Source organism: Hordeum vulgare, chromosome 2H, assembly GCF_904849725.1.
Source record: "Hordeum vulgare subsp. vulgare chromosome 2H, MorexV3_pseudomolecules_assembly, whole genome shotgun sequence".
Lineage (NCBI taxonomy): Eukaryota > Viridiplantae > Streptophyta > Magnoliopsida > Poales > Poaceae > Hordeum > Hordeum vulgare.
In genome coordinates, this window is record NC_058519.1 from 20207813 (window position 1) to 20279253 (window position 71441).

The 71441-nt window shown below is 44.9% G+C and overlaps 4 protein-coding genes across 4 annotated transcripts; 2 read left to right on the forward strand and 2 right to left on the reverse strand.

Moving 5' to 3' along the window:
- The first annotated feature begins 26805 nt into the window (after positions 1-26805).
- On the forward strand, positions 26806-30153 carry LOC123424538 (pentatricopeptide repeat-containing protein At1g10270-like). Its single transcript, XM_045108168.1, has 2 exons — positions 26806-29704; positions 29827-30153. Exon 1 carries the CDS (start codon positions 26827-26829, stop codon positions 29650-29652), a length of 2826 nt encoding a protein of 941 aa, XP_044964103.1. The 5' UTR covers positions 26806-26826; the 3' UTR covers positions 29653-29704; positions 29827-30153.
- Positions 30154-32433: 2280 nt separating this feature from the next.
- Positions 32434-35271, reverse strand: LOC123429279 (protein FEZ-like). Its single transcript, XM_045113334.1, has 3 exons — positions 33864-35271; positions 33226-33533; positions 32434-33134 (listed from the first exon to the last, which is right to left on the reverse strand). The coding sequence occupies exons 1-3, from the start codon at positions 34039-34041 to the stop codon at positions 32532-32534; spliced, it is 1089 nt and encodes a 362-aa protein (XP_044969269.1). The 5' UTR covers positions 34042-35271; the 3' UTR covers positions 32434-32531.
- Positions 35272-36683: 1412 nt separating this feature from the next.
- Positions 36684-38749, reverse strand: LOC123429278 (putative NAC domain-containing protein 94). Its single transcript, XM_045113333.1, has 3 exons — positions 38193-38749; positions 37566-37873; positions 36684-37469 (listed from the first exon to the last, which is right to left on the reverse strand). Exons 1-3 carry the CDS (start codon positions 38368-38370, stop codon positions 36792-36794), a joined length of 1164 nt encoding a protein of 387 aa, XP_044969268.1. The 5' UTR covers positions 38371-38749; the 3' UTR covers positions 36684-36791.
- A 10287-nt stretch (positions 38750-49036) lies between these two features.
- LOC123425066 lies at positions 49037-55981 on the forward strand. The gene is made up of 4 exons (XM_045108735.1): positions 49037-49259; positions 49389-49907; positions 55141-55380; positions 55485-55981. The coding sequence occupies exons 1-4, from the start codon at positions 49112-49114 to the stop codon at positions 55979-55981; spliced, it is 1404 nt and encodes a 467-aa protein (XP_044964670.1). The 5' UTR covers positions 49037-49111.
- The last annotated feature ends 15460 nt before the right edge of the window (positions 55982-71441 follow it).

Here is a 71441-nt window from a genome sequence, read left to right on the forward strand (position 1 = left end):
AGTCTGGACTCTCCAAAGAAAAGTTGTCAAAATATGCAAATTTGGATTTTAAGGAACTCTGCTCTGGTTTCGCAAGTCGCCTGGAGGCAAGCTATGAGTTGGAGAAGAACCTGCTGCAGATGCTGAACAAAAAACATGAGGTAAGTTTGTAAGCTTTGCTATACTCCATTACTCCCATTAACCCCCAAGGGCCGGGTCATCAGTAAAAAACGATGAGCCGGGTCTTAAATTTTTTTTTTGAAAAACATCTTACGACCAGTAACCCCCAAGGGCCGGGTCATCAGTAAAAAGATGAGCCGGGTCTTGATTTTTTGTATAATTTATTCTGAAAAAATTATACATTAGCCCCCAAGTGTGAGGGATATTGCCTTTGCAGTAATTCTGAGACTTGCCCTTATCTTAAATTTTCAAATAGGAAAATCTTGCTCAGACCGAATCAGCGCTGGGCGACTTACAGAAGAACTTAGCTGGACAACAAGACGCCCGAACTCAGTCGGAAGAGAAGTGTAAATTGGCTCTGGCCGAACTGGTAAAACTCAAGGCGGAGTTAGAAAAAGCTCAAGCTGATCAAAACGCCGCTTTGAAGAGAGCAGAGAAAGCTGAAGCTAAGCTGGTGACTGTTCAACAGGAGTTATCCGGCTTAAAACGTCATATCTCTAACATGATGCAAGCCATCTTTGGTAAGCCTTACCTAAATCTTCAACCTCATTTCCCTTTTTTTCACTCAAATTTCTGATGTTAAGTCACTAATCATCATATTTCAGGTCCAAGAGTCGCCAACCTACAAGAAGACTGTGTGTTGATGCTGAAGGCGATTTATACGCTGACAGAGCAGCTGTACACAGGCAGTGTGTTGACCGTCAAAGCTGTGATGGGTGCCAAAGAGCCTATTACTTCCATCAAGAAGGTACTTGGATGCTTGTCCACACTTCCCCCCCAGATTGGCGAGTTAACTCGGTCAGCCGTCCGGAAAGGTGTTCTGACTGCCCTGAGTCGCTGCTTAGCGTATGCCCCAGAGATCAATTTAGAAGAAGTAGCCGCTGGCTTCCCTCAGCTTAAGGACGATGGATCGGAATTTGTTGAAGAGGATTACCAAAAAGTCATCAAGGATTCTTGGCTGGCTGCAACTCGACTCGCCGCAAGCCTTGATTTAACGAAGTACCAGGCGGCTTATGACAGTAGGAATAAGAAAGTCAGCCCGCCAACCTTCGTGATGACCAACCTAATTCCTCGGCGACCCAAGAATCCTTTCGACTGGGAAGCATACTTGGCATCAATTTTGACCGACGAAGACGACTTTGCTGCTTTGGCCAGGTGCAATTGGGTATTGGGCGATTTACAAATCGAAGTTGGTCAGAGCTCACGCCAGGATTTAGCGAAGTAGACTTTCCTGAATTTGGCCTGCGAGCCATGTAATAGTCAGTACTGTTTTTTGATGATATCTTCTGCGAGAAAACCCTTATATCGCTTTTTAAGGCGATTTGAAATATTTGGCCCGCCTTTATAAGAGTCTTCTATAATGCTTAATCCGCCAAGGATGAAACAAATCTTAGCACCACCCTGTCTTAAACTTTGAAAACATCATCTGCGAAAACAAACAAACTATGGATAGTTTCAACAAGTATGTAGAAAGGAAAAAGGTTTAAAACCTTCAAGATTAAACCATAATAAAAGTAATTTCGTCGGCTCATACGGTCGCGACAGGGGGAGGCGAGTCAGAAAGCTCGTGCACCCACCCTAAATGCAGGTTTCGTCGGCTCATACGGTCGCGACAGGGGGAGGCGAGTCAGAAAGCTCGTGCACCCACCCTAAATGCAGGTTTCGTCGGCTCATACGGTCGCGACAGGGGGAGGCGAGTCAGAAAGCTCGTGCACTCACCCTAAATGCAGGTTTCGTCGGCTCATACGATCGCGGCAGGGGGAGGCGAGTCAGAAAGCTCGTGCACCCACCCTAAATGCAGGTTTCGTCGGCTCATACGGTCGCGACAGGGGGAGGCGAGTGTTGGAATTATGCCCTAGAAGCAATAATAAATATAGTTATTATTATAATTCCTGAATCAAGATAATCGTTTATTATCCATGCTATAATTTATTGAATGAAGACTCATTTACATGTGTGGATACATAGACAAAACACCGTCCCTAGCAAGTCTCTAGTTGGCTAGCCAGTTGATCAAAGATAGTGAGTGTCTTCTGATTATGAACAAGGTGTTGTTGCTTGATAACTGGATCACGTCATTAGGAGAATCACGTGATGGACTAGACCCAAACTAATAGACGTAGCATGTTGTTCGTGTCATTTTGTTGCTATTGTTTTCTGCGTGTCAAGTATTTATTCCTATGACCATGAGATCATATAACTCACTGACACCGGAGGAATGCTTTGTGTGTATCAAACGTCGCAACGTAACTGGGTGACTATAAAGATGCTCTACAGGTATCTCCGAAGGTGTTAGTTGAGTTAGTATGGATCGAGACTGGGTTTTGTCACTCAGTGTGACGGAGAGGTATCTCGGGGCCCACTCGGTAATGCAACATCACACACAAGCCTTGCAAGCAATGTAACTTAATGTAAGTTGCAGGATCTTGTATTACGGAACGAGTAAAGAGACTTGCCGGTAAACGAGATTGAAATAGGTATACGGATACTGACGATCGAATCTCGGGCAAGTAACATACCGAAGGACAAAGGGAATGACATACGGGATTATATGAATCCTTGGCACTGAGGTTCAAACGATAAGATCTTCGTAGAATATGTAGGATCCAATATGGGCATCCAGGTCCCACTATTGGATATTGACCGAGGAGTCTATCGGGTCATGTCTGCATAGTTCTCGAACCCGCAGGGTCTGCACACTTAAGGTTCGACGTTGTTTTATGCGTATTAGAGTTATATGGTTGGTTACCGAATGTTGTTCGGAGTCCCGGATGAGATCACGGACGTCACGAGGGTTTTCGGAATGGTCCGGAAACGAAGATTGATATATAGGATGACCTCATTCGATTACCGGAAGGTTTTCGGAGTTACCGGGAATGTACCGGGAACGACGAATGGGTTCCGGGAGTTCACCGGGGGGCAACCCACCCCGGGGAAGCCCATAGGCCTTGAGGGTGGCACACCAGCCCTTAGTGGGCTGGTGGGACAGCCCAAAAGGGGCCAATGCGCCAAGAAGAGAAAATCAAGAGAAAAGAAAAAAAAAAGGAGGAGGTGGGAAGGAAGGGAAGGACTCCCTCCCACCAAACCAAGTCCAACTCGGTTTGGGGGGGAGTATTCCCCCCTTGGCTCGGCCGACCCCCTTGGGGCTCCTTGAGCCCCAAGGCAAGGTCCCCTCCCTCCCACCTATACATACGGAGGTTTTAGGGCTGATTTGAGACGACTTTTCCACGGCAGCCCGACCACATACCTTCACGGTTTTTCCTCTAGATCGCGTTTCTGCGGAGCTCGGGCGGAGCCCTGCTGAGACAAGGTCATCACCAACCTCCGGAGCGCCGTCACGCTGCCGGAGAACTCTTCTACCTCTCCGTCTCTCTTGCTGGATCAAGAAGGCCGAGATCATCGTCGAGTTGTACGTGTGCTGAACGCGGAGGTGCCGTCCGTTCGGTACTAGATCGTGGGACTGATCGCGGGATTGTTCGCGGGGCGGATCGAGGGACATGAGGACGTTCCACTACATCAACCGCGTTCACTAACGCTTCTGCTGTACGATCTACAAGGGTACGTAGATCACTCATCCCCCCTCATAGATGGACATCACCATGATAGGTCTTCGTGCGTGTAAGAAAATTTTTGTTTCCCATGCGACGTTCCCCAACAGTGGCATCATGAGCTAGGTTCATGCGTAGATGTCTTCTCGAGTAGAACACAAAAGTTTTTTGTGGGCGGTGATGTGCGTTTTGCTGCCCTAATTAGTCTTTTCTTGATTCCGCGGTATTGTTGGATTGAAGCGGCTTGGACCGACATTACTCGTACGCTTACGAGAGACTGGTTTCATCGTTACGAGTAACTCCGTTGCTCAAAGATGACTGGCAAGTGTCGGTTTCTCCAACTTTAGTTGAATCGGATTTGACCGAGGAGGTCCTTGGATGAGGTTAAATAGCAACTCATATATCTCTGTTGTGGTGTTTGCGTAAGTAAGATGCGATCCTACTAGATACCCATGGTCACCACGTAAAACATGCAACAACAAAATTAGAGGACGTCTAACTTGTTTTTGCAGGGTATGCTTGTGATGTGATATGGCCAACGATGTGATGTGATATATTGGATGTATGAGATGATCATGTTGTAATAGAAATATCGACTTGCACGTCGATGGTACGGCAACCGACAGGAGCCATAGGGTTGTCTTTATACTAACGTTTGTGCTTGCAGATGCGTTTACTATTTTTGCTAGGTTGTAGCTTTAGTAGTAATAGCATGAGTAGCACGACAACCCCGATGGCAACACGTTGATGGAGATCATGGTGTGGCGCCGGTGACAAGAAGATCGTGCCGGTGCTTTGGCGATGGAGATCAAGAAGCACGTGATGATGGCCATATCATGTCACTTATGAATTGCATGTGATGTTAATCCTTTTATGCACCTTATTTTGCTTAGAACGACAGTAGCATTATGAGGTGATCTCTCACTAAAATTTCAAGACGAAATTGTGTTCTCCCCGACTGTGCACCGTTGCTACAGTTCGTCGTTTCGAGACACCACGTGATGATCGGGTGTGATAGACTCAATGTTCACATACAACGGGTGCAAAACAGTTGCGCACGCGGAACACTCGGGTTAAGCTTGACGAGCCTAGCATGTGCAGACATGGCCTCGGAACACATGAGACCGAAAGGTCGATCATGAATCATATAGATGATATGATTAGCATAGAGATGCTTACCACTGAAACTATACTCAACTCACGTGATGATCGGACTTGAGCTAGTGTAAGTGGATCATGAACCACTCAAATGACTGGAGAGATGTACTTTTTGAGTGGGAGTTTAGCGTATAATTTGATTAAGTTAAACTCCAATTATCTTGAACATAGTCTAAGTCCACTTTGAATATATTTGTGTTGTAGATCATGGCTCACGCGACAGTCATCCTGAATTTTAATACGTTCCTAGAGAAAGCTAAGTTGAAAGATGCTGGAAGCAACTTTGTAGACTGGGCTCGTAATCTTAAGCTAATCTTACAAGCTGGGAAGAAGGATTATGTCCTTAATGCTGCGTTAGGAGATGAACCACCCGCTACGGCTGATCAGGATGTTAAGAACGCTTGGTTAGCACGTAAGGAGGACTACTCAATAGTTCAATGTGCAGTCTTGTATGGCTTAGAACCGGGACTTCAACGTCGCTTTGAGCGTCATGGAGCATTTGAGATGTTCCAAGAGTTGAAGTTTATCTTTCAGAAGAACGCCCGGATCGAGAGGTATGAGACCTCCGATAAATTCTATGCTTGCAAGATGGAGGAAAACTCATCTGTCAGTGAACATGTGCTCAAAATGTCTGGGTACTCAAACCGTCTAGCTGAGCTGGGGATTGAACTCCCGCAAGAAGCTATCACTAACAGAATCCTTCAATCACTGCCGCCAAGCTATAAAGGCTTTGTGTTGAACTACAACATGCAAGGGATGAACAAGTCTCCCGGCGAGTTGTTTGCGATGCTGAAAGTCGCAGAGTCTGAACTCCGTAAAGAGCATCAAGTGTTGATGGTGAATAAGACCACTAGTTTCAAGAGAAACGGCAAAGGCAAGACGGGCAATTCGAAGAAGAGCGGCAAGCCTGTTGCCAATCCGACGAAGAAACCCAAAGCTGGACCTAAGCCTGAAACGGAGTGTTACTATTGCAAGGGTATGGGTCACTGGAAGCGCAATTGCCCCAAGTATTTGGCAGATAAGAAGGCGGCCAAAGAAAAATCAGGTATATTTGATATACATGTTATTGATGTATACTTAACTGGCTCTCGTAGTAGTGCCTGGGTATTCGATACCGGTTCTGTTGCTCATATTTGCAACTCGAAACAGGAACTACGGAATAGATGAAGGCTGGCGAAAGATGAAGTGACGATGCGCGTAGGAAATGGTTCCAAGGTTGATGCAATCGCCGTCGGCACAGTGTCACTTCAGTTACCGTCGGGATTAGTGATGAACTTAAATCATTGTTATTTAGTGCCTGCGTTGAGCATGAACATTATATCTGGATCTTGTTTATTGCGAGACGGTTACTCTTTTAAGTCAGAGAATAATGGTTGTTCTATTTCTATGAGTAACATCTTTTATGGTCATGCACCGAATGTGAGAGGATTGTTCATATTGAATCTTGATAGCGATACGCATATACATAACATCGAGACCAAAAGAGTTAGAGTTAACAATGATAGCGCCATATTTTTGTGGCACTGCCGCTTAGGTCATATTGGTGTAAAGCGCATGAAGAAACTCCATGCTGATGGACTTTTGGAGTCACTTGACTTTGATTCACTTGACACGTGCGAACCATGCCTCATGGGCAAGATGACTAAAACTCCGTTCTCCGGAACAATGGAGCGTGCAAGTGACTTGTTGGAAATCATACATACCGATGTGTGTGGTCCGATGAGCGTGGAGGCACGCGGCGGATATCGTTATTTTCTCACCTTCACAGACGATTTAAGTAGATATGGTTATGTCTACTTGATGAAGCACAAGTCTGAAACATTTGAAAAGTTCAAGCAATTTCAGAGTGAAGTGGAAAATCATCGTAACAAGAAGATCAAGTTCATACGGTCTGATCGTGGGGGTGAATATCTGAGTTTCGAGTTTGGTACTCACTTAAGACAATGTGGAATTGTTTCACAGTTAACACCGCCTGGAACACCACAGCGTAATGGTGTGTCCGAACATCGTAATCGTACTTTATTAGAGATGGTGCGATCTATGATGTCTCTTACCGATTTGCCGTCGTCGTTTTGGGGTTATGCATTAGAAACAGCTGCATTCACTTTAAATAGGGCACCATCAAAATCCGTTGAGACGACACCATACGAACTGTGGTATGGCAAAAGGCCAAAGTTGTCGTTTCTTAAAGTTTGGGGATGTGATGCTTATGTCTAAAAGCTTCAGCCTGAAAAGCTGGAACCCAAAGCGGAAAAGTGCGTCTTCGTAGGTTACCAAAAAGAGACAGTTGGGTACACCTTCTATCTCAAATCCGAGGGCAAAGTGTTTGTTGCTAAAAACGGAGCTTTTCTCGAGAAGGAGTTTCTCTCGAGAGAATTGAGTGGGAGGAAGATAGAACTTGACGAGGTTGTCGAACCTCTCATCCCTCTGGATGGTGGCGCAGGGCAAGGGAAACCTCTGTCGTTGCGACGCCGGTTGAGGAGGAAGTTAATGATGATGATCATGAAACTCCGGTTCAAGTTTCTGTCGAACCACGCAGGTCGACGAGACCACGTGCTGCTCCAGAGTGGTACGGTAATCCCGTCTTATCAATCATGTTGTTAGACAACAATGAGCCTGCAAATTATGAAGAAGCAATGGTGGGCCCAGATTCCAACAGATGGCTAGAGGCCATGAAATCCGAGATAGGATCCATGTATGAGAACAAAGTGTGGACTTTGGAGGTACTACCTGAGGGCCGCAAGCCATTCAGAACAAATGGATCTTTAAGAGGAAGACGTACGCTGACGGTAATGTGACCGTTTATAAAGCTCGAATTGTGGCAAAGGGTTTTTCACAAGTTCAAGGAGTTGACTACGATGAGACATTCTCACCCGTAGCGATGCTTAAATCGGTCAGAATCATGTTAGCAATAGCTGCATTTTTCGATTATGAAATCTGGCAGATGGATGTCAAAACGGCGTTCCTTAACGGTTTCCTTAAGGAAGAGTTGTATATGATACAACCCTAAGGTTTTGTCGATCCTAAGAATGCTAACAAGGTGTGCAAGCTCCAGCGATCCATTTATGGACTGGTGCAAGCATCTCGGAGTTGGAACAAACGTTTTGATGAGGTGATCAAAGCATTTGGGTTTATACAAGTGGTTGGAGAATCTTGTATTTACAAGAAAGTGAGTGGGAGCTCTGTGGCGTTTCTAATATTATATGTGGATGACATATTACTGATTGGAAACAACGTAGAGTTCTTGGAGAGCATAAAAGGTTACTTGAATAAAAGTTTCTCTATGAAGGACCTAGGAGAAGCTGCTTACATTCTAGGCATTAAGATCTATAGGGATAGATCAAAACGCCTGATAGGACTTTCACAAAGCACATACCTTGATAAAGTTTTGAAGAGGTTCAAAATGGAATAGTCCAAGAAAGGGTTCTTGCCAGTTTTACAAGGTACGAGATTGAGTAAGACTCAGTGCCCAGCAACTGATGAAGATAGAGAGCATATGCGCTCCGTCCCCTATGCTTCAGCCATAGGTTCTATCATGTATGCAATGCTGTGCACTAGACCGGATGTTAGCCTGGCCATAAGTATGGCAGGTAGGTTTCAGAGTAATACAGGAGTGGATCACTGGACAGCGGTCAAGAATATCCTGAAGTACCTGAAAAGGACTAAGGAGATGTTTCTCGTGTATGGAGGTGACGAAGAGCTCGCCGTAAAAGGTTACGTCGATGCAAGCTTTGACACAGATCTGGACGACTCTAAGTCGCAAACCGGATACGTATTTATTCTTAATGGGGGTGCAGTAAGCTGGTGCAGTTCCAAGCAAAGCGTCGTAGCAGATTCTACATGTGAAGCGGAGTACATGGCTGCCTCGGAGGCGGCTAAGGAGGGTGTCTGGATGAAGCAGTTCATGACGGATCTTGGAGTGGTGCCAAGCGCACTGAATCCAATAACCTTGTTCTGTGATAACACGGGTGCCATTGCCTTAGCAAAGGAACCACGGTTTCACAAGAAGACCAGACACATCAAACGACGCTTCAACCTCATCCGCGACTACGTCGAGGGAGAGGACGTAAATATATGCAAAGTGCACACGAATCTGAATGTAGCAGACCCGCTGACTAAACCTCTTCCACGGCCAAAGCATGATCAACACCAGAACTGTATGGGTGTTAGATTTATTACAATGTAATTCACATGGTGATGTGAGGGCTAGATTATTGACTCTAGTGCAAGTGGGAGACTGTTGGAATTATGCCCTAGAGGCAATAATAAATATAGTTATTATTATAATTCCTGTATCAAGATAATCGTTTATTATCCATGTTATAATTGTATTGAATGAAGACTCATTTACATGTGTGGATACATAGACAAAATACCGTCCCTAGCAAGCCTCTAGTTGGCTAGCCAGTTGATCAAAGATAGTCAGTGTCTTCTGATTATGAACAAGGTGTTGTTGCTTGATAAATGGATCACGTCATTAGGAGAATCACGTGATGGACTAGACCCAAACTAATAGACGTAGCATGTTGATCGTGTCATTTTGTTGCTACTGTTTTTTGCGTGTCAAGTATTTATTCCTATGACCATGAGATCATATAACTCACTGACACCGGAGGAATGCTTTGTGTGTATCAAACGTCGCAACGTAACTGGGTGACTATAAAGATGCTCTACAGGTATCTCCGAAGGTGTTAGTTGAGTTAGTATGGATCGAGACTAGGTCTTGTCACTCCGTGTGACGGAGAGGTATCTCGGGGCCCACTCGGTAATGCAACATCACACACAAGCCTTGCAAGCAATGTAACTTAATGTAAGTTGCGGGATCTTGTATTACGGAACGAGTAAAGAGACTTGCCGGTAAACGAGATTGAAATAGGTATACGGATACTGACGATCGAATCTCGGGCAAGTAACATACCGAAGGACAAAGGGAATGACATACGGGATTATATGAATCCTTGGCACTGAGGTTCAAACGATAAGATCTTCATAGAATATGTAGGATCCAATATGGGCATCCAGGTCCCGCTATTGGATATTGACCGAGGAGTCTATCGGGTCATGTCTGCCTAGTTCTCGAACCCGCAGGGTCTGCACACTTAAGGTTCGACGTTGTTTTATGCGTATTAGAGTTATATGGTTGGTTACCGAATGTTGTTCGGAGTCCCGGATGAGATCACGGACGGTATGAGGGTTTTCGGAATGGTCCGAAAACGAAGATTGATATATAGGATGACCTCATTTGATTACCGGAAGGTTTTCGGAGTTACCGGGAATGTACCGGGAATGACGAATGGGTTCCGGGAGTTCACCGGGGGGGCAACCCACCCCGGGGAAGCCCATAGGCCTTGAGGGTGGCACACCAGCCCTTAGTGGGCTGGTGGGACAGCCCAAAAGGGGCCAATGCGCCAAGAAGAGAAAATCAAGAGAAAAGAAAAAAAGGAGGAGGTGGGAAGGAAGGGAAGGACTCCCTCCCACCAAACCAAGTCCAACTCGGTTTGGGGGGGAGTCTTCCCCCCTTGGCTCGGCCGACCCCCTTGGGGCTCCTTGATCCCCAAGGCAAGGTCCCCTCCCTCCCACCTATATATACGGAGGTTTTAGGGCTGATTTGAGACGACTTTTCCATGGCAGCCCGACCACATACCTCCACGGTTTTTCCTCTAGATCGTGTTTCTGCGGAGCTCGGGCGGAGCCCTGCTGAGACAAGGTCATCACCAACCTCCGGAGCGCCGTCACGCTGCCGGAGAACTCTTCTACCTCTCCGTCTCTCTTGCTGGATCAAGAAGGCCGAGATCATCGTCGAGCTGTACGTGTGCTGAACGCGGAGGTGCCGTCCGTTCGGTACTAGATCGTGGGACTGATCGCGGGATTGTTCGCGGGGCGGATCGAGGGACGTGAGGACGTTCCACTACATCAACCGCGTTCACTAACGCTTCTGCTGTACGATCTACAAGGGTACGTAGATCACTCATCCCCCCTCGTAGATGGACATCACCATGATAGGTCTTCGTGCGCGTAAGAAAAATTTTGTTTCCCATGCGACGTTCCCCAACAGCGAGTCAGAAAGCTCGTGCACCCACCCTAAATGCAGGTTTCGTCGGCTCATACGGTCGCGACAGGGGGAGGCGACTCAGAAAGCTCGTGCACCCACCCTAAATGCAGGTTTCGTCAGCTCATACGGTCACGACAGGGGGAGGCGAGTCAGAAAGCTCGTGCACCCACCCTAAATGCAGGTTTCGTCGGCTCATACGGTCGCGACAGGGGGAGGCGAGTCAGAAAGCTCGTGCACCCACCCTAAATGCAGGTTTCGTCGGCTCATACGGTCACGACAGGGGGAGGCGAGTGAGAAAGCTCGTGCACCCACCCTAAATGCAGGTTTCGTCGGCTCATACGGTCGCGACAGGGGGAGGCGAGTCAGAAAGCTCGTGCACCCACCCTAAATGCAGGTTTCGTCGGCTCATACGGTCGCGACAGGGGGAGGCGAGTCAGAAAGCTCGTGCACCCACCCTAAATGTATGTTCTGTCGGCTCATAAGGTCGCAACAGGATGACACAATTTGCACTTTTTAATGAAGAAGCCCCCAAGTCGGAGAGTGTTTTATTACTTCATAATGAAACTGAAAAACTTAGAAAACGTGGAGCTTTAAGAGCTCAAGTGTAGTAAGGCCGCAAATGAGCAATATTCCAGGGGCCAGTTGACTCAGCCTCTGTAGTCGGTCGATTAGGCCGAAGATCCATCAAATAATAAGAGCCATTGCGGAGGTTCTTGCTGACGGCGAACGGCCCTTCCCAAGGGGGTGATAGCTTGTGCATGCCTGCCCGATCTTGTATTAGACAAAGTACTAAGTCGCCCTCCTGAAAAGTCCGACTCTTAACCCTGCGACTATGATAATGCCGCAGATCTTGCTGATAGATAGCCGAACGGGCCGCAGCCAGGTCACGCGCCTCTTCCAAGGCATCCAAGGAATCCTGACGCGCCAGCTAATTATCTTGCTCCACATATGCAGCGACTCTAAGAGAGTCATGTCTTATGTCAGTAGGGAGAACAGCCTCTGCTCCATAGACCAAAAATAAGGGAGTGAACCCCGTGGATCGATTCGGGGTGGTCCGAATACTCCACAGTACCGAAGGTAACTCTTCAACCCAACACCCTGGAGTCCTTTCCAGGGGAACCATGAGTCGAGGTTTAATCCCTCGCAAGACTTCCTGATTCGCCCGCTCTGCTTGCCCGTTGGACTGTGGGTGAGCAACCGCAGAAACATCAAGCCGGATATGTTCTCGACGACAAAAATCCAGCATCGCTCCTTGGGACAAGTTAGTACCATTGTCCGTGATAATACTGTGTGGATATCCAAAACGGAAAATCAGCTTTTTCAGAAACTTGACCGTTGTCTCTGCATCGCAAGCTCCAACAGGTTCCGCCTCAACCCACTTGGTGAACTTATCAACTGCCACCAATAGGTGATTTTTCTTGTTAGAGGACATTTTAAAGGGACCGACCATGTCCAGCCCCCAGACCGCGAAGGGCCAAGTAATGGGAATCATCCTCAATTCTTGAACCGGCACATGAGCCTGTCTCCCATAACGTTGGCACCCCTCGCACCGCCGTACTATGTCTTCCTCATTTGCATGAGCCGTCAGCCAAAAGAAACCATGTCGAAAATCCTTTCATATCAAAGAACGTGACCCGGCGTGATGCCCGCAGTCTCCAGAATGAATGTCATTTAGGATCACGCATCCTTCCTCGGAGGAAACACACCGCTGAAAGACCCCAGAAGCACTCCGTTTATATAACTCGCCATTAATGATGACCATGGATTTGCTGCGTCGAACGATCTGGCGAGCCAAAACTTCGTCGGTGGGTAATTCGCCGTGAGTGAGATAAGCCAGATAAGGAAGAACCCAGTCCCGAGTGACATGGAGAGCCGCCACGAGCTGAGACTCGGGATCTGGTATCGCCAACTCCTCCGTGGGTAAAGCCACAGACGGTTTATGCAAGATATCCAAAAAAAACATTAGGGGGGACCAGTTTTCTTTGTGAGCCGAGTTGCGAGAGGGCATCAGCTGCTTCGTTGAGTCGCCGATCAATATGGTCCACCTGATATCCATGAAAATAGCCCGCCACATCAGACACAGCTCGTCTGTAAGCCGCCATCATAGGATCCCGAGAGTCCCAGGTACCTGAAACCTGTTGTGCCACCAAATCTGAATCACCAAAACATCTGACTCGGGTTAGGTTCATCTCTTTTGCAAGTCGCAAACCGTGAAGCAGAGCTTCATATTCCGCCGCATTATTTGTGCAGGGAAACATGAGTCGGAGAACATAACATAACTTATCTCCTTGAGGGGATATCAGCACCACACCAGCCCCCGAGCCCTCCAACTGCCTGGATCCATCAAAGTAAATAGTCCAATAGGTAAGGTCAGGCCGATCTTCCGGAGCCTGAAGTTCCGTCCAATCGTTAACGAAATCAACTAGTGCATGTGATTTGATAGCTGTGCGGGGGGTATATTGTATGTGATGAGACCCAACCTCTATCGCCCATTTGGCGATTCGCCCTGTTGCCTCCCGATTTTGGATGACGTCACCGAGGGGGGCGGAACTGACCACAGTAATCGGGTGCTCCTAGAAATAATGTTTAAGCTTTTGACTCGCCATAAACACCCCATAGACCAATTTTTGCCAATGCGGGTATCGCTGTTTGGAAAGAGTTAACACCTCACTGATAAAATATACCGGACGTTGCACCGGGTATTCCTTTCCTTCCTCCTTTCTTTCGACGACCACAGCCACGCTGACTGCCTTGGAATTTGCCGCGACATACAGGAGCATAGGCTCCTTTTCAGTTGGGGCTGCCAGGACTGGCGGGTTAACCAATTGATGTCTCAAGGCCTGGAGCGCCTCGTCTGCCTCATCTGTCCATACGAATCGGTCGGATTTCCTCAACAATTGATAAAGAGGAATGGCCTTTTCCCCAAGGCGGCTCACGAAACGACTTAGAGCCGCAATGCGGCCCGCCAGTCGCTGAACTTGATTAACATTCGCCTGTTTCCCGAGAGAGGTAACCGCTTCAATTTTGTCCGGGTTAGCCTCGATGCCGCGCTCTGATACCAAGAAACCCAGTAATTTTCCTGCAGGTACACCAAAAACGCACTTGGTAGGATTTAGCTTCATCTGATATACTCGTAAATTATCAAAGGTTTCCTTAAGGTCTTCCAAAAGTGTCTCCCCCTGGCGGGTCTTGATCACAATGTCGTCGACGTAAGCATGGACGTTGCAGCCAATTTGGTTACGAAGACAATTCTGGATGCAGCGTTGATAAGTCGCCCCTGCGCTCTTGAGTCCGAACGGCATGGACACATAGCAAAAGGCCCCGAAGGGGGTTATGAAGGCCGCCTTCTCCTGATATTCGACGGCCATCTTGATCTGATGATAACCTGAATAGGCGTCCAAAAAACACAATCGTTCGCATCCCGCCACCGAGTCAATGATTTGATCGATGCGGGGAAGAGCGAAAGGATCTTTGGGGCAAGCTCTGTTGAGATCCGTATAGTCAATACACATACGGAAAGTGCCATTCTTCTTGAGTACCAACACCGGGTTAGCCAGCCATTTGGGGTGAAAAACTTCCACGATGAACCCGGCGGCTAAAAGACGGGCGACTTCTTCTCCAATCGCCTTGCGTCGCTCCTCGTTAAATCTGCGAAGGTACTGTTGGACAGGTTTGCATTTTGGGTCAACATTAAGATGGTGCTCAGCGAATTCTCTCGGTACACCCGGCATGTCAGAAGGCTTCCATGCAAAGATGTCCCGATTCTCACGGATGAATTCGATGAGCGCGCTTTCCTATTTGGGATCCAAACCCGTCCCAATGGTGAACTGCTTAGACGAATCGCCAGACACGAAATCAATTGTCTTAGTGTCATCTGTCGACTTGAATTTAAGGGGCGACTCAGAATCTGTGGTTGGCTTCTTGAGTGGCGACATATCCGCTGGGTCAACGTTAGCCCGATGGTGCTTGAGTTCTTCTGCTGCGCAGGCGACTTGAGCATACGTCGCGTCCCCTTCTTCGCACTCCTTTGCGATCCTTCTGTCTCCCTCAACCGTGATTGGCCCTTTAGGACCAGGCATTTTGAGCTTGAGGTAGACGTAACACGGGCGGGCCATGAAGCGAGCGTAAGCGGGTCGCCCGAACAGCGCATGGTAGGGGCTTTTCAATTTGACCACCTGAAATGTCAGAGACTCTGACCTATAGTTCTGTGCAGTTCCAAATGCCACTGTGAGCCTGACTCGGCCTATGGGATAAGCCGACTTACCCGGGACAATTCCATGGAAGACCATGGCTGAAGGCATCAAGTCTTTCTCCAATAGATTCATCCTCTGGAAGGTGTCGAAGTACAGGATATTGATGCTGCTGCCACCATCCATTAACACTTTTGACAAGGTGTAGCCTCCGACTTGGGGGGCCACGACCAACGCCAGGTCGCCCGGATTATCTACTCTTGGCGGGTGATCCTCCCTGCTCCATGTTATGCTCTGCTCAGACCAATGGAGATATCTGGGGATCGCCGGATCAGAGACGTTGTAGCCCGGTGATTTATCTTCTTATCCCGTCTGCAAGCATTAGTAGTAAAAATGTGGTACTGCCCATTACTTAGCTGTTTGGGGTTGTTGCGGAAACCCTCATTATCATCCTGGTCATGTGGAGCCCCCTGTGGAGGTGGTTGGTGGAAAGCTCCTGGCGGGTTGTACCGCCGCTGGTGATGCACTGGGTATTGACCGCCTCCCGGCTGTGGTCCGCCCTGCGCACCCGGCTCGGGAAAACCACCAAAGGGGTTCTGTCTTTGGTTGGGTGCGGCGAGTTGGTCTTGGCGCCGGTCTGGACCTTCGTTTTGACTCTTCTTGATCGCCTCAGCCCGAAACTCTCGAATTACGAAGCAGTTCTCCCAAGAGTGGCCCGCCGGACCGTCGGCCGTGGCGTGGTGCGGGCAAGGGCCTTTGAGTAGCTCTTCATAGTTACGCGGCCTTTTCCCACTGAAACCTCGATTCTTCTTTTTGCCGTCATTGACATTGGTGTTAGCAACCAAGTTCGAGGGCTCCTCCTGTGGTCTACGCTTGCCGTTGGTCCCCTGATTGTGACGGTTGCGGCCTTGGAAACGGGTGTGATTTTTTGTTGAATCCCCCTTTTTAGGCGAGTTACCCTTACCATCCTCGCCGGGATCCTTGGTATCATCGGCCTCGGCATACCTAGTGAGGGTGTCCATTAGTTCGCCCATGTCCTGAACTTTCCGTTTGAGTCGCCCCAATTTCTGGACCAAGGGTTCGTAGTGGCAATTGTGTTCGAGGATAAGCACAGCTTGTGCTGCCGTGATACCATCTGACGAATGAATAATTTCTGCGACCCGCCGTGACCAATGGTGTGCGGACTCATCCGGGCGTTGTATGCAGTGTTGTAAGTCGACGATCGTCATCGGTCGTTTACAAGTTCCCCGGAAGTTTTTGATGAAACGCTCTTTCAGCTCGGCCCAGGACTGGATAGAATTGGAGGTAAGTTTTTCAGCCAAGTGCGCGCCGACCCCTCGAGCATCATGGTGAAATATCTGGCGCAAACCGCCTCATTTACGTCGAGCATGTCCATGGCAATCTCATAACCCTCGATCCATGATGTTGGTTCGAGATCTGGTGTATAATTAGGCACCTTTCTTGGTCCTTTAAAATCCTTGGGCATTCTCTCGTTCCGAAGGGCTAGGGACAAGCACGGTACCCCAACTCGCCCTCCGCTCCCTACGAGGGGGGCCTGGGCGTCTTGAATGTTGGGGAGATCTCTGCCCGGCGGGTTCCGCTCGGGCGGGTTGTCCTGCGGGAAGTGTCGCGGGTCACTGTTTACGGCTGGCTGATCCTCCGGCCTACTCCTGGTATAGCTCGCCTGAGGGGTGGAGTGCAATCTCTCGAGGCTGTGTGAGAACTGAGCGTTTTGAACCACCGTTGTCTTCAACATCTCGATGGCATTCCTTGCTTCTATCTCAGCTGGGGTGTTGCCGTGAATCGGGAGAGACTCCAGGTGGCGAGTTGCGGCAAGCACATTATCCACCGGATTGGAGAAGTGGCCTTGGGGCATCCGGAAACGGGGAATTTGGCCCTCGGTCGGATGATCCGGCGGATTGGGTGGGCGACCCTGTCCTCCTGCTGGGGCGGCTCCTAACCCGGGGGTTCGTGGAGTGTCGAACAGACGGGTCGGATTGAGGTCGTGAGGGAGGCACCCCTGGTGTCTCCTCTGATGGACGGCATCAGACGCCCGCTGCTGTCTTTCGAGTCGCCAATTGTCGGTGTTTAAACGCATCCTTTCGGCCGTAATTTGGGCTTGCCGAGTCTCGATTCTGGCGGACTCCACCTCAGCATCCCGGTGGGTTTTAGCCACCGCCTCTCTGAGCTTTGCTAACTCTGCGTTTATCTCTTCTTGGTTCTCCGGCGTGAGGGGAGTCGCCGTTAGTCTCGTGATCTCTGCTGCTAAATCTGCCAGGACTGCGGCTGGGCTTCTGGACGCTTCGCCAGTCCCAGCACCTCCAGTGGGGTTTTATGTCGGTTCAGTCGCTCCGGCCATGTAGATGGCGATCTGGCGGCGGGTTCGGTCAAGTACCTCCGGATCCATGGCCAGCGATAAACCTCCGAGGCCGTCCCCGTGGAGGGACCGGATAGAATCTGAGTCGCCCATGGATGATTCGTCGTCCGAGTTGATCGGGGTAATCTCCTGACTCGCCGGGTGCTCTGGCTCCTCCGATCCCTGCGTGAACCCCACAAAGACCGGGCGAGTTAAGTTTCGTGTTATAACTGGGCGGACGTACCTGGCCGGCTCGACGATGTCGGTGGAGATGTCCGGCTCAGGGACGGGTGATCCGATCATGCCGATGAAGACGTTGATCCCGCCGAAGGGGGCCCTGTAGCCAGATTCGATCGAATTCGCTTCAGGTCCCCATAGCTGGTTGTCGATGTAGATTATCCCGCGGCAGCTCCGGGACATGAGCGCCGTCGCGTAACTCCCAAACCCTAGTAGGGCTCCCTTTGAGAACTCAACTCCACCGTGCGTAGGCCCCACGGTGGGCGCCAACTGTCGTGGTTTTGTCACGGCAGATGTCCTCGTGAAAGGACTTAGTACTGGAGCCATCGCACCTTGGTGGCGACTCAAAGGGGTTAAACGGGAGGAACACGGCGATTTACCCAGGTTCGGCCCTCGAGAGGAGGTAATAGCCTACGTCCTGCTTTATGTGTATTGATGTGGATTCGATTACAAGGGAGGCGTAACTCGCCTAACCTAGCACTCGATGATTTCTAACCTGCCTCTCCTCCTTAGGACTCGCCTTTATATATAGGTCGAGGCCTTAGGGTTTACAAGAGTTCCCTCCTTCCTACAACTCGTGACCATTGTGGTCTCTAAGTCCCCGTCCTTCAAAACCCGGAGACCTTCCAGAAATCATAACCGTCACGCGACCTTGAACCGGCCAGGCCGAAGCCCAAATAACCTAGAGGATGAATCGCCTCACTGGTAACCCGGCCCATCTTGGGCGGGTCATTTAATAGGTAATATCCCCAACACTCCCCTTGCGTGTTCACGGTTTGCCGTCGCGGCGCGTCGCAGAATTCGCTGGGGAACAAGCAGGTGATGGAGGCGCATGTAACCGAAGACGTGAGACATCATCTAGGTCCTTGTTAAGGCAAGTCACAAACTAATGCTTCATATTTAATCTTGTATTGGTGTTTGATCTGTAGCTAATTATTTATATGATGGATTATGTGCAAGACAAAGATTATTCTTGTTGAGGAGGAGGAGGAGGAAGCGAGGTGTCGAGTTGCTTGTGGTCGGGCGGCGAGCGGAGAGCCGCGATTGTGGAGTTTGAGAATGCTAGAGTTCTTATAACTGATCAGAAGATCACAAGCATAAAGGAAATCATTCCACTTCTGGAGCAGACTACACAGTTGAGATGTCCGCTGTTCATTGTAGCCGAGGACATTACTGGTGAAGCTTTGGCGACTCTTGTTGTTAACAAGCTCAGAGGTATTATTCACGTTGGTGCTGACATCATTCAGAAGGTAACTTGTTTAGACATCAATATGTAAACGGGTTGAACTATGTCGATCTCTTTCATGGCAACCAGATTGTAGGAACTGCATTTACCAGAAAACTGACCTGATAATAGTATGTTGAACACATGCTTGTGTATACTAATAGAGAATGCAGCAAAGGACGATCATTTAGGATAGTTAGACTTGTTAAAAGTTGATGTTCTGACTGAATAAGGTTTCAGGCTAAGGATGTGAGCTGCAAAACTTAGTACTTGTCGGGATTGTATATCTCTAGAAATGTGGAATAACACCTGTGTACTGTACTTACAAAAGTTTGTCGATTCTGCAGGCATTGCAAGCACCGGCATCGCTGATTGCCAACAACGCTGGAGTGGAAGGGGAAGTTGTGATCGAGAAGATCAAGGATAGCGAGTGGGAGATGGGTTACAACGTGATGACAGACAAGTACGAGAACCTGATCGAGTCGGGTGTCACCGACCCCGCCAAGGTGACGAGATGCGCGCTCCAGAACGCCGCCTCGGTGTCCGGAATGGTCCTCACCACGCAAGCGATCGTCGTTGAGAAGCCCAAGCCGAAGGCTAAGGTCGCGGAGCCAGCGAAGGGGCAGCTCTCCGTCTGATCGAGCCTGTAAAGCTCTTCAGGCCTCGTCCGTGTTTTTTAGATGCTTCAGTTCAGGCCAAGCAGTAGAATTTTGATTGAGATCAACTGAAAGTGAAAAAGGTCTAGAATAGGATTGCCATTTTTGCGAATCGAAAGGTAACCTTCCTCGCCCGATCTGAAACTCTTGTGGATCAGAGAAATCTTCAGCGTCATTTTTGAAATAAAAATACCGATAAGACCACAGTGATTTCCATTGGAAAGTTTGTCAAGTTATTAAATTGTTGCACATCACAAATTTCACTGCCTGAAAAGGGTTCTTATTGGCTTGGTAGAGGGTTGACAGTCTAATTTCTACTTTTTGGCTTGGGATACTTATTGTAGCTTTATTGTGGTTCAGGTTTAGTCCAACCCTTTCCTGATGGTAGAGGGCCTGGAAGCTGAGCCCATGGGCGATGGTGAAGCAAATGCGTTGCAAAGCCATGTCGCAGAGCAGGGGAAAGATGGAGATGAAGAACTTTGTAGCTGTCTTGCCTTTCTATAATTTTTCGCGGTACCTATGTTTGGTGTTTAGTAAAGTAATTTCTCTCCTATGTTTTCTTGTATGTTCTACGCATTATTATTTTTCAGATCACGGGAAGAAAATGGACATATGATCTTTCAGTTCGTGTATGGACAATAGCAATATGAGATGAAAAGCACTCTGTCAAGGTATGTAATCCATTTTTATTGCTTCAGTTCTAGATTGACTGTTATAACTTGGTTCATTTGCATTGACAGATGTCGTATTTGTTCACAAGAAATATGGCAAGCTATGATGTCTAAGCGTAAATGAACTTTTATATTCATATTATAATTTAATACTCTGTGCAGTATGTATGCAAAGCTGCAAACTAATTCTTTGAAATATGCGTATTTATTCATGAATTAAGAACAACTTCTGCAGAGTTATATAATCTTGATTTGCCGTGAATTGGGGGTACTTTGCTAGAAATATTTGTATTGCACTATTTGATATTATAAAACAGAACTGTCATTTTTTTCCAAAGTAGATAGGACTGCCACTGTCTTTTGAGTTGACTTAATAAAAGTTCTTTGATACTGGTCCATCACTTTCTAAATCTCTATACTCAAGATGAGCATTTTTCAGTGTTCAATACCACAAAACCTGACAAGTACGTTTAAGGCTCCAAGGGAAATCCATATTTCGCAACAATTTACAATTGTTCAGGTAATGACTCCAGAATGTTTTGAATAAAATAGTTCTAGGAGTTAGTTCTCTTGTTATTTTATCTTGTTTGATGGGATAGTCAAGGCATCACTTATTATTTGCCTTAACATGGTGTAGAAATAGGAAAGAACAAACATTGCTTATTATGGCTATGACCCAAAATAGTTTTAGTAAAATAGGATGATGTTGTGTGGACACTCTTTTATTTGGTTTTACTTTTATGTTTTTATAGGTTCTTTTTGTAAGTCCGTTGTTCATTGTTGCATTTCCTTAGTTTCCTGGGAACATATTAAATACCTTAAATTCGTCCTTCCTTTCATACAGAACTGTTGGTGCATTAGCACAACTCTGGTGACTGATTTATTGTTGTGCTTTCACACCTAGAAATGTAATCGCTTCCATCTGTTGTTCCGTATTGACATCTCTAGTTTTATCTTTTGTTCTTTTCTAAAAATTGCGTTGGATATCTATGCAAGCATTGGCCTGCTGCTAAAAACGTTAAGTTACTGCGTCTCTCAACTGAAGCATAAATAAGGGTGGCACTTGTTTACCAGTATGGAAGCGATGTGCCTAATTACATTACTTTATTTGACAAAAGTGTGAGGATATGTGAAATCTTATTTTGCTTATCGTGTAGATTTAGTTCTTTCCCAAACTCTTGATGCCACTATTTTAAAAGAATTTATATTATTTCTAGAAAGTATGTTTATGTTTACACTGAATTGTAATTGTGTTCTTTTGACGGGCCAAAGAGACGAGGTGAAAACTTACATTTTGGAGGCCAACTTCGTGTCAGCATGTAATGCAAGTGACTTCTGCTCAGCTGATTGCTTATCAACATGGTTGAGCCAGGAAGCAGTTACTACTTTTGAAGTTGCTTGGACTCAAGGCTGATTGGTGGACTTATATGTTATGATTCATTCTTACAATCAGTGTGGTATTCTTATGCTTGTGCTTAATGAAATATGACAGCAAACATCTTCCTTCTCATGTCTTTGTACTTTGTGCCAACAACGAAGGTTTGTGTATTGTCAGAGCTGAACTTGGTCCCCCATGGGGTGAAGTAGCGTCAAGTGTACCATGAAGAGACGTGAGATTTAGCTAAGTGACCGTGAGTGTGGGTTGTACAAATGTGCTAGCGGTTAAAATTTGTAAATCGGAGTCATTGTCGAACATGAGGTGTGAGGGGGTTAAAGGATGGGAGCATGTAAGTACCCAGATCATATCTTACACATTTTACTGATCAGGTCTTTGTGTTAGTTTGATTTCCTCGTCTATATGATGTATTTGTTTTTTCTTAATGGCTTTTGTGTTCACAAAAAGATTATCTTTGTTGTGGTCGAAGAATAAAGAGGGACAAAAATTAACATTGCACCACATGCATCTTTTGTTGTTTGCAAATAAGAAATCCAATGCACCATCATCCCTTGTGGTAGGTCAGATCGTTTCATTTGTCAGCCAGACATATATAAATACGCTAAAATCTATTATGGTATGTGAGGACCATTTTATACATGTTTTTAAGTTTAAAAAGGGTTCCAAGCCATGGTAGGGTAAGGCATTTTTTTAACTTCTGAAGCTATGACAATGCTAAAGTGAGGGCATATGAAGAGAATGGCTGTACAAAAGTAGGACACGAAGGAAGATGCCATTTTGATGTGCACAAGAAGACACGACAAGTGTCAATGAGGGAAGAATCCATGCCAATGAGGAAAGAAGCCGGACAAACAATCAGTGTTTATTTTTATGTTATGGAAACCATATATAACTCATGTTAGACACAATTTTGAGTTAGAGAAATTGTGTGATTGTTGAATTTGTTCGTTATTTCGTGGCAACGCACGTGCATTCAGCTAGTAGAATATAAAAATTGGATATATAATCTGAGTGGTTCCAAACAGGGCCTATATAATCCTGTTTTTATAATCTATTCTGTCTCCAAACAGGACAGATTATGGTGTAGATTATAAAAACTAGATAGATAGATTATTAAAGACTCATAATCTACTCTACACCAGCTAAAATCATATTATGGATTGCTAATGACCCATTACCCTTGTAAAATCAGAGATAATTACATTCGTACCACCGCCATCCTCCTCTTTAAAAAAAACAGAGGGCATTATGCAATGTAAAACCTCGATTACAGTTTATATAATTTGGTCTCCAAACATGTTCACCTAGATTATTTTTATAAATCAGATTATATAATCTATCTTCATAATCCAGATTATCATAATCTATTATGGTTTCAAAGAGGACATTAGGCTTAGTCGTAATGGTAGTATCATATGTAGTATCATCCATAACAATTAGATTTTTTTATGATGTGGCACATCATTAAATGAGGAAAGAGAGAATGTGATATAATATTATGATATCGTAGCATATTAAATGTTGTATCATTTTGTGTCATGCACGACAATTAATATGCATTACGAAAATAGTACTCCCTCCGTTTCAGTTTATAAGTCCGGCACGTGTATCTAGGTCGTCAATTTGACCAACTTAATAAGAGGCATATATTACAAAAAATATATCATTACAAACTTTAGATGTTCTATTTTCTAATTATATACTCCCTCCATTCCTAAATATAAGTCTTTTAAACGATTTCACTAGATGTCTACATACAAAGCAAAATGATTGAATGTACACTCTAAACTATGTCTATATACATCTGTATGTAGTCTACTAGTGAAATATGTACAAAGACTTATATTTAGGAACGGAGGGAGTAATTTTTATGTTAAACTGACGACCTAGGTATACATGCATGCCTTATAAACTGTGATGGAGGAAGTATCATATACTAGTATCATATGCATGATACTATTATATGTCACTCCCTATTACCGGTAGCCATATAAATTTACACTTTTTTACATGCATAGTGATGTATTTCCGGCACATAATTTTTTCCAAGATGCATGGACTTTTAATACCCCCACCCACCCACACATATGATTTTTTTTAATACGAGAGGGGTATTCTTTTGCTAAATATGAACCTTATTATTATTATTTTTCTTACATAAAACCTCTTTAGTTTTTAGGCTGTATTTTTACTCTAGTTTGAAATTCACTAAATGAAAGGTTGAATATTTTCATGAAGATGGTTCACGCCCCGGGTGGTTCACGGCCCAAGTGGTGGTCGGGGTCGTAGGGGCGGACGTCGAGGAGGCCGCACTGGAGGCCAAGGCCAGGGTATGACTGGTCTCGACATGCAGATGAGAGATATGAGGACCACGCTGTCGTTAGATATCATGTAGGATCCAAAAAATGTCAAGAGGGGGGTGATTAGACGACTTGACCAAAATAAAAAAAAACTTAACTTTTTCCCACTTTTAATAGTTGATAAGTTTTAACAATTATACCAAGTCAAGCACACCCTATACATGCAAGTTCAAAAGTATAGCAGCGAAAAATAAAGACATCCACATGTAAGTAGAGGGTAGGAAAAGGAAGATCAAATGCAATGATTACATGGAGTTTTTGGCGTGGTTCCGATAAGTCATGCTATAGTACGTCTACGTTGATGTACACTTCAACTCACTCGGGCAACTGATAAGTCTCCAACGTATCGCTAATTTATAAAGTATTCATGTCATATTTGCCTATGTTTACAATACTTTTATATGGGATTGATGTATTTTATATAATTTATTTAGAACTAACCCGGATTGACACTATTTTCAGCACAATTACCGTAGTGTTGTTTTTTATGCAGAAAATGAAAGTTCTCAAAATCACCCGGAACTTCTTGATGATTTTTTCTAAATATATGAACAATATTGGAGCAAAGATCTGTTGGAAATATGCCCTAGAGGCAATAATAAAATGGTTATTATCATATTTCCTTGTTCATGATAATCGTCTATTGTTCATGCTATAATTGTATTAATAGGAAACAGTAATACATGTGTGAATGAATAGATCACAATGTGTCCCTAGCAAGCCTCTAGTTAGCTAGGTCTCGGAGGGATTACTGTCTTTTTCTCCGGTTTAAAAGGCCCCACATGTATCTCTAGATCACCAACTGGATAATGTAATACACATTTTATGTTATAATAAAAGTCATACCTTATAAAAATAAACGTTTGAAATTTCTAATGGTATATCTTTTGTGATATGCTTGTGTTATGTTCGTAAAATTGTCGATGTAATGATACGTCTGGGTTTTTAAACCAGAAAGAAGGTAGTTGTAGGAGCAACTAGTATTTCTTAATCTCTACAGAGAGGAGGCAACCTAGTTGTCAAATAATTCTTAATGGTGTCAAATATGTTGATAATAAAAACAGAGGTCTTGTGTTATGTTCGTTAAATTGTCGATGTAATGATACATCTGGGTTTTTAAACCAAAAAGAAGGTAGTTGTAGGAGCAACTGGTTTTTCTTAACCTCTGCAAAGAGGAGGCAGCCTAGTTGTCAAATAATTCTTAATGGCATCGAATATGTTGATAATAATAACAGAGCTCTTGTCTTGTGCTAATAGCCCTCATGTTGATTTTACCTGCAATAACATCAATAGAGCATTTTTCAAGCAAGGTTTTCTTTCGGCAGTGAGTTCTTTTACCAGTGGGCATCGGTATAGGATGAAAATTTGGCATTTTAGGGACTAAAAACATTTCGAGAGATTGAATTCAAAAAATTTATCGACAAAAAAAAACTTTGTATAAGCTTGGCTTTGGAGCAATCATTTATTTCTGGAAGCCCGACATACCGAAGGGAAACACAAATTAAACTACCACACGCTGCTCAACAACTGAAAGTTTAAACAGACACATGAGATTCACAGGGAAGAGATCACGCTAAACTATATATGTCACGACTCCATAAAAAATCACCATTCGCCACAACAAACCCTATATCCTATTAAGTAGTTGATCCTCACTACTTCTTTTTTATCTTAACATGCACACATGCCATATGCTACCTCATCAACTCTAATGCTTTTATTTCTCTTAACATTCATGCACGAAAATGCTATACTAATTCTCTCAATATGCACCCCCACCTTTATCAACAAACTACCTTTTTCTTTTCTATCAACATGCATGAAAAATAGTACTAAATAAATATTTTATAACTATATAATAATTAAACACAACAATCATATATATTTTAAATCTTTGGTCTCGTATTCAAATTTAAGACAACCAAAAATCTCATAAAAATATTGCAACAAACTCCCGCATGTTCTTGTCACAACGCGCGGGGTATCATCTAGTTGGAGAAATATAGGAAACCAGCTTGCAGTATTCCGATTCTTATAAATTTTGGAGTATGAACCAGGTCTTATTGATATAATGGATTTTTTTCTCAGTTAAACAAACTACGACACACATAAGTTGCATACGGGCAGATCAATCGGTCTGGTTCAATTAATGTTCAATAAAAAACTATGCATTTTTTTAAAAGTTCATGTACCTATAAAAAAGAAATAGAAATAGAAACACGAAAAACAAAGAAGAATGAAAAGGGATAGAAATATTGAAATTGAAAGGGAATAAAAAAAGGCAAAATAAAACTGAAAATAAATAAAAGGCAAAACCAAGAAATAAGCGGAGGCAGGAAAAAACACAAATAAAGATAGAAAAATCATTGGCAAGCAAACGAAATGAGTCCAACCACATGGAATCACTGTTTTTAGTAAGAACATTTTTTGAAAGTAGCCCCCCCCCCCCCCCCCCCCCCCCCGATTACTCATGTGATTTTGGAGTCTACTCATAATGAAGAAGTAATGCAGGGAACTCATCAGTTCGTTAAGAGTATATCAGGGGACTCATCAATTCGTTAAAGAGGTTATCTTTTCTAGAGAATGCATTTTTTTCTTGCCAGGGTTGGAGCAAAACGAAGCCTTCCCTACCATCAGTGCGAAATGAAAGCGAAGGCCCAAGCCCAGAGCCCACCACAGAGAAGAGAACCATCGGAAAGGAATGGAATGGAAAGGAAAGGAAAGGGGGTCAAGGGTTTTGGGTTTGCTCTGCTTCCGCCGTCGCCGCCGTTCCCTTCCACCACAAACCTCCCCTCCCCTCCCCTCCCCTGCTCCTACCATGGCGGCGCTCTACCGCCGTCTCCTCCTCCTCCGCCGCCTCGCCGCCCCCCAGCCCCGCCCCCTCGCTCCCGCCACCATCCCAACCCCAAACCCCGCCCTGCTCGCCCCCACCCGCGGCTTCTCCTTCTCCTCCGCGGAGGAGGCCGCGGCGGAGCGGCGGCGCCGCAAGCGCCGCCTCCGCATCGAGCCGCCGCTCCACGCGCTGCGGAGGGACCCCTCCGCCCCGCCCCCGCCGCGGGACCCCAACGCGCCCCGCCTCCCGGACACCACCTCCTCCCTCGTCGGGCCCCGCCTCAGCCTCCACAACCGCGTGCAGTCCCTGATCCGCTCGGGCGACCTGGACGGGGCCTCGGCGGCCGCCCGCGCAGCCGTCAACTCCCGCGTCCGCCCCACCGTCTTCACCTGCAACGCCGTCGCCGCCTCCATGGGCCGCGCGGGCCGCCACGACGACGCCGTCGCCCTCTTCGACTCCTTCTTCCGCCGCTCCAGCATCGTCCCCAACGTCGTCTCCTACAACACCCTCATCCTCGCCCACTGCGAGGCCGGCCGCGTCGACGAGGCGCTCCGGGCCTACCAGGAGATGCTCGACGGCGCCACCTCCTTCCCCCCCTCCGCCGTCAGCTACCGCCACCTCACCAAGGGCCTCGTCGCCGCCGGCCGCATCCAGGACGCCCTCGAGCTGCTCCACAGCATGTACCACCGCGGCCAGGGCGCCGACTCCATCGTGTACAAGAACCTCATCGACGGCTACATCGGCCTCGACGACTGGGACAAGGCCTCCGAGCTCTTTGCCGAGCTCACGGAGAAGGCCACCGTGTACGACGGAGTCGTGCACACCAGCTTCATGGAGGGCTACTGGAAGAAAGGCATGGACAAGGAGGCCATGGACAATTACAAGTCTCTGCTGGACAGGAACTTCAAGATGACGCCCGCCACCTGCAACGTTCTGCTCGAGACGCTCTTCAAGCATGACAAGCACAAGGAGGCCAGTGACCTGTGGGAGACCATGATTGACAACCACAGCCCGCCAAGCTTCATCGGCATGAACAGCGAGTCATACAATGTCATGGTCAACCAGTGCTTCAAGGAGGGCAGGTTCCAAGATGCCATTGAGGTGTTTCACCGCCAGCCCAGGAGGAACGTCCAGATGGACGTCGGCTGCTTCAACAACATCATCGGGAAGCTCTGTGAGAAGGGGATGCTTGCAGAGGCAGAGAAGCTCTTCGAGGAGATGGAGAGCAAGTCGGTGCTTCCAGATGTGTACACTTACACTTTCCTGGTCGACTTGTGCTTCAAGGAAGGTCGTGTGGATGACACGATGCAGTACTTCTACAAAATGGCAGATGGAAGGGAGCACGGCCCCAAGTTCAACATCGGCTTTTTCAATAGAATGTTTGAAGGACTTTCACAAGGTGGCCGGATTGATGATGCCTTGAAGGTGTATGGAAGGATGGCTGACAAGGAGATCAAGCCGAACACAACCACATTTGAAATCCTGGTTAATGCACTGTGCAAGGAAGGGGAATTGGATAGAGCATTGGACCTGGTGAGGGACATGGCAAGGGGTGGTGTTGTCGCAACTCCTGAGTTCCGGGAGTCTGTCGGTGAGATTTTCAAGAATGCCGATCGGCACGAAGAGATCGAGAAAGCTTTTGAAGAAAAACCAGTGCCACTGCCTCCTCAGCCAAGACCAGAGGTTCGCCCTCGCAGTTCACCTCAGGGGCTGCCAGGGTTTGCATCTAATCAGACACAGAGCAGCTACACACCTAACCAAGGCCAACCAGGTTATGGTTCTGCACAACCATTTCATCCTGGCAATGCTGCATCTCAAGTGCGGCAACCCGAGTGGATGTCTCCTAAATCCCAGCAGCCTGTGTCTGGAAACCAACAAGCTGAAAATACAGAAATTCGTGCTTCTAATAAATGGCAGCATGGTCTTTCTTCTCCTCAAGAAAAACAAACTGGGATTGCCATGCCTCAAGATGGACGACAGCCAGAGTTTGGCACCTCTCGCCCTTGGCAGCAAACAGCTGGTTCCCCTCAAGTGCAGCAACCTAATTTTGGCTCAGCTACACCGGTGCAGCCTGGATTTGGTAGTCGACCACATATCGCTCATGAGACTCAACATCCTGGGTTTGGCACATCTCGTCCAGGGCAGATAGCGTATGGCGCTCAACAAGCACAACAGCCAGGCCATGGCGCTCAACAAGCACAACAGTCAGGCCATGGCGCTCATCAAGCACAACAGTCAGGCCATGGCGCTCATCAAGCACAACAGTCCGGATATGGCGGTCATCAAGCGCAACAGCCTGGATATGGCGCCCATCAAGCGCAACAGCCCGGATATGGCGCCCATCAGGCGCAACAGCCTGGATATGGCGCCCATCAGACGCAACAGCCTGGATATGGCGCCCATCAGACGCAACAGCCTGGATATGGCGCCCATCAGACGCAACAGCCTGGATATGGCGCCCATCAGGCACAACAGCCCGGGTATGTCACTCGTCAAGCGGAACCGCTCGGGTATGGGGCTCATCAAGCGCAGCAGCCCATGTATGGAGCTCATCAAGCTCATCAGCCTGGGTATGGTACTCATCAAGCGCAGCAGCCTAGGTATGGTGCTCGTCAGCCATCATTTGGTGCCCCTGAAGCACCACAGTCTAGTTTGGGCTCTGCTCAGAGTCTCCCACACTATGGCCGCGTAGGAAATGAGCATGATCAGCTTGGTTCTTCTCGTAAAGGCGGACCAACATTTAGCACTCAGCCACTGCAGACTGCTGAGGCCCCAGACGACATGGCTGTCAAATACAACCAGCATTACTAGTTTTCTTCCAACATTGGGCTCCAAAACAAATATACCCTAAGTTAATGCGAAGGTACTGCATCTGTCCCTAATTAAACAGTCTTCATGCCATTTGATTTCACATTTTATTCCATGTGTGCAACTGTTTGATCTTATTTTTAGACCCCGCTGATGTTTATGTTCTGCTACTTGCAGGAAAGTGCCAAAAAAAATCTTATCTTTGTTAACAACAAGCTGCTGCATGGATGGAACGGTCTATTAGTGGATTGAAAACAGCCGGAAGTGGGCGATTAAAATGGGTCGGGTTCTAGTAACTTTCAGACTTGTTGGCTGTTATTATTTGCACATTTGACCATCATTGGTCAATAATAGGATTGTAATATTTGGGCTTGAGAATTTGCATCCACGATGAGTTGGATCATCATATCCACCTGGACAGTTAGTGATGGGTTTAGCAGTACGAGCAATTTTATTTGGAGTACCTTATACGCAGTATGAATTTGATATGATATTGTTTTATCACAGAGATGTCAACTGCATAGACTGGTGTTTCTTTCAGTTTTGGTTTCATAACATGTTTTTGGTTTTATGTTTAAAACGACACCAGAACTACAAATTGAGCCCATATATCTGTTGTTGGCATTGCATGTTCACCATTCACAATGGTATGCCATTGCCAAATCTCTTGTTTGAAACAGATGATGGTCGACGCCGTGCCGCCACTACAATCTTACTTTTGGATGCTGTCTATTGGATACATGGTTGATGATCTTACTATAAGGGCAAGTCTGCACTCTGCACAAGGTTCAACTTTTCCGAGGAAACAACCTTTTATTTTATGGTTAATGTAGCTTAATTAAGAAATACGATCTATATCATGCAGTAGTGGCTCATGTCCAGCTCTGCTGTTCGAATGTACAAAATGTGCATACGTTTTGCCCGTACGGTCAATAATATTTGTTCATGAGTTGACTAGTCATGTTCCTTGCATATTTCAGGACTTCTACAACTAATTATGTTGGATGTTTGCCTTGTAAGACAGCTTGTTGTTTGCTGGTGCTGCTGCTCCTGCTCCTGCTACTTATGTTGGATGCCTGTTGCCAGGAGTGCAGTGTGCTGTGCTGTGCTCATGGAACTTGGTAATTGACAGGTTCACTTCTTGATATACATTGCAGATGTGCAACCAACATTCACCAAGTGCATGTTTAGTGTCTTAACTAGAATTAATTTTCTTACCACCATCCGCTAATATCTTCTCAATTTAATGTGCAGCATTACTTCAATAAATGCTTGTTCTAGTCATGCACAGTACATTTAAATTTTGTGTGTGATTTCACTCTTACATTTGTGCGTCCTGTAACTTCCTCAATGAAATTGTTAAGAAAGTACAGCCCTTGAAATATTATTGCCAAAGATTATTTGCTGCTTGAGATATAACTTCTTGCTAATTGACTGTTATGACAAGAAGATTCACATGCTGTATGGTCCTCCTTCGTAGATGAATGCTTGAAATTTAAGAGGTCAGCTTACAATGAGTACAGATCATTACTTCACTTGTTGCCCAGTATCCCTGCTTTTAGATATCTAAGAAGTTACGAACTGGTGGCTCGGAGGCTTAGTGCACAGTTTCACGTTATGACTGCATCATGTTCATTTTGCTAGCCATTTGTTGGCAATTTTATCTCTTTCTTTGAAGTATGCACGCTTCTTTGCTTCCACAAGCTTGAAGTTCCTTATTGTCTGTTTAAACTAGGCACACAGTGGTTGGTAGCCCCATACCGCCATTGCCTCACTCCAAATCATTAACTCTGAAGTTACTTGAATCCTAAAAAGAAGATTGATGCAGGTTCTAAAATATGCTTCCATCTATCACCTAAGTGTGCATGTACCCTTCATTTGGTTGCAGTAGGAGGAAATTGTACTGCAAGATGAATGAGATAATTTAGTCTTTGAAAGCAATTGGTAAGATCTGCGGCATCGTAATTGCTGATTTGTCATGTTACTTATACCACTCATTTCTCTGATAGTTTAATGTTAATATTTCCACTTGAGGTTCATACTGCAAGTTCTCATTTTCAGATTCCTCACCTGAGGCCTACTGAGTACAAGAGGTCCAGGTTTGTATAGGAACCGCAGGAGTGCTTACTTATGGTGGAGGGCTTTCTGGAACTGCTTTTAGGGAGAGGTGAGCAAATAAAAGCTAGATATATGCCAATGTGTGAAGTCAGATAATCTGTCATCTTGTACTCATAAGTTGCAACTATGGTTGTGCAGGATCATTCATGCTTTCTCGGCCAAAGAGCAGAAGATCGCGAAGAAGGTCCTGAAAATCCAGAAAACCAAAGACAAGACAGCCACAAAGCAGAGCTCCTCTGAAATTGACGTTGTGCTGCTATTTTGTACACAATGAAAAGTGTTTCTGATAGTGGTGATGAAAGGCTTAGTTGCCTCGAGTTAAATGTTTAGCAGGTGAGAGACAAAGCTCTTGTGTTTAGAGCATTCCAAATCGTTGTACCTTATTGTCAGGATGTTTGATCCATTGATTTGTCATATGTTCACTACTCTCCACTCAATGTACACCATCACTCACCTTAAAATAAAACATGAGACACCCAATGTATATGATACGCCCAATGTATGTATGTACATATCCTTCTCTGTTAGCATGTTAACAAGGGTATAGATTACTACTCCCTCCGTCCCAAAATAAGTGTTGCTGCTTTAGTACTAAATTTATACTAACTTAGTATATTAAATTTGCGACACTTATTTTGGTACGGAGGGAGTAGTACAGTACATCTAATCCAAAACTGAACAAATGGCTGGTGCCTTTGCTAACAGAAATGCTAACAGGTGAAGGTGGCGCACACCTCCCACTCCGTATAGGGCAAGCTAGGCATCTAGTGCTGTGAGATCTCAGCAGGGAGTGTTGGGCTAAGAAAGGATTCCCAAGGTATGTTGCACTCCCAGTCATTCGAAGAGTCTGCTACTAAATCGAATGGGAAGTCAAGTCTCCCCGGAGCCTCCCGTTCATTGTTCAAGCTCCTGAAATTGCCGCCATGCTTCGTTGTGGATGACTCTTGGTCCCTGCAGCTCATGCCAGCATTCACATCTGCAGAAGAACCAGTCACAAATCCAGTGATCTGCTCAGGCTGCCCAAAGTGTGCGTCGAAGAAGAACGGTGGCGGCGTAGTGCGCAGCACGGGCTTGTGTGATGGCAGTGGTGTTTGGAATGGCAAGATGGTGGGAGTGGGACCTTTGAGGACTTGTGGAGATGGACCACCGTTGAAGCTTATGAACTGATTTGATGGTGCCACTGCTGCAACTTGCAATGAGCAGGTGGAGCTCTCCAAAGCAAAATGTGAAGTTTGCATCGGTTGCATGGCGGAGAGGAGATGTTGCTCAGTTGCCCCAGGCGATGGAGCCCCCCAAGCATGAGACAGCGCTCGTTGCGCCACCGTCGAACTAGTCTTCTTGAAGATTCTGCATATGGTCCAAGAGTCCTGTTTTTGGCAACAGATAAGGTGCCTTCAGAATTCCACATAACATTGGGATTTAGCTCTGTAACTACATAATATGAATTGAAGTGCGTACGTTGAGCGCGATGTTCTTGTCGATCGGCCTACTCTTGGGAAGTGATGTATCGGCGAGCGAAGGGAGCCTGAACTCGTGCATCATCCAGTCGGTTTTGATCCCTCTTGCTGCTCTGCCTTTGTAGAAGACAAGGGACTTCTTCAGACCTATGCACCTGGTGTCCTCGGAGGAGTAAATCGGCCTATCTGTTCCCGTGGCTTTCCAGAACCCAGCTGCTGTGACCCGGTTTGGCCTCACGCTATTGCGATATTTGCGGTCTCTTGGGCAGTAGAAGTACCAGTCCGTCTCACCTCTGGTGCTTGCAAGCTCTGTCGTGACAAGGAACACAGTGAAGTTGTTAGACTTTGGAGTAAGGTGAGTAATCCATCTATTCTAGGCTAGCTCGCCATGTGAAGATGATCAAATACCACCGCTGATTTCTTTCAAGTTAACATCTACTAGCTAGACGGATGAGCACGAGGCTGTCCTTATTCCTACTTAACTGAAGATCAGTGAAACAACTTGTGTCGAACCGGCATCCTAGTCCTTGGAAGATACAAGCTTTGAAAACTCAGAAGTCAACTAATTACATCCCAGTCTATTCAGAGGGAAAAAAGATGGTAGTATAAACAAGGAGATGTTGATGCAAGATTGCTTACTTGGGAGGTCCCATGGATCAAATTTGTAGATGTCCAGCTGCCTGATGAGCTCAATGGAGATGGGCTTCTGCTGGATCTTTTTCTTGAGGTAGAAACTAACCAGCTCTTCGTCGGTAGGATGGAACCGAAACCCGGGCAGGAGGATCTCATCTGATTTGACGTCATTTCTGCTCTCCATATCTCTCACAAAGGTATGAATACTTCTGCAACTGGCTTGTGCAGTGAGCTAGTGAATGGCTTCTTGGAATGAAGCTGCTAAGGTGGAGACAATGACCAAGAGATGTGCACTTCAGATGTTGTGATGCAGTGTACTATGTACACACCATGTGTATTTATATACGAGACTTGAGCTACCTGGAGCGGCTGGCTGAGGTCCACAGGCCACAGGTCCGAAGGATTTTGGTCTTCCTTCTAATAATTCGGTTTAGTTCCTTCTCTGTTTGAAAGCTGTCATGATTAATTTAATGCTGGATTAGTATCTCAACTAAGACATGCTGAGTAGCATGAAGGCATGCCAGTCCCTTTCAGGCAGCTGTCATGATTAATTTAATGCTGTATTAGTATCTCAACAAAGACAAGCTGAGTACCATGAAGGGATGTCACTTTCAGTTCACACTTAGAATATTCATGTGCAGCAGTCAAAACATTCTTAAACTGTACAACACTTGCCTTCTAGATTTAGTTTTGATTTTTTTTTTGTTTCATAGTATTCCGGCCTCTCCAGATAAACAATTTTTTAAATACATAGTACTCCGATATGCGGCAGTAACCAAAACCATGCAACTCTTCTTGAGCACCTTTGGCTTAAGAAAATGTTAATGAATATTTATATTCGTTTGATGTCATCTGAAACCAAATTTATATGTTTCACGGACTTTATGCAGTTTTCCTTGACTAGTCTATGCTTTGGAGCATTAACATGTAATTTGTATTTGATCAGGATAAGCGTCAACGTGTGTGGGAGTGCATGTAAGAGAGAGAGAGAGAGAGAGAGAGAGCGGGAGACGTACAGACTGTTTACCCAGAGATTGTGATGCCCTTCCCAGTTTTTTCTTTTTTTGCATTTTTTAATAATGATGGCCTTACCAGTGTGATCTTTTTGCACTTTTGTATAAACTAGCGTGAGTGACTCTGCTAGCGAGTGTTGGAACAGAAGGTCCTTATTCTAGGCACAGTTTGTAGGCTAAATTTTAATCGCTTGAGTTGCCACAGTGGAAAGGTGCGTGGTCTAGCTTTGCTCCAACAACGAGTACATCAGTTTGGTTAACCGTGCACATGCTGGTCACGATTAATGTAGCAGTGGCTCATGTCCAGCTCTGCTGTTCGAATGTACAAAATATGCACACGTTCAAGCCTGTACAGTCATCTTACCATTTGATAATATTTATTCATGAGTTGACTAACCATATTCCTTGCATATCTCAGCACTTGTACTACTACTCAAATACTCATTACCTGCTGTTAATTATATCGAGTATTTTATGTTTGCTTTGTAAGGCAGCTTGTCTGTTTCGTGTTGTCCGATGCCTGTTGCCAGGATGATTGTGGATTTGCGGTGCATTGTGTTCTGCAAATGCACTTCAGCTATTTTATTTGCTATGGTTGTAATAAACATGTGCAAGTGCAATGTGCAACCAACATTCACCAAGTGCATGTTTAGAGTCTTCATCTAGAATTAATTTTCTTACCACCATCCCCAAATATCTTCTCAATTTAAACTGCAGCCTTACTCTAAATGTTTGTTCAGCTCGTGTACAATATCTTTCAAAAATTTCTCACCCTTGATTTGTGTTTTGCAACTTCCTCAGTGAAATTGTTAAGCAAGTACAGCCCTTAAAGTATTATTACCAAAGCATTGTTTGTTGCTGCAGGTATAAGTTCTTGCGAATTGACTGTAATGACAAGAAAATTCACAGCTGTATGTTCCTACTTTGTTGATGAATTACTGGAATTTGAGAGGTCAACTTACGATGAGTGCATATCACCACTTCGCTGTTGCCCTGTATCATCTCCGCTTTTAGGTATCCAAAACAAGTTAAGTTCCAGTGGCTCGCAGGCTTAGGCCATGGCTTCACGTTATGACTGCATCATGTTCTTTGTGCTAACCATTTATCGTCAATCTTGTCTTCTTTTGTTTCTTCAAAGTATGTAGGCATCTTTGCTTCCACAAGCTTGAACTTTTTTGTTGTCTTTAAACTAATGGTCATTGGTACTTGGTAGGGTAGTCCCATAGTGCCAACCTGAATCCTAAAAAGAATCTTGATGCAGGTCGTGAAGTATGCTTTCTACAATAGTCAAGACAAATCAAAGCCATTATGATTCATTTTCAAAGGCACTTCTTTTGTTGAACTAACTTAGCCTTTTATTCATATCTATGATGTCTATTGCCTCCTAGAGCCTTGGAAGATCTCAGTGAGTAATTCATCATCACCCACTGAAGCCAGAAGGAGCGAAATCAGTATCTTTTTTTTGGACTTTAGACATGTTAGAAAATTTAAGACGAACCGTTTGGTGATACGTTTTCCATCTTGTCAGTATCTTGCAAGTTTCAGGGTTTTGTCAATCCATTGCAAGTTTGTGACTCGTACATATGTTCATTACTCTCCACTTAAAGTAGAGCGTCATAACAGCACTCAGCTTAAAATGTATACACAATACGCCCAATGTATGTATGTATATATATCCTTCTTTCTGTTAGCTCTGCTGTTAACAAGGGTATAGCTTACTAGTATATACTCCCTCCGTCCCAAAATAAGTGACTCAACTTTGTACTAACTTTAGTACAAAGTTAGTACAAAGTTGAGTCACTTATTTCGGGACAGAGGGAGTACAATACATCTAACTCAAAACTGAACAAACTATGCTGGCGCCTTTGCTAACAGAAATGCTAACATATGAAGGTGACTCTGTGCAGGGCAAGCTAGTTATCTAGTACTGTGAGATCTCAGCAGGGAGTGTTGGGCTAAGAAAGGATTCCCAAGGTATGTTGCACTCCCAGTCATCTGGAGAGTCTGCTTCTAAATTGAATGGGAAGTTGAGTCTCCCCAGACCTGGATCCTCCCGCTCATTGTTCATGCTGAAAGTATTGCCATGCTTCGTTGTGGCTGACTCTTGGTCCCTGCAGCTCATGCCGGCATTTACATCTGCAGAAGAACCAGTCACAAAGCCTGTAGTCTGCTCATGCTGCCCGAACTGCGTGTCAAAGAAGAGTGGTGGCGCAATGTGCACATGCTTCTGCGATGGCGGTTGTGTTTGGAATGGCAAGACGATGGGGCCTTTCAGGACTTGCAGAGATGGACGACAGTTGAAGCTTATGACCTTGCATGAAGAGCCATCCTCCTGTGTGTTGCTGGGTTTCTGAAACTGCTGGTGCTGTCCCTGAAAGCCATAATTGCCATTGAACGGATTTGATGGTGCCACAGCTGCAACTTGCAATGGGCGGGAGGAGCTCTCTGAAGCATAGTGTAAAGCTTGCACCGGTTGCAGGGCAGAGAAGAGATCTTGCTCAGTTGCCCCGGGCAATGGAAGCCCCCAAGTGTGAGACAGTGCCCGTTGCGCCGCCATCGAACTGGTCTTCTTGAAGATTCTACATATGGTCCAAGAGTCCTGCTTTCGGCAATAGAAAGGGTGGCCTTTCAGAATTTGACATGACGTTGGAATTTAGCTCTGCAACTATATACAAATATGAATTGAAATGCGTACGTTGAGCGGGATGTTCTTGTCGATTGGCCTGCTCTTGGGAAGTGACGGATCGGTGAGCGAAGGGAGCTTAAACTCATGCATCATCCAGTCGGTTTTCATCCCTCTTGCTGCTCTGCCTTTGTAGAAGACAAGGGACTTCTTCAGGCCTATGCACCTGGTGCCCACGGAGGAGTAAATCGGCCTATCTGTTCCCGTGGCTTTCCAGAACCCAGCTGCTGTGACCCGGTTTGGCCTCACACTGTTGCGATATTTACGGTCCCTTGGACAGTAGAAGTACCACTCTGTCTCACCGCCGGTGCTCGCAAGCTCTGTTGTTGAGAAGGAACAGTCAAGTTGTTAGACTTTGCAGTAAGGTGAGTAATCCATCTGTTCTAGATTAGCTTGCCATGCAAAGATGATTATTACTACTGCTGATTTCTTTCAACTGAAACTCCACTAGACGGATGAGCAGAAGAATGCCCTTGTTTCCTACTTAACTAAAGATCAATGAAACCAACTTGTGTTGAATCAGCCTCCATACAAAGCTTCGAAAACCCAAAAGTGGCCAATTGAATCCCAATCTAGCTATTCATGAGAAATAAAAAAGTTGTAGTATAAACAAGGAGATGTAGATGCAAGCTTAATTACTTGGGAGGTCCCATGGATCAAACTTGTAGATGTCCAGCTGCCTGATGAGCTCAATGGAGATGGGCTTCTGCTGGATCTTCTTCTTGAGGTAGAAACTAACTAGCTCTTCGTCAGTAGGATGAAACCGGAACCCAGGCAGGAGGATCTCATCTGATTTGATATCATTTCTGCTCTCCATGTCTCACAAAGGTATGAATTCTTCAATTGGCACACACTTGCAAAGGCTGTCCTTTGTGCAGTGAGCTAGTGAATGGCTTCTTGGGATGAAGCTGCTGAGGTGGAGACAATCGCCAGGAGATGTGCACTACAGGTATTGCAATGCTGTCTACGTACACACCATGTGTATTTATATATCTGTGTATGAGGCTTGAGCTACGTGGAGCCACTGGATGAGGCCCACAGGCCATACAGGTCTGAACTGAAGGATTTTGTTCCTCCTTTAATAATTCGTTTCAGTTCATTCTCTGCTTGAAAGCTGCCATGATAAGTTTAATGCTGGATTAGTGTCTCAACTAAGACAAGCTGAGTAGCATCAAGGGATGCCAGTCACTTCCAGGCAGCTGTCACGTTTAATTTAATGCTGCATTAGTGTCTCAACAAAGACAAGCTGAGTAGCATGAAAGGATGCCAGTCACTTTCAGTTCACACTTAGAATATTCATGTATGGCAGTCAAAACGTTCTTAAACCGTACAACACCTGCCTTCTAGATTTAGTTTTGATTTTTTTTTCTACTTTGTTTCATTATTAGTCTACCCAGACAAACAAAATAAATAAATACATAGTACTCCAATATACGTCAGTAATCGAAACTATGCAACTCTTCTTGAGCACCTTTGGCTTGTCGATGAATATTTATATTCTTCTGATATCTAAAACTAAAATTCTTCGTTTCACGTGAGTTTTTATGCAGTTTTTCCGACTAGTCTAGGCTTTACCAGTGTATTTCATTAGTAAGCGTTTTTTGGATTTCTTTTATAAACTAGCGTGAGTGACTCTGCTAGTAGGTGTTGGAACAGAAGGTTCTTATTCTAAGCACAGATTTGTAGGCTAAATTTTAATCGCTTGAGCTGCCGCGGTGGAAAGGCGCGAGGTCCAGTTTGCTCCAACAGCGAGTCAGTTTGGTTAACCGCATGCATGCATGCTGGTCACAATTGTTTCTCTTGCCCCGTTCCACACTCCATCCATAAGGTTACGTGTCCTTAAATACTACTACTAGCTGCAAGCGTTTGAACATAGTGGCAGGTTGAATAGATATGCTCAAGCTCCTCAGGGCTCTGTTTGATGAGGACGGACATGGGGCAGATCAGAACGTGCACCAACTGGTCCACGGTCTGATGTATCATCCGCAGCCTGTTGGTCTGTTGCTGTTCTTAGCTTGTCGCATTAGAGCATCTCCAGTAGAGACGCTAAAAGCAGCCCGGGCTGAAAAAACCGCTAATTTAGCTCGCGGAGCATCTCCAACAGACGCTGCAAAAGCCAGCACACTGCAAAATTCATCCAGCGCGCTGGGAATTTCTGCATCGCACGCGGGATATTTGGTGCGCGGCGTACAACGCGCTCGATAATCTGGAGACGACGCGCAAAGACCAACTGCTCCGCTCCCTCTGCTCGTCCCGCCTCAAGCTCGCTGCTGCAGCCATTCCCTGCAGCTCGCCGGCGCCACTCCTCTGCGTGCTCGTCCCGGCACGGGGCGGAGCCGCCGCTGCCCTTCTGCTCGCCGGCTCCCTGCAGCTCGCCGGCGCCACTCCTCTGCGGGCTCGTCCCGGCACGGGGCGGAGCCGCCGCTGCCCTTCTGCTCGCCGGCTCCCTGTAGCTCGCCGCCTCGAGTCCCGGCCGTGAGCACGCTAATAGCATATTTTCAGGGACGACGCTATTTTGTGTAGCGTGTTATTTTTTTCATTGGGTGTAACTGTAATCCCTGACCTTATCACGGAAAATCTGTGTACCGATGTTTCTATCTGAATAAAGTGATGTTACTCTAAAAAAGCTGCAATTTATTTATTATGCTTTTAATGTCAGTTCAATTCAATGACTAGCTGTAGGGAATAGATGAAATGATAACAGACTGGAAAGCTTTGCTTGAGCCATATCCATTTTCTGAATCTTACAAGAACTATCTAAAGATCTACTCCCTCCGTCCCAAAATAACTGTCTCAAGCTTACTACAACTTTGTACTAGAGCTAGTACAAAGTTGAGATACTTATTTTGGGACGGAGGGAGTAGAACATAGCAAGAAACGAAGACGGCCTCTGGAATTGGAAAGGATGGGTCGAATCTCGACTTTGTACGCTTGTGTTAAAGGTGAAGGCAGATGTGTATGGTTTAATTATACCACGGAGCTGTGTTCTACTCCCTCCGATCCTAAATATAAGTCTTTAAAGAGATTTCACTAGTGGACTACATACGGATGTATATAGACATACTTTAGAGTGTAGATTCACTCATTTTGCTCCGTATGTAGACTCCTAGTGAAATATCTTAAAATACTTATATTTAGGAACGGAGGGAGTAATATATATTTTTCTTGCTGATTCAGCTGGAGCAGTCTTCATGTGAGAAGGTTGTTCTTGTACACCCTAATCCTAGTGATTTCTTAGACTACTTAAGGCCATTCCATTGTTTTTGCTTTTATGGGCTTTTGGAGAACTGGAATCACCCATGCTCAAGAAGAGCTTCTTGACATCATAGTAATTGTGGATGAATTTATAAGTTGTATCAATGGAAAGAAGGAATGGAAATTCAGGTGTCCCACATAAAAAGAAAAGAAATGCAGTACCATTGTTCGTTTTCCCTGGTGCTGTGCGTCCTCGTCCTTCCAGAACAACTGGCAAAGAAGTCCGTGCAGTTTCTTAAAGAAATACAGTTTCCTCTGATGCTCAAGCACGAGGTGTGCCCAGTGATGCCAGGGAACTTCTTTCAGGTCCTCGTCTGCTGAAAGAAATTCTATAGTGCCTTTTACTTTGCCTGGTGAAGAAACCAGCCATATTTCCAAACTGGTTGAATGGGGACTTCTGGCGAACTATCTAGAAAGTACAACTGTTGCTGAGAAGCATGCTGCACATGATGTTTTTAAGTTGACAGGGTGCATGGTTCCCAATTCAACTGCTGTTCTTCCATCTGCAAATCGACTGGACTCTTATTTATATACCACTTCGAAAACCTGCTGAGGTTGCTTTAAATAATCACACTGTTTCTCTTCAGCTCTTCTAATAGTACCTAATGGAGTTCATGAGATGGGATCTCGTCAAGTGAAGCCAAATCAGAAAGATTTAACAGTTTCAGGTCAAATATTATCTCTGGAGCATATCCCTGGGAGTAATCTGGGACAAAACATAAACGACATCTTGTAAGTGTAAAGCTGATGAAGAGCTTGAGGTCCTTCTTTTCTTATGTGAATGCCATTTACTTCTTTACGATGTTTATATATGTTTGTTTGCCAATGGATAGTATTGACTTCTGTTACTTGTGCCCGTTCGTTCTTTTTTCTTGAAAACATAACACTTTTTTTTTCTTCTGTTGAAGCCTCTCTTTTTACGTTTCGATTTTACTTAGGGATGTTTCTTTTCAGGGACTTTTTGGTGTAGGGACTAAAAAAGTCGCTTTTAGTCCCATGTGAAAGAAACAGGAAGGACTTTTAGGGACTAAAATGGGATATTTGGGACTAAAGGAAGAAGCCCCTATGGGAGGGACTTTTTGGGACTAAAGGAAGAAGCCCCTATGGGAGGGACTTTTTGGGACTTTTTTGACACTTTTTCCAACAATGCCCCTACTTTTAGCATGTCATTTAATAACTTCTAGTATATTACTAGAGGTAATATTGTCTTTTTGCATGTCATTTAATGACCTCTAGTCCATGTTTAGTCCTTGAGAAAAAACGGATAGGGACTAGAGATTTTTTAGTTGGGACTAAAAAAAGTCCTAGCACTTTTTAAAGAAACAGGGCCTTAAACATAAAAGTCTTGTTCTAGTTCTAGACTAGTATGCTTTAGCTATCTTTGTTAAATGAATTATGTGAAATTGTTAAGAATGGATCATTACAATCAGTTAACTATACTTATAGTTTTCAAGAGATGAAAAACATCACCACTTACTGCTGTGCTTATGAGTTGTCTGACAGATTTGAATATGACTATTCAAAATGGACATGGAGTTATTTTACTGGGAAATGTACTTATAGTTCCTGGTGATTTTGGTAAGAAACCTTTTATTTAGAAAATCTGCCTGATTTATACTGAGTTTGAAATTAACTTTGAACTTTTGGTTCCGGGTGTGTCCAAGCAAAACATGTGCTTTCAAAAGTTAACTACTACCTCTGTCCCTTAATATAAGACTGTTTTTGCGATTCAAATTGAACTGCAAAAACGGCTTGTATTAAGGGACAAGAGGGAGTACATGCTGAGGAGAACCTAAAGACAATGGTCCTGCTTTAGGTTCGACAAACAATGTATGGAGAGGAAAAATAGAAAGACGGTGGCAACCTAAAGATATTGTCTTGCCTGCATTTGTTTTTTTGCTCTGTTATGTCTTATGTGTGCTTTCCATAGGAGAACAGTATGCTACAACAGTTCTTACACCAGATTGATTATTTCATAACGTTATATTTAAATCTTATCTGGCTAGCTCCTTTTTTTTCCTACCGTCTTATGCTATAAACTTTCTCTTGAAATTCCATGTGGTGTGCATCTCCATTTTTAGATATTAAGTCTGATTTTTGTTTTGTTTTGAGAAAACAGCTGCTTGAGCTTCCTGCCACATTAGTTCACTCTCCTGCACAGATGCTAAATACACAGAGAGGAAGCCCCTTAGGTACTTGCTGTTTACTGCACTATCTACTGAATGCATTGCCTTGTTTAAACAGTCCCATTTTAGTGACAGTACGTGTGTGTTAGTCAATCCCATTGCAGTGACAGTGTGTGTAAGCCAAAGTTCAGCTTAATTGGTCTCGATCCTTACCTGTATGCTGACTGTGCTCTGAGGAGAATGTTTTCACTCTTGAAGAGTCAGATTGTCGATCGTGGCGAATCCGAAACCTGCTGAAGGCACCTGATGAATCTAATAGGTTCGAATCATGGACATGCTTTTTTTTTTTTCCATTCTCAGTGGTGGCTCAGTAAAGCGCGAGCGTCGAAAAGGGTAGATCCATTTGACATTCTTTTCCGTGTGAAAGACATGAGGAGGGGAGCTGAGCTGTAGAGCTTGATTGCCCTGCACATATATATATATATATATATATATATATATATATATATATATATATATATACCACTACCGCATACAGCAATGTGGATGTATGAGGCCTTGATGGCTGTGGATCTTGATAGATCTCGTCGTGTACGTGGAAGAGATAAGGAGGAGGTGAACTGGGCTGAGCTGTACATCTTGATAGCCAAGCCCTACACTACAGACACATACAACCAGGTTTTAATTCCACGTATAATTGAGAGTATGGACCTATATGAGATCAAGCGAGGATTACTGGGCCCAAACATTCCTCCCTCCAGTGAGAAACATCCAGGCCTGGGGTCGATCTGATCTCCCATATCCCCCGTGCAATTAGATGGCTTTACTGCCGTGCAATCCCGATTGCACATAACCCCGGTCTAGGAGATTAAGTGGACCACTAGTTATGCTTCAGGAGGTTAAGTGGATTTTCCCCTACTCTACAGTATTACATTGTGGGGACTCCACCTAAAGTAGCAATTTTTATGCTACTCCTTTGTTTCCAGAATGCATGTGAGTCCCTTTCGAATGTTGAGTGCACTCTCCTTAGTTGATACATTTCCTTGAGGGTTCCCCCACCCCCCCTCCCCCCCGCCGCCGGCCGTCCCCGCACCCCTCCCCCTCTCCCCCTCTTCCCCTCCCGCTCCGCCGCTCCAGGGGTCATCGGATCCGTGCCCCCTCTCCCCCTCCTCCCCTCCCGCGACCCGCGCCGCCCCCGCGGCGGTCGGGCCGCGCCCCCAACCTCCCGCCCACTCGCCCCCCTTCCCTCCCTCCTCCTGCCGTCGCCGGTGCGCCGCGCCGGCCCTTGGTCGGGCGGCCCCGGTGGCGGCGGGACTCCGGCCTTTACCCTCCTGGCTCGGGTGGCGCGGGGCAGCCCGGGGCCTGGTGGTGCGTCTCGGCGGCAGCGGCCCGACGCGGCGGCGGGGCTCCCCCTGGTGCGGCGTGGATGGTCTTGGTGGCGGTGGTGCTGCCGTTGGTGGCTGGGTAGCGGTGGCAGCGATCCGGCCCTTCAGGCCCAGATCTGGTCCCCCCCGGGGCCGATCTGGGTCTGGTCGGGCCAGCCTCGTCGCCTCTGGTTGGTTTGCGGCGCGGCTCCCCCTGGTGCGGCGTGGATGGTCTCGGTGGCGGTGGTGCTGCCGTTGGTGGCTGGGTAGCGGTGGCAGCGATCCGCCCTTCAGGCCCAGATCTGGTCCCCCCGGGGCCGATCTGGGTCTGGTCGGGCCAGCCTCGTCGCCTCTGGTTGGTTTGCGGCGCGGCTCCCCCTGTGCGGCGTGGATGGTCTCGGTGGCGGTGGTGCTGCCGTTGGTGGCTGGGTAGCGGTGGCAGCGATCCGGCCCTTCAGGCCCAGATCTGGTCCCCCCGGGGCCGATCTGGGTCTGGTCGGGCCAGCCTCGTCGTCTCTGGTTGGTTTGCGGCGCGGCTTGAGGCGGGGATGACAACGTTGACATCGCACCGCTGCAGCGTGATGATGGGAGCTTCACGAGCTTGTCCATGCCCGACTGAGCTTTTGGACTGCATGAGGGTAGCGGCGGTGGCGGCCTACGTGCAGGAGCATGGCGGCGGGGACTTTACGAGCCCCGGGACTTGGCCGGAGCTCGGCCGGGCCTTCTTGGCCTGGTGTGTCCTGGCTGCTGTGTCCGGTCGGTACCCGCCGATGGCGGTGGAGGACGTCCTCCGGGTGGCTGCGCTGCTGCTGCCCTTCGGTTCCAATGGTTCGGTGTGCTCTCGTCGTCGTGTTCGGACGGCGACCGTCTTGGACGGTGGAGGTGGTCCCCTCCTGTGTGGTTGACCCCCTGTCAGGTCGTGTCTTTGGGTGGTTCGCCTCAGACTGACCGGCCTTGCTACGTTGACCATGGTGAGACGACGATGATGATTGCAAGACCGAGGTGGCGTTTGTTGGTGGATGGCATGCTTAGTGGTGCGTCTCTGATTGTCCGGGGGGTGGTGGTTTGGGGGTCGGAAGAAATCCTTGTCTTTTGACACCGACATGGTGATGATTGAGAGTGTCACCCTTCCTTCCTGAAGGGTGTCGGGTGTGCCTCCTCCCCACGCCTCGGAGCGTACCGGGGGAAACCCTAGGACCTGTCCGGACAGCAGTGTCGTCGTCGTCACTATCCTTCGTGAAGGTGCTGCTTGGTACGCGATGGATCAAGGTGCTTGGATCGTGGTGGGAATATTCCGGAGGAGACGCAACAGTTGCGAGTCATTATTGTTTTCGTTAAGCCGTCGTTGTGGGCATTATTTTCTCTTTCTTTTCTTTTGGACGTGGATGTGCTGTTTTGCCCCAGCCTTGGTTTCATGTTGTATCCTGTGATTGCTATATATATATAGCGGGGCGAAAGCCTATTTCGAGAATGTTGAGCGCACTCGTCTGAAAGAAGCTTCCAATTCTTTTGGCTTATAACTTGTAATTTGCTAGTCAAAACTGAAAGCGAAGGTTAGGCTCAAGTTTCGAGAGGGCCTCACACTGGAGAGAAAGGGGGTGGGGTACTTGATCGAACACTCGCCGCCCTTGAAGGTTTTTTCTTTTCGTCTAAAATGTGCGATCATTTGGGGATTTAGGTAAGACATGTTTGAGCAAAGCCCCAATGCAAATGTATATTTGCAGAAGGGTTAACGGCTATTGGACGGTTATAGGATGGTGATTGTGCCCCTAACTCATGTGTAATAACCTCATCTGTGATGCCATGCGTGTTTTATTATTGCAGACTATTAGATTGGTAGGTAGTTACGTTCCTTTCAAAAGTGACAAGTCAATATATTTCTCGCACTAGTGGAAGACGAAACTGAACATTTGTGGATGCTTCCTCTTTGTCTCTTCCATGGTGGACTGATTTCGATGTGCTGGGGAAACCCCTGCCCCCTATGAGCTCTCGTGCTACTGGTGTCATGTCCTCACACATTGTTGCATACAAAGGCCCTGTTTGTTTCAAAAGTCTCTGGACTTTTTTTAGTTCCAACTTAAAAGTCCCTAGCCCCTACCCGTTTGTTTCCAGGGACTAAACAGGGACTAGAGGTCATTAAATGACATGTAAAAAGACCATGTTATCCCTGATCATATTATTAAATAACACTTGTTCATAAGCAAATATTACAAAAGCAAAGAACTCTTGTTCACAACACTTGTTCATAATGAAAGATTACATAAGCAAACAACACTTGTTCATAAGCAAATATTACAAAATCGAACAACACTTGTTCATAACAACCGAAGTAATATCATTGCTGTTTCAACGACCATAACCCATCAGCGACCCAATCTCTAAATTGATTCATAACAACACTATCCGTCTCATTGGTTGAATCATTTCTTGGAGTAGTCATTGCCATAGACAATGGTACATAATTTTCATCTTCATCACACAAGTCAAAATCTATATCGGATAGTTGACTTTGTCTAACAAAATTGTGCAATGCAATGCAAGCTACAATGATTTTGCTTTGTTTTTGTTGTGGATAACTAGGTAAGTGAAATAAAATCCTCCACTTGTTCTTCAAGACTCCAAAACACCTCTCAATGACATTTCTAAGTGAAGAATGACTGAAATTAAAATGTTCTTTTTTTTCTCTAGGCATTGTGCCATCACGGTACTCTTGGAAATGATAGGTTAAACCCTTGTATGGTGCAAGATAACCCGGTTTGTTTGGGTATCCCGAATCGACAAGATAGAACTTTTGAGGTGGTGGTTTTGGAAACTTTGCACCAAATCTGGATTGGGCATCATTGAAGACCCTCATGTCATGCATTGATCCTGGCCAACCGGCTAGGACAAATGTGAATCTCATATCAAAGTCACACACACACATCACATTCTGACTCATCTCCTTATGTCTATTCCTATGCTGGATAGCAGTGGCAACTGGTACCACAACTTGTATGTGTGTCCCATCTATTGCTCCAATGCAATTGTCCATAAATGGTGAATATTTTGTACATCTTAGTTTTGAGTGCACAGTGTTGAATTGAGGATCTATTGGCTTGATAATGTCTTTTGCTAGCTTGATCAGACATGCCAAACCTTTATCAAACATCCTTACAATTGTGTCCAGTGACCTAACAAATCTGTTTTCTGCTTGTCTTAAAGATTGCGGGGAACCTACTATCCACAAAAATAGGCCTAGAGACTCAACTGATGATATTTTTTTGCTGGACCTCAAACCATAGGAATCAACAAGCACACCATGCAATTTCTCAAACACTGGTCTGTGCATTCTAAACATGTTGTAACATGAAGTTTTGTTGGCTAGTGTTGTCATAACCCAATCATGCCCAGTCTGTATTGGTACTCTTCTAGGTCCTTTGTTACAGTAAGAGTCCAAGTAATACATACCAACCATGCAGGCCATCTGCAACATTCTTCTCTTCTTTTTTTGGTGCATCAAGAACATCAGTGCTTCATCATCACTGCTGCTCTCATCGACACTGCTGCCATCATCCTGAAACATGAAACATTAGTACAAATTTCTTTATCATGCACCACCTCTTTACCCAACAAAAATTATGAAACGCATAAAATGCAATGATCATTTAAAAAGGTCGCACACTACATGTCCATTACATAGTGATATTCGAAAAGAAAATGCAATGATCATTTAACAAGGTCGCACACTACATGTCCATTAAAATGCAAACATTAGTACAGCTGGAGGAGACGAGCGAGTGGATAACGCGATGCGATGGGCAGGGTAGGAAAAAGTCCCAAAAAATTCCTCCCACAGGTACTTCTTCAAATAGTCCAAAACACCCCACTTTAGTCCCTAAAAGTCCCTCCTGTTTGTTTCATATGGGACTTTTTAAGACTTTTTTAGTCCCTACACCAAAAAGTCCATGGAAACAAACACCCCCAAAGACTTACGCGTTGGCAACAGCTTCACCGATGACTCATCCTCTCCCACAATGCCATGTCAATCGCCGACAGTGCCTCGACCGTGATTGCTTCTTTGTAAAAGAAAGAATGCGAACGCTTCTTCATCCGCCACACGCTACCCCGCGCCTCCTGCCTTTGTTATGCTCTTACTAACTTTTCTTGTTCAATTATCATGTCAACTATGTTGATAACCTTTTGTTATGCACTGTTTTTGTATTAAGCATAATTGAAAAAATTGCTCATATTTTCATCACTGCATTTATGAACAGCAAAGTACTGCTCACAGCAAGGTACTGTACCGCAAGCTCACTACTTCCCGAAATGGGCATGCACTTTACAGCCATTCTGACGTCGATCCAACACCAGATTACCACCAGCAGATGCAAATAGCCATGGTACTCCTCCTCCTAATAACTTAGTAAGTGCATGTGCATGTGCATGCCGCGAGACACGGTGCCTATGGGGTGTGGTGCCTTCATACGTACGCGACCACCAAGTCGATCACCAACGGCCGACGTGGAGGCACATGAGCCGACCGATCCGATCAAGCAGCTCGCCGGCGCCGGCCGTATTGAATTCGCCATCTGAAATTTCGGCGAGTTAGCCGGCCTCTCGTTGTCACGCATCACTGCGCCGGCCACCGCCGCCACCACCACCCTTTGAGCTTCGAGCATGCAATGCATGCAGCCAGATCATCCACCGAGCTGGACGATCAATGCGGATGCCTATATAAACCGCGCGTCGCATGTTCCATCAAATTCATCCATCCATCCATCCACCGGCCACTTCACAACAGCAAGTGGCAGTAGTTCGATTCAGAGGTTGAGGCATGGCAGCCCCGAGAGCAGTCGTCCTCGGCCTCCTGCTGGCGATCGCCGTCGCCAACGCCGAGGCGGCCTCGGCGTCCGTCGTCGTCGGCCTGGCCAAGTGCGCCGACTGCACCAGGAAGAACATCAAGGCCGAGGAGGCCTTCAAAGGTAATTCTAATTAAGCTGGGTATACGTACTGCTCAATCGTACTGTATATGTCAATGCATAGATCTACCTATATATAGATGGAGATCGGCTCATGGTTGTCCTGCTCCTACTGCCGTCAACGCACCTCAGGTCTCCAGGTGGCGATCAAGTGCAAGAACGTCCAGGGCGAGTACGAGAGCATGGCGGTGGGCGGTCTCGACGGCACCGGCGCCTTCAGCGTGCCCCTCGCCGCTGACCTCCACGGCGCTGACTGCGTCGCGCAGCTCCACAGCGCTGCCGCCAACGCGCCGTGCCCTGGCCAGGAGCCGTCCAAGATCGTGCCGGTTTCCGAGGGCACCACCTTCGGCATCGTTGCCGGCGACAAAATTGCCACGCCGTCTGCAGCGTCGCCGGAGTGCGCGTCCATGACCCTGTGCGGGCCGATCAAGAAGCACATCATCGAGCACTTCCACCACAAGAAGCCCGTGCCGCCGAAGCCGGAGCCCAAGCCCCAGCCCCACCCGGACTACGGCCCCGTGCCCAAGCCCGAGCCCAAGCCGCAGCCGCACCCGGACTACCACCCCGTGCCCAAGCCGCAGCCGCACCCGGACTACCACCCCGTCCCTCCCACGCCCACCTACGGCGGCGGCGGCGGCGGTGGATACCACGGCCACCACTGACTCCGATCTACCGCCATCCGTCACAGCAATGAAACTTCATGTCTTGTTGCTGTCAGTGAGTGACGTTGCTATTTATGTGCACGAGTTAGCTTTGGTCTTCTATCAGCCAGAGTAACAGTTGTGAGGGATAAGTATGTGTGTCAGGCAAATGTATGGGTGATTACGGGTCAGTCTTTTTTTACAAAGTTTGTAATATCGGTGTGAATTTCTGTAATGAGAAGTTCCTATATCTGAATCACCCAAGTAGACTTATTTTCCCATGTGCCTGCATTAGGGTATCTCCAACGGCGATCACCAAACGGGCGCCAACCAAATGTCCGCAGGCATCATGACCAGGCGCATCCAATCGTGTCCTTCAAATTTGCTCCTAAGTGCTTGTCTGGCTTTCTCTCTTTATCAAATTTCCTAGATCAACAACGATTCGATCATACATTCAAATGATTGCACCCCCCCTCCTTCATTAATACTCCCTCTATAAACCAATATAAAAGTGTTTAGATAACTAAAATAATGATCTAAACGCTTTTATATTAATTTACGGAGGGAGTACTAGTAAAATCACCCGACATTCAATAAGTTCTATACATTTATCGAACCCAAAAGCAAATGAACCGGCTGTCTATATCTAATGCCTCAATTTTCAGCCTCCTTTCCCCCTCCTTTTGCGCAAAACGTACGTACATGATGTCTTGCAAGTCGGAAACAAACTTGGCCGCTTCGGAGTCCAAGTCATGTGGCTCCACGTACAAGTTCTTTTGCTCCTCGCACGCTTGCTTCATCGCAAGCTTCCTATCATTAAGCTCAATCTTTTTTTTTATTTCCACAAATAGTTTCCTCCTTGATCTCATTGCACTTGGGACATGTCTCCTTTTTCTTCGTCACGATGTCCTCAAACTTCTCTGTCATCTTGGCCGTAGTCCCTTCTCATTCTCTCATATCCATCCCTTCGACCTGGCCACATGGGTGGCCGGTGCAAGCCCTCCTCGAACTACACCGCTTGGATCACCACCTTCATCACTTACTTTGGCGTTGGCGGTCTTGACATAATTAGTAATGCTGCTCCACTTGCTTTGCACAATCAAGTTGTACCAACAATGCATCATCGTGAATGTGCTCTCGGTCTTGTCGTACAACATGGCCATGCGTCCGGGCTAGCAAAGCAATACAATGACATGATCAAGAAGTTGCAACATAGAGAAAATAAATCAAATGACCAACACATAAAGCATCACTAAACAAAACTTACGTGCTTGAGGAGTGACGCGCCAGTTGGTCACCAGTTTTCATTTGTTCATATGCACCATGATGAGTGTTGGCAGCGTCTTGAATGGTGTAACATTGAAGGCTTAGCGACTTCGGATTGTGATTTTGTAGCACTTCCTTATTGTAGGGCTCGTAGTGCTTTTTCTTAGGAAACCAATCATGCACACTTGGCCAAAGTGTCGATCCCTTTTGCTTTGTATTTTGAAATGGTTCAACATTTGTGACTAACGACGGCAAACACAGTAATTCATCCTCCTTGTTAAGATATTCCAAAACCCTCTTTTTCAGTGTCTCTTGCTCCGGATGGGTGAGTAGCCGTCATATAGACTTGTTCGTCTTCGATCATTACGGTTCATGTCCATCATCGTATCGCACCCGACCGTCGCCATCGAGCCAGGGGGGGGGGGATTCCGCCAAATAATGACACAGCACCACCGGACGAGGGCTCCTTGGGCGGAAGCCGTGACTGGATGAGTGTGGGCGACTTGTTGCACACATAGTCCACTCTCGACGCGTGTCTCGTACTCATCGCCAACCTAGAGGGAATTGTGCGCGTGAACGTGCATCACATTGCCGACCTGGAGAAGACTATCATATTGTTGTCCTAGAGAAGACTTATGAGTTGCTCCATCATGCCCTTTCCCACAACACTTACACCACAACTGAGAAGAAACTCCACGTACGAGGGACTGAGAGGGATTATTGGATCCCGACGGCTTAGTGACTAAGCTTGTGAAGACTCATAAGCCCTTGCATATTTACTGTTTTTGTATGTGTACTTTCCACAAAATTGAGTTTATTTTAATTAAGTTTTGCATAATAGGTTGCAAAAAAGCTCCCCATGAGCAGGGGAGGAATTACCTATCCTATGATGAGCATGTCTTAATGACGAATGCTGATATTACAACGTTCAGTATCTTTTATTAGAGATATGAATTAGGTTGAGTTCTAGTGTACTTGTTACTTTTGAATGACTATACTGTGTTCCACACCAGTAGTTCTGATTGTTAAGTGTAGGTTGTTGTTTTAGAGTACTTTTTTGGTTTCACTAGCTTGTCAAAAAGAGAAACAAGATTATGAGAAGTATTTTTTTGCCAATTTTTTTAGCGTAGAACGAATGGCAAGTAGACGTGGAACTCAAACCATGAAACATGGATGGTTTCGTTCTCCGTTTTGAAATTAGCATTTGGGTAGATCGCTTTTGTTTTCTCTCGTAAGCCTTGAGCATGCTGAGCTTTCATGACACGACACTCATAAAAATATGAGGTAAACGTTGTTTCATGGGCAAATAAGCTTCCTTAATATTACACAAGAAAACGAAAGAGATTGTTTTACATGTTAAATTGAAAAAGTCTATGCGGAGTTCTAAAAATGTTGAGAGCCCCTCATCTCTCGTTCGATCAAGCTTGAATGTCTTATTCTATTAGGTTGTTTTTCTTTCCGCGAGCACTCAAACAGTAAAGGCATGGGAGCCTCTCTAGCCATTTTTCGTTAGAAGTATGCTAACACTCATGGCAGTTCTATATCAGCTTCGCTGCAATGCCCTCATTTGATTATGACAAGTCGCCCTTGATGAGTGTGTTGATCCTATTCTTCCAGCAGCGATTTTCCTCAGGGATGAGCAAAAGTCTAAGCTTCGGGATGTTGATGAGTGAATTTTATGTCACCTTTTGCTTAGCATTTTTTTCTTGAAAATAATCACAAAAGTTTCTACACTTTACCACGGCTGCTTGCCCCTTTTGCTTATTTCATCAAGATCCTAAAGAAGTATCATATTTTGAGAACGAAATGTAAAACAACTATTCTTGGTGTGAAAATATGCTGATTAGATGTCATAAAGACTTTCTAGACGAAGAGACGAAAGCGTAGGAGGAAAACTAGTCGTGGCCGGCTATCCAGGAGAGGAGACGACGCACAGTACAAGCACAACCGCTTGTACCAGCGGTCGTACAACACGGCGCCACCTTCCCATGATGGACTACTTCCGCCCGGTGCAATCGCATCACATATGTGACCAAAGGAGAGACCACAAACCACGAGACAGAGGAAGGAAACCTCATCCCCGGGGCCTCGTTTGGTTAAGGGAGATTGGTGAGATTTTGAGAGGAAAATCCCCGGGAGGGTCAGAAACCCCAAAGATCCTCGGGTGCCCATTTGGTAGGAGGGGTTTGCTTAGCCCAATCCCTCCGTTCCCCTTCAATCCCTTCCTATCTATATGTTTCAAAACCCTCCTCGGGGGACTAGTGGAAGCAAAGCCCCGGGGATTTGAGAGGATTGGGTGGAACAAAGGGATTCACCCAATCTCCTGAAATCCCTCCCTCTCAAAACCTCGCCAATCCCCCTTAACCAAACGAGGCCGAAGGGATCTGAAGTGGGAATCAGCAGAAGGACACCATCTCGCCAAAGCTTGGACCACCGAGGCCACGATATCAACCATGCATCATCATCAGCAACATCATCCACATACTCGACATTGAATCCACTATTCATCTTGCTGTAATCCCAAATCCACTTTCCATCATGCACTGCGATGTGGAACATCAGGCCTCCAGATCCCTGTCTATTTTGAGTGAGAGGAGATCGGGATTTTTGGGGAGAGCTTTAGCGTGACTGCTAGCATCTCCTCCAGTATTGTGGCATAGAATGACTTCCTCAATTATGACTACACCGACGACGACCCCCCTCCCTTCACGCCATGTCAACCGCCGACGGTGTGATGACTGCGAACACTTCTTTATATATGCACCACTTCTGGTTCCTTACTACTAGCCTTCGATCCGAAAATGTTTCTCTGGACCATGATTCAGCTGAACCCATGCTCGGTAACATTTATCTTTGGACACTGTTCATGAAGATCTGTGCATGGTTAATTAAAAAATCCATGGTGGAAGATGTTTGCCATACCCATCGAGCATATAGCATGTCTGTTCTGCTTACCAACTTCTCTTGTTCGGATATCATGTCAACTATGTTCCTTTTTTTTTGCTGGGAAAGAGAGATTTAAATTAGCTCATGCTAAAAGTACAATCACGGTGATGGAGTCCGCAATTTCCTAAGGGAAGTTACCAATCCACACTGCCGTACGTACGACCAGGAAATCTACCAAGCTGAGCTATGTTGTTGATCATCTGCTATCTGTTTTTTCTTGGATTAAGCATAATTGGAATCTGTTCATATTTTTACAACATTCTATTTGTGAACAACAAATCACTGCTCAGAGCTGGTACTGTACCGCAAGCTCACTACTCCCCAAAATGGACGTGTCATGTGCTGTCCGCTCTAGCGGTGTTCGGAATGTTGTATCTGATGGTTGTTATATCCATATAGCGAGGCGAAAGCCTATTTCAAAAAAGAGAAAATGGACGTGTCACTTTACAGCAATTCTGATGTCGATGCAACACCAAATTTCCACCAGCAAACTGACGTGCTGCTGCTAGCCTGCTACTACGAACCATTTTTTTTCCTTTTGCATGAGGGTACTACTACGAAGTACTCCCTCCATACCTAAATATAAATCTTCTTAAGATATTGCACTAGGTGTCTACACGCGAAGCAAAATGAGTGAATCTATACTCTAAAGTGTGTCTATATACATCCGTATATAGTTCATTAGTGAACCCTCTAGGAACGGAGGAGTACGAACTGATGCTGCATGCATGCATGCACGCACGCTGCATGAATGTGCATGCCGAGAGACGCGGCCGGTGCCTACCGAAGTACTCCACCACCAAACCAAGTCGATCACCAACAGCGACGTGGATGCACACGCACCGATCGACCGATTGGATCATGCAGCTCGCGGGCGCCGTAGTTAATTCGCCATCCAAAATTTCGGCGAGTTAGCCGGCCTCTCGTTGTCACGCATCACTTCGCCGCCCACCGCCACCACCACCCTTGGAGCTTCTAGCATGCAGCCAGCCAGATCATCCATCGAGCTGTGCCGATCAATGCCTGCGGAGGCCTATATAAGCCATGCGTCGCCTGTTCCATCCATTCATCCATCGAGCAGCCACTTCACACAGGCAAGCAAGTGGCAGCGCGGCTCAGAGGTTCAGGCATGGCGGCTCCGAGAGCGCTCGTCCTCGCCGTCCTGCTGGCGATCGCCGTCGCCAACGCCGAGCCGGCGTCCGTCGTCGTCGGCCTGGCCAAGTGCGCCGACTGCACCAGGAAGAACATCAAGGCCGAGGAAGCCTTCAAGGGTAAGATATGCACCTCAATCGTACTATATATGTTAATGCATATACCTATATAGATGGAGATCGGCTCATGGTTGTCCTCCTGCCTTCAACTCAACGTACTTCAGGTCTCCAGGTCGCGATCAAGTGCAAGAACGTCGACGGCGAGTACGAGAGCAAGGCGGTGGGTGCCCTCGACGGCACCGGCGCCTTCAGCGTGCCCCTCGACGCTAACCTCCGCGGCGCCGACTGCGTCGCGCAGCTCCACAGTGCCGCCTCCAACGCGCCGTGCTCCGGCCAGGAGCCATCCAAGATCGTGCCGGTTTCCGAGGGCACCACCTTCGGCATCGTCGCCGGCGACAACATTGCCACGCCGTCTGCAGCGTCGCCGGAGTGCCAGTCCATGACCCTGTGCGGGCCCATCAAGAAACACATCATGGAGCACTTCCACCACAAGAAGCCAGTGCCACCGAAGCCGGAGCCCAAGCCCCAGCCCCACCCAGACTACGGCCCGGTGCCCAAGCCGGAACCCAAGCCGCAGCCCCACCCGGACTACCACCCCGTCCCTCCCACGCCCACCTACGGCGGCGGCGGCGGTGGCGGTGGATACCACGGTCACCACTGATTCCGTTCTACGACCGTCCAGCTAGCCCAGCACTGAAATCCCCATGGTTTCATGCTGAGTGACGTTGCTATTTATGATCGCCGCACGCGCGGTTGGTTTGGCCTTTTATCATTCCCTACCACGTTTTCCAGTATTTGCAGAATGAATTCGGAATAACTGTTATGACGGTCAGGGGTCAGTGGGTGTCAGTTTTTTTTTTACCCAGGTTTGTAATATTTGTGTCATTTTGTGTAGCAAGAAATTACTATGTATGAATCATGCTACAATCAAGTGCAAAGTATTCCCACCCATTGCCATGTTCCATCAGGACACAATATTATTAGGAACACCATGCATTCCATTTTTTCTTCCAAGGTGAAAAGGCTTGGTTTTTAAAATTGAGCCTGAGAAAGCATATAATAGAGTTAAACTATAATTTTTGTGTGAAGTGCTTTAATGTAAAGCTTATGCACATAATTGGATACGTTGGATTAAGTGCCACCCAACAAGGTTCTATTGGTATCAAGCTTAATATAATGGGGAGGAGACTGAGTTCTTTACTATAAGGAGGAGACTTAATTAGAGCATCTACCAGACTTGGCAAATCAGCCCCCTATACGTCCACGACACGCCCGGATACGCTCGTGGGCGCATCTGGACGGCCCCTCAAATCAATTGCTATGCATCCACATATCTCAAATCGAGAATCTCAAATGAATGTAAATCCATGCACGTTCATCCTACACGTCAATATCACATGAAATAACAAATGTTTGGTAGTGAAAATACATAGTTCTTACATAAATTTTATTTAAAGTGCACAATTCATTCATCAACTCTTTGATATACATTGTGGACCCACATATAATCCTCAAGATCATTGAGTAGTTGTGCATGCACCTGATGATCTCAAAGATTCCGATGTATCTGTAGAAAGTTCATAAGTTGGTTTGCATCTTGGCCTTTTGAGATTTGAACTTATTCTCCACGTGCTTCAAAATCATTGGTTTGGGCAACACCATCACCCCATCCTTGATGATTATGTTGTGCAAAATAAGACAACATGTCATTAACTGCCACAAAGTTTCTGATTCCTACTTTCAGCTCCACGAACAATTCCCCAACAAGATTGAAGCACTCTGAATGCCCTCTCCACATCCTTCCTAGCTGCTTCCTGCATTATGGCAAATTGGCTTTGTTTCCTGCCGTGTGGTTCGAAAATGGTCTTCAGAAACACCGTTAACCAAGGATAGATGCCATTGACAAGCTAGTATCCCATGTTGTAGTAGCGGCTATTGACAGTGTAAGTTGCACGACCGCGAGGACAGGAGAGAGGAGTTTGTGCTTGTGCAGTCGGCGCAGATGCTTAGAACGAGTGCAGAGCGCATGCGGAGGCGGAGTAGCGAGACAGACATCGGCGAGAAACAAGAAGAGAAGAGAGAAAATGGGGGTGGAGGGGCTGCATTTGATACAATTTGTGGTGGGGTAGACCTGTTGGGCGGACACACCTGGGTGCCCCCATATCCTCCCTAGATTTGGACTAGATATGAGGGGTGCCGGTAACCCGGGCGTTTGAGGCCCGTTTGAGGCACCCGTGTGAGTCGCATTTTCGTGACCAGTCGGTGACCGGGCCGTCCGCACAGATGTTTCATGCGGGTTTGGGGCACCCGACTGTAATGCTCTTAGGCAAGGAGACCTCTTGTCCCCTATCCTTTTTAACCTAGTTGCATATGTCTTCTCCATGATGCTAGTCAAATGGAGTAAAGAAGGGCTAATTATAAGGCTCTACCCAGAACTTTGGTCATGGAGGGTAATTTGCTTGCAATGTGCTCATGATACTTTTCTTTTCTCCTAGGATGGTGGTATGCTAGCTTTAAACCTTAAATGGATTTTGACATGCTTGGAGCATGTTTCACGGATGAAATTGATTACCATCAAAGTGAGTTCATTTCGATTAACATGGATGATGATGTGGTGGCCCCGGTCGTTGACATTTTTCAACGTGTTAGATGGACGATTCCTTTTAAATATTTACCTTTGCCTTTTCACATTGAGAACCTTAGAATGGAGAATTTGCAACATCTAGTGGATAATATGTTACCTAGAGTTTCAGGCTTTTATGGATAATATGTTATCTCATAAAGCCAAGATAGTTTTCTTGAGTCATGTCTTTTGAGTATATTAGCTAGTCTATATGTTTCGTTTCTTGAAGTTCCCTAAATCCACTGTAAGAATTATCAATTCCTTGATGGCTAATTGCCTCTGAATTGATCATGAGGGGAATAATAAAATTCATATAAACGAATTGGCCTTCCATCTATATGAAAAAAGATTTGGGGGGCTTAGGCATTCAAAACTTGTAGGACCTGAAATTTTCTTAGGAACTTTGGTTAGGAGACACATTGTGTTCAAAGGTATAATGTAGAGAAAGGTTATTGACTCTAAGTATAATACTAGAAATCCAAATTCTCGATTGTCATGATACACATGCTTCTCAGTTTTGGAAAGGAGAGGTACGAGCCTTGAGAGAACGGTAGATTTTTTTCTTTGAGAATAGGAAATGGTAGATCACTGTGATTGTGTGGGGGAGGTTACATGCACTAGTGGGGACAGGGCCTATAGCCCCGGCCCGTAAGGGGCTTTAGCCCGGTTCACCAACCGGGACTAAAGGGGCGGGACTAAAGGCCTAACCTTTTCGTCCCGGCCCTCTTACACGCCAGGACTAAAGGTGCTCCACGTGGGCGCCTCGTAGCGCCCCAGGGGCAGGCCCTTTAGTCCCGGTTCGTTACACGGACCGGGACTAAAGATTTTCAGATTTTGCTGGTTTTTGGGTTTTTTTGAATGAAATTATTTTTGGGTTTTAGGGTTTTAGGGTTTAGGTGTTCGGGAGATTGACGTGATGCCTCGTTTGGTGTTCGGGAATTAGTTTTCATATAATTTAAAATAGAAATAATTATGCATATATATATATATATAAGATTAACTTATCTTACAAGCAATCATATATATACAATTATATGGAGATGTGAATTATCGGGACTAGAGCCCGTCTATTCGATTACATGGACGAACATCAGTAATGGCCCTTAGCTACACTAAATCGTCCTTTGTCTTCTATAGCTTCCGTCCTCAGAAATCCCGCAAGCTCCTCTGCAACAACAATCGCGCGTTGCTCTAGTAGGACCTTCGTCCTCATGGCCGTGTGCTATATAAGAAGAGGAGATGAATATGAATATCAATCATGATAACAAAGAATGACGGGTGAAAATAGAGGTGTGGATGTTCATTGCTTACGTCGAATCTGTGATCCTTGAACTCAGAGGTAAACGTGCGAATGGTCTCGCAAACATAGTATCCGCATAGATGCGTTCCCCGTGGCTGCTGGTCGCACTTTACGAGAATAGAATATATATAATCAAAATAATAATCTAGCATCATAAATGTATTTAAAATTAATAGAAGTATATCATACTACTACTTACCTGAGGCGCTCTAAAGGTCAGCTTCTCAGGCTCGATACCGGGAGTCACGCACTTGAACAGATTCCAAACCCTGCCCGACAAGGATAATGATTTGCTAAGTTCTTCATTAATTTATATATCAGAAAATCATCGAAAGAGACCGATAGAGCGCAAGAATGATTAAAATTACCCTTGGAGCATGTCCTGCAGGCTTTGGAACTATTCCAATGGTCTCGATAGTGGGTCGAAGGCATCAACTCTTCCCTTATCAATTTGAATGTCCAACAGAATCCAATGGAAGCTGCACATGTATATATATATATATATGTGTGTGTGTGTGTGTGTGTGTGTGTCAGTAACTTATCAATTATACTTATAAGTGAATGGACACAACAGAGTAAAGACCCTCACCTGAAGTTGTATGAAAACAGTATGTGGTCACATAAATTTTGATCTATTAGAAACATTAGAAGGTTTTCCTCCGTCTCCTTGGAATAATTAGTTAGCGTCGCTATATGTATTTTATCTGGGTCAATAAACCCAATATTTAGGATGCTCTTACTTTTACACTCCAGAATCTTCATTCTGCATAATAGAGTACAAGTTATATATAGACAATGAATTGAAATAACTGAACAAGTTATATGTAGACAACGAATTGAAAAACTTACAGACAATAGCAACTCATAAGCGATTTGTCGAGGGCGTCGCCATTGTACATGTGGAAGAGTTCATCAAAGTCGATATGGATTTCTTTGGTGCGGCCGTAGTACTCCCGTGGGACACTCAGCACGACCATCGTTCTCCCATTCTTTGATTCACTTAAGTACCATTTATGCAAGTAACACATATTTGTTGGGAGATCATCTTTGCTGACCAAAGGCTCTCCCATGACAAACTGTGGCTTAGGGGCTACCACAGCCTTGGGTATCCTGTCGTCTTGGGAAGCCAGCAAATCTTCAACCGAGATACCACATTCATCCGCCAACTCCTTTGCTTTTTCAAAAGCTTGCCCCTACACCGGAGGGGGAACATTCTCGGTTAACACCTTGAGGGGTGGGATCGACTGTTTGGCCTGTTGTCCAAGCTGAGGAACGTCTGATTTTTTCTTGCTTGTAGTTGAACTTGATTTGCTCCCACTTGCACTTGCACGTGAGCTGTTCTTTTTCACTTCCTTCTGCAATGTGCGTGTATAGTCATCAGGCTTATAGTGTAAGTCATACTGTGATGGAGTGGTTAAGAAGTCTTTTGCCCATGCTATGTGCTTCTCGGTGTATTCCGGGCGGGGCTCGGGTTCCTTCATTTTCATCTGCGCATCATGTTGTTCCTTTGCTATCCTGGCGTTTTCCTCGGGGGTACGATCATAAGGTCTGATAGGAAGATTAACATGAGGTACCTTTGGGAGGGGCGACAGTTTGCGCTTTGGGTAGCTCCGTCGGTTAGAAATCATCGACGGAGCGTTCTTGCTGGCACGCTTCCGCTTAGTATCCGGAGCGGGCGGCGGCGGAGACGGACGACCCAAGTCCGGCGGCAGTGATCGAGATGGACTCGTGTTGTGCTGGCCGACGTCATGTGGAGGGCTTGGAGGTAATGGAGGTGTAGGTGACCTGCGACGACTCGGAGGCGGTGTTGTCCTTGGGGCTGGGCCTGGAAGCTTGATGTAGTTCTTGTCCCATAGGATGACTCCACCCAGTACTTCTCCGAGTGTCCTCTCATCTTCGGGTCCAGCTATGTCGAGCTCCATATCATTAAACCCCGTCATGATTTCATCCACCCCGACTTTAGCAAAGCCAGCTGGAATCTCACGGCCATGCCAGCGTGCATCAGGGCCAGAAGGTAAAGCTTGTCCGACGGCCACCTTCATGGATATGTTCTTGAATTTCTGATGGAGTTCGCATGATGTTGACTCCTTGATTCCATCCACGGGGTAGCCGGGACCGCCCTCTATCATTCTTCGTTCATCGTTGGGCGGGGCCTCACATTCAGCCACGCTGCTTTTCCGCTTAGATGGGGCGCCGGTAATATCAACTGCAGGATCTTCCTGGCGCGGTACTCCTCTAAGCTCATCAATCTGCTTCTGTTGCTCATTAATCCTGGCAAGCAACTCGTTGAACTTGTCATTCTCCTCATCCTGTTGCCGCTTCTTTGCTCTCTCTCGGCTTCTGTAAGTGTCTTGGTCTCTGGCAAACCCAAGCCACCACGGGTAAGAGGGACCGAAGCCTCGCGTTCGTCCTCCATGTTCGTCACTGCCGAGGACCAGTGTGAGCAAATCTTTATCTCTATCTGAAGTGAACTTTCTTTGTACCTCCTTAATTTCTTTCACTATCGTTTTCCAATTCTCCCTGGGTATCCTAAGATCGTCATTGCAGATGAGGTCCCCTGTTCTTTCGTCGTACGACCCACCATGCGCAAGGAACCAATTTCTTGCTCTCAATTCCCACTCATCACAGAGTGGTTCAGGTACGACGCCTTTATCTATCAGATCTTGCTCTTTCTTATCCCACTTTAGGATGGAAGTCTCATAGCCCCCTGGCCCCAGCTTATGGTGATATTTCTTCTTGTCGGCATTTATCTTGTTCTTTTCTGATAATGCCTGGGCATCTTCTGAATCCTTGTACTCTTGAAATGCCTTCCAGTGATTCGCCTGCTTGGCTAGATACCCCTCGAATACTGGCACTTTCTGTGTCTTCAGATAGTTTTTCCATAGCTTCTTCTTCCAGCTACGGAACAGTTCGGCAATCTTCTTCAGAGTCCACTGCTTGACTTTGGCCCTCAGTTTGTCTGCGGCGTCTTCATTCTCACATTCTGGCAGGTTGAAATGTGACATGAGATCATTCCAAAGATTATCTTTGTACCTTTCGGCGACATAGTCACTATCGGCTGCCCCTTTGCGCTTGTTCCACTCCCGAACGCTGATCGGGACGTGATCCCTAACGAGAACTCCTCATTGCTTCTTGAATGTGTCAGCAGCATTCTTAGGAAGCTTGGGTTCGCTCGTAGGAAATATCACCTCAAATGTGTAATGCGTCCGTGCATCCAACTTTCTAGTCAGGCTTCGTTTCGTAGTTTTGCTCGATGTGGAGGCCTAAGAGGGAGAAACATTCGTCAAATGAATGTATATGTATACAATATAGAGCTATCTCCAATATTTTTCACATATTACAAGTGATTGTCGAACTTCATATGTATACCTCGCCGGACTTCTCCTCTTCACCGGCTTCTCCATCAGTGGAGCTATCACCTTCTCCGTCATTGGACCTATCTCCTGCCCCATCGGCTTCATCTTCGTGTCGCTCGACCTCCATTCCAACGTCCTGGTTTAGATATGACGACGGAGATTCAGCTGGTTCAACGTCGGGGCCGTCTTTGATTATATCTTCCAGAAGTTCTTCCTCTTCGAGGTTCCTGATATGTGGATCCATAGTTCTGCAAAAAACAGATTCTCTTAACCTTTGTACCAAAAAATAATTATTCTATCAGGAACTCCGTTCCAAAACAACTTAAGTCCCGGGTCGTGGCTCCACCCGGGACTCCTAGATTTCTGCATAGTATTCAAAGTAGGAGTACTTTTCCAATTTGAGCATTGTGGATCCATAGTATTAAGCAAAAACCAAATCGTAAAATAAAGTAGTATTCAAATTAGCATCATTCAATTATAAGCTAATACATCATCACTTTTGTCCGTACATCGTCGAATATTATCACTAATACTCCTCGAATACTATCATACATATAGCATCACTAATACATCTAGAACCGTAGCGCCCGACGGGTATCGGCGCGGGCGGTGGACACCCAAAGAGAAGGAACCATCACAGGATCATAGCTCCAGTGAGATCCCCGAAGAACCTGCCAGGTATGCTCGAACCTGCCCTCCAACGCAACCATGTAGCGACGGACGTGCTCATCCTCCTCGCTGACACGGTGACGTGCCACCTCTGCGGTGTCCGGAAGCCTCGGCACCCTCACTGGCCCACGCGACTGCCACCAAACAAGGATCGGGTCAACGACGGGCCGGCTCCTCACCAACCTACGCCCCCCGGAAGGTAGCACCTCCCAATACCAGCCGGGCGGAGCCCAGTCCCGGACAGGGCCCCTCTGATCAAGCAGGTGTCCTCCGCCGAGTCTACGACGAGGATGCGGGATAGGCATCGTAAAATGAACTAAAAAAATAAACTAGTTCTATTAATTTTCTTGCTAAAAATAAACTATTAACACTTAAGCATATACAATAGCAAAATTAAACTATTAACACTTATTTTCATTTTTCTTCTCCTCCTCTTCTTTTCTTCTCTTCTCCTCCTCTTCTTTTCTTCTCTTCTCCTCCTCTTCTTTTCTTCTTTTCTTATACACTATACACTATATACACTATAGCAAAATTCCTCCTCTCCTTATACACTATACACTATATATACTATACACTTAAGCATATACACTATACAATATACACTTTTTCTTCTTTTTTTCTCCTCCTCTTCTTATTTTCATTTTTCCTAATCTTATTTTCTTATTTTTGTTCATATTTCTTCTTCTTGTAACCCTAACCTAATTCTAAATATTACTAACCTTAATAATCTAGCACAAACCTAATAACAATAGGAATTAAATGACAAAAAAATCTTTTCTTTTTCTTCTTTTCTTCTCCTTTTTCTTCTTTTCTTCTCCTTTTTCTTCCTTTCTTCTCCTTTTTCTTCTTCTCTTCTCCTTTTTCTTCTTTTCTTCTATACTGGCCGGAGTGTTTGGGAGGAGGGGGCGGGGCGCTTACCGGCCGGAGGTGTCGACGGCGCACGGCGAGGAGGACGGCATGAAGGACGGCGCGACGGCGAGGAGGACGGCGCGACGACGAGGAGGACGGCGCGGCGGCGAGGAGGAAGGCGCGACGGCGAGGAGGACGGCCGACAGCAAGGAGGACGGCAGGCGGCGGCGAGAAGGATGGCGGGCAGCCTGACGGTGTTGGTTAGTTCGTCGCTGTGCCGCGCCGGGCAGGAGAACGAGAGGAAGAAGAAGAGAAATGGACGAATTGGGTTGGAAATTTTCGAAGTCCCGCTTATATAGGGGGATCTATAGTCCCGGTGCGTGGCTCGGGCCGGGACTAAAGACCCCCTTTAGTCCCGGGTGGAGCCACGACCCGGGACTAAAGGCCTCTTTTCAGGCAGACCAAGAGGCGGGAAGCAGGGGGTCTTTAGTCCCAGGGCGTGGCTCCAACCGGGACTAAAGGGGGTCTGTAGTCCCGGGGCGTGGCTCCACCCGGGACTAAAGCCCCTCCTCGGCTGCACGATAAGTTTAGTCCCACCTCGCCCAACGAGGGGGGCTAACACTTGTTTATAAGCCCCGTCGTAGCTTGTCCATCGAGCTCCTCTCTAAAGCAGGCTTACGGGCCTAATCTTACTGAAAATTGAAACTATATTCGAAATTGTGGATAAAATTCAATCTGAATTCAAAGTGAATCCAGGTTGAATTTTGTCCATGATTTCTCATATTGTTTCAATTTTTTTCTGTTTTCAAAATTAATTATTTTGACTATCCAAACTATTAACTTATTTTGTTATTTTCAATTAAAAACTATGATAATTAAAAATTCTTTTTGCATATTTGAGAATTTGACAAAACTATGATAATGAAAAGTGTTTGAAATTGAATAAATAATTCAAAACTATTTTCTATTTTCATAATTAATAATTTTGACTATCCAAACTATTATCTATTTTGTTATTTTCAATTAAAAACTATGTTTATTAAAAATTCTTTTTGCATATTTGAGAATTTGACAAAATTATGATAATGAAAAGTGTTTCAAATTGAATAAATAATGCAAAAATATTTTCTATTTTCATAATTAATAATTTTGACTATCCAAACTATTATCTATTTTGTTATTTTCAATTAAAAACTATGTTCATTAAAAATTCTTTTTGCATATTTGAGAATTTGACAAAACTATGATAACGAAAAGTGTTTCAAATTGAATAAATAATGCAAAACTATTTTCTATTTTCATAATTAATAATTTTGACTATCCAAACTATTATCTATACTTTTTGAACTTATTTGAACGCCATACTTTTTGTGTGTTCAAAATGCACCATTCAAAGGCACATCACAAAATTTCAACAGTTTCTCAGTTCATTTGGTATATTTCGTGCATTTACTTATTTTTTTGAGCTAGTTGACCCTGAAATTGAAAAGCACTACAAATGAACTCTGAAAATGTTGAAAGTTGGCATGCTATCATCATTTCACCCACATAGCATGTGTTAAAAAGTAGAGAGGGCTACGACAAAAACTGGATGCAGTTCGTGTACAAAACTAACAATCTCTCTCGAAGTAGCAGGGTTTCGAACGAGAACTCATCTCTTACAAAGGGATTTCATTTTTTGAACTTATTTGAACTCCATACTTTTTGTGTGTTCAAAATGCATCATTCAAAGGCACATCACAAAATTTCAACAATTTCTGACTTCATTTGGTATATTTCGTGCATTTACTTATTTTATTTGAGCTAGTTGACCCTGAAATTGAAAAGCACTACAAATGAAATCTGAAAATGTTGAAAGTTGGCATGCTATCATCATTTAACCCACATAGCATGTGTTAAAAAGTTGAGAGGGCTACGACAAAAACTGGATGCAGTTCGTGTACAAAATTGACAATCTCTCTCGAAGTAGCAAGGTTTCGAACGAGAACTCATCTCTTACAAAGGGATTTCATTTTTTTTGAACTTATTTGAACTCCATACTTTTTGTGTGTTCAAAATGCACCATTAAAAGGCACATCACAAAATTTCAACAGTTTCTGACTTCATTTGGTATATTTCGTGCATTTACTTATTTTTTTGGGCTAGTTGACCCTGAAATTGAAAAGCACTACAAATGAACTCTGAAAATGTTGAAAGTTGGCATGCCATCATCATTTCACCCACATAGCATGTGTTAAAAAGTTGAGAGGAGTACGACAAAAACTGGATGCAGTTCGTGTACAAAACTGACAATCTCTCTCGAAGTAGGAGGGTTTCGAATGAGAACTCATCTCTTACAAAGGGATTTCATTTTTTTTAACTTATTTGAACTCCATACTTTTTGTGTGTTCAAAATGCACCATTCAAAGGCACATCAGAAAATTTCAACAATTTCCGACTTCATTTGGTATATATTTCGTGCATTTACTTTTTTTTGAGCTAGTTGACCCTGAAATTGAAAAGCACTACAAATGAACTCTGAAAATGTTGAAAGTTGGCATGCTATCATCATTTCACCCACATAGCATGTGTTAAAAAGTTGAGAGGGCTACGACAAAAACTGGATGCTGTTCGTGTACAAAACTGACAATCTCTCTCGAAGTAGCAGGGTTTCGAACGAGAACTCATCTCTTACAAAGGGATTTCATTTTTTTGAACTTATTTGAACTCCATACTTTTTGTGTGTTCAAAATGCACCATTCAAAGGCACATCACAAAATTTCAACAATTTCTGACTTCATTTGGTATATTTCGTGCATTTACTTATTATTTTTGAGCTAGTTGACGCTAAAATTGAAAAGCACTACAAATGAACTCTGAAAATGTTGAAAGTTAGCATGCTATCATCATTTCACCCACATAGCATGTGCTAAAAAGTTGAGAGGGCTACGACAAAAACTGGATGCAGTTCGTGTACAAAACTGACAATCCTTCTCGAAGTAGTAGGGTTTCGAACGAGAACTCATCTCTTACAAAGGGATTTCATTTTTTTGAACTTATTTGAACTCCATACTTTTTGTGTGTTCAAAATGCACCATTCAAAGGGACATCACAAAATTTCAACAATTTCTGACTTCATTTGGTATATTTCGTGCATTTACTTATTATTTTTGAGCTAGTTGACCCTAAAATTGAAAAGCACTACAAATGAACTCTCAAAATGTTGAAACTTGGCATGCTATCATCATTTCACCCACATAGCATGTGTTAAAAAGTTGAGAGGGCTACGACAAAAACTAGATGCAGTTCGTGTACAAAACTGACAATCTCTCTCGAAGTAGCAAGGTTTCGAACGAGAACTCATCTCTTACAAAGGGATTTCATTTTTTTGAACTTATTTGAACTCCATACTTTTTGTGTGTTCAAAATTCACCATTGAAAGGCGCATCACAAAATTTCAACAATTTCTGACTTCATTTGGTATATTTCGTGCATTTACTTTTTTTTTTGACTAGTTGACCCTAAAATTGAAAAGCACTACAAATGAACTCTGAAAATGTTGAAAGTTGGCATGCTATCATCATTTCACCCACATAGCATGTGTTAAAAAGTTGAGAGGGCTACGACAAAAACTGGATGCAGTTCATTGACAAAACTCACAATCACTCTCGAAGTAGCACGGTTTCCAACGAGAACTCATCTCTTACAAAAGGATTTCATTTTTTTGAACTTATTACAACTCCATACTTTTTGTGTGTTCAAAATGCACCATTCAAAGGCACATCACAAAATTTCAACAATTTCCGACTTCATTTGGAATATTTCGTGCATTTACTTAATTTTTTTTGAGCTAGTTGACCCTGAAATTGAAAAGCACTACAAATGAACTCTGAAAATGTTGAAAGTTGGCATGCTATCATCATTTCACCCACATAGCATGTGTTAAAAAGTTGAGAGGGCTACGACAAAAACTAGATGCAGTTCGTGTACAATACTGACAATCTCTCTCGAAGTAGCAGGGTTTCGAACGAGAACTCATCTCTTACAAAGGGATTTCATTTTTTTGAACTTATTTGAACTCCATACTTTTTGTGTGTTCAAAATGCACCATTCAAAGGCACATCACAAAATTTCAACAATTTCTGACTTCATTTGGTATATTTCGTGCATTTACTTATTTTTTTTGAGCTAGTTGACCCTGAAATTGAAAAGCACTACAAATGAATTCTGAAAATGTTGAAAGTTGGCATGCTATCATAATTTCACCCACATAGCATGTGTTAAAAAGTTGAGAGGGCTACGAAAAAAACTGGATGCAGTTCGTGTACAAAACTGACAATCTCTCTCGAAGTAGCAGGGTTTCGAACGAGAACTCATCTCTTACAAAGGGATTTCATTTTTTTGAACTTATTTGAACTCCATACTTTTTGTGTGTTCAAAATGCACCATTCAAAGGCGCATCACAAAATTTCAAAAATTTCCGACTTCATTTGGTATATATTTCGTGCATTTACTTTCTTTTTGAGCTAGTTGACCCTGAAATTGAAAAGCACTACAAATGAACTCTGAAATGTTGAAAGTTGGCATGCTATCATAATTTCACCCACATAGCATGTGTTAAAAAGTTGAGAGGGCTAGGAAAAAAACTGGATGCTGTTCGTGTACAAAACTGACAATCTCTCTCGAAGTAGCAGGGTTTCAAACGAGAACTCATCTCTTACAAAGGGATTTCATTGTTTTGAACTTATTTGAACTCCATACTTTTTGTGTGTTCAAAATGCACCATTCAAAGGCACATCACAAAATTTCAACAATTTCTGACTTCATTTGGTATATTTCGTGCATTTACTTATTTTTTTGAGCTAGTTGACCCTGAAATTGAAAAGCACTACAAATGAACTCTGAAAATGTTGAAAGTTGGCATGCTATCATCATTTCACCCACATAGCATGTGTTAAAAAGTTGAGAGGGCTACGATAAAAACTGGATGCAGTTCGTGTACAAAACTGACAATCTCTCTCGAAGTAGCAGGGTTTCAACGAGAACTCATCTCTTACAAAGGGATTTCATTTTTTTGAACTTATTTGAACTCCATACTTTTTGTGTGTTCAAAATGCACCATTCAAAGGCACATCACAAAATTTCAACAATTTCTGACTTCATTGGGTATATTTCGTGCATTTACTTATTTTTTTTGAGCTAGTTGACCCTAAAATTGAAAAGCACTACAAATGAACTCTGAAAATGTTGAAAGTTGGCATGCTATCATCATTTCACCCACATAGCATGTGTTAAAAAGTTGAGAGGGCTACGACAAAAACTGGATGCAGTTCGTGTACAAAACTGACAATCTCTCTCGAAGTAGTAGGGTTTCGAACGAGAACTCATCTCTTACAAAGGGATTTCATTTTTTTGAACTTATTTGAACTCCATACTTTTTATGTGTTCAAAATGCACCATTCAAAGGTACATCACAAAATTTCAACAATTTCTGACTTCATTTGGTATATTTCGTGCATTTACTTATTATTTTTGAGCTAGTTGACCCTAAAATTGAAAAGCACTACAAATGAACTCTCAAAATGTTGAAAGTTGGCATGCTATCATCATTTCACCCACATAGCATGTGTTAAAAATTTGAGAGGGATACGACAAAAACTGGATGCAGTTCGTCTACAAAACTGACAATCTCTCTCGAAGTAGCAAGGTTTCGAACGAGAACTCATCTCTTACAAAGGGATTTCATTTTTTTGAACTTATTTGAACTCCATACTTTTTGTGTGTTCAAAATGCACCATTCAAAGGCACATCGCAAAATTTCAACAATTTTCGACTTCATTTGGAATATTTCGTGCATTTACTTAATTTTTTTTGAGCTAGTTGACCCTGAAATTGAAAAGCACTACAAATGAACTCTGAAAATGTTGAAAGTTGGCATGCTATCATCATTTCACCCACATAGCATGTTTTAAAAAGTTGAGAGGGCTACGACAAAAACTGGATGTAGTTTGTGTACAAAACTGACAATCTCTCTCGAAGTAGCAGGGTTTCGAACGAGAACTCATCTCTTACAAAGTGATTTCATTGTTTTGAACTTATTTGAGCTCCATACTTTTTGTGTGTTCAAAATGCACCATTCAAAGGCACATCACAAAATTTCAACAATTTCTGACTTCATTTGATATATTTCGTGCATTTACTTATTTTTTTTTGAGCTAGTTAACCCTGAAATTGAAAAGCACTACAAATGAACTCTGAAAATGTTGAAAGTTGGCATGCTATCATCATTTCACCCACATAGCATGTGTTAAAAAGTTGAGAGGGCTACGACAAAAACTGGATGCAGTTCGTGTACAAAACTGACAATCTCTCTCGAAGTAGCACGGTTTCGAACGATAACTCATCTCTTACAAAGGGATTTCATTTTTTTGAATTTATTTGAACTCCATACTTTTGTGTATTCAAAATGCACCATTCAAAGGCGCATCACAAAATTTCAACAATTTCTGACTTCATTTGGTATATTTCGTGCATTTACTTATTATTTTTTTGAGCTAGTTGACCCTAAAATTGAAAAGCACTACAAATGAACTCTGAAAATGTTGAAATTTGGCATGCTATCATCATTTCACCCACATAGCATGTGTTAAAAAGTTGAGAGGCCTACGACAAAAACTGGATGCAATTCGTGTACAAAACTCACAATCTCTCTCGAAGTAGCAGGGTTTCGAACGAGAACTCATCTCTTACAAAGGGATTTCATTTTTTTGAACTTATTAGAACTCCATACTTTTTATGTGTTTCAAATGCACCATTCAAAGTCACATCACAAAATTTCAACAATTTCCGACTTCATTCGGAATATTTTGTGCATTTACTTATTTTTTTTGAGCTAGTTGACCCTGAAATTGAAAAGCACTACAAATGAACTCTGAAAATGTTGAAAGTTGGCATGCTATCATCATTTCACCCACATGGCATGTGTTAAAAAGTGGAGAGGGCTACGACAAAAACTGGATGCAGTTCGTGTACAAAACTGACAATCTCTCTCGAAGTAGCAGGGTTTCGAACGAGAACTCATCTCTTACAAAGGGATTTCATTTTTTTGAACTTATTTGAACTCCATACTTTTTGTGTGTTCAAAATGCACCATTCAAAGGCGCATCACAAAATTTCAACAATTTCCGACTTCATTTGGTATATATTTCGTGCATTTACTTTTTTTTGAGCTAGTTGACCCTGAAATTGAAAAGCACTACAAATGAACTCTGAAAATGTTGAAAGTTGGCATGCTATCATCATTTCACCCACATAGCATGTGTTAAAAAGTTGAGAGGGCTACGAC

What these genes read in the sequence shown, in the direction of transcription:
- LOC123424538 (XM_045108168.1), top strand. Translation starts at nt 26,827, where the DNA reads ATGGCGGCGCTCTACCGCCGTCTCCTCCTCCTCCGCCGCCTCGCCGCC.
- LOC123429279 (XM_045113334.1), bottom strand. Translation starts at nt 34,041, where the DNA reads ATGGAGAGCAGAAATGACGTCAAATCAGATGAGATCCTCCTGCCCGGG. An exon ending in TGATCCATGGGACCTCCCAA is followed by an intron (nt 33,534 to 33,863) that starts GTAAGCAATCTT and finishes TTGTCACGACAG; the next exon opens with AGCTTGCAAGCACCAGAGGT. An exon ending in ACAAGAACATCGCGCTCAAC is followed by an intron (nt 33,135 to 33,225) that starts GTACGCACTTCA and finishes TGCCAAAAACAG; the next exon opens with GACTCTTGGACCATATGCAG.
- LOC123429278 (XM_045113333.1), bottom strand. Translation starts at nt 38,370, where the DNA reads ATGGAGAGCAGAAATGATATCAAATCAGATGAGATCCTCCTGCCTGGG. An exon ending in TGATCCATGGGACCTCCCAA is followed by an intron (nt 37,874 to 38,192) that starts GTAATTAAGCTT and finishes TCTCAACAACAG; the next exon opens with AGCTTGCGAGCACCGGCGGT. An exon ending in ACAAGAACATCCCGCTCAAC is followed by an intron (nt 37,470 to 37,565) that starts GTACGCATTTCA and finishes TGCCGAAAGCAG; the next exon opens with GACTCTTGGACCATATGTAG.
- LOC123425066 (XM_045108735.1), top strand. Translation starts at nt 49,112, where the DNA reads ATGGCAGCCCCGAGAGCAGTCGTCCTCGGCCTCCTGCTGGCGATCGCC. An exon ending in GGCCGAGGAGGCCTTCAAAG is followed by an intron (nt 49,260 to 49,388) that starts GTAATTCTAATT and finishes AACGCACCTCAG; the next exon opens with GTCTCCAGGTGGCGATCAAG. An exon ending in GGCCGAGGAAGCCTTCAAGG is followed by an intron (nt 55,381 to 55,484) that starts GTAAGATATGCA and finishes AACGTACTTCAG; the next exon opens with GTCTCCAGGTCGCGATCAAG.